At 36.7% G+C, this 72,089-nt stretch overlaps 1 protein-coding gene and 3 long non-coding RNA genes across 4 annotated transcripts; 3 read left to right on the top strand and 1 right to left on the bottom strand.

Moving 5' to 3' along the window:
- The first annotated feature begins 30,456 nt into the window (after nt 1–30,456).
- Nucleotides 30,457–30,688, top strand: LOC110917696. Its single transcript, XR_002580789.2, has 2 exons — nt 30,457–30,523; nt 30,601–30,688. It is a non-coding gene; the product is annotated as an uncharacterized LOC110917696 (long non-coding RNA).
- A 1,004-nt stretch (nt 30,689–31,692) lies between these two features.
- LOC110916457 (auxin response factor 18-like) lies at nt 31,693–32,714 on the top strand. The gene is made up of 2 exons (XM_022161184.2): nt 31,693–32,407; nt 32,503–32,714. Exons 1-2 carry the CDS (start codon nt 31,917–31,919, stop codon nt 32,561–32,563), a joined length of 552 nt encoding a protein of 183 aa, XP_022016876.1. The 5' UTR covers nt 31,693–31,916; the 3' UTR covers nt 32,564–32,714.
- A 25,657-nt stretch (nt 32,715–58,371) lies between these two features.
- On the bottom strand, nt 58,372–60,693 carry LOC110916372. The gene is made up of 5 exons (XR_004883582.1): nt 60,364–60,693; nt 60,248–60,305; nt 60,062–60,143; nt 59,936–59,992; nt 58,372–59,612 (listed from the first exon to the last, which is right to left on the bottom strand). It is a non-coding gene; the product is annotated as an uncharacterized LOC110916372 (long non-coding RNA).
- A 5,930-nt stretch (nt 60,694–66,623) lies between these two features.
- Nucleotides 66,624–70,083, top strand: LOC118488064. The gene is made up of 2 exons (XR_004883581.1): nt 66,624–67,027; nt 68,476–70,083. It is a non-coding gene; the product is annotated as an uncharacterized LOC118488064 (long non-coding RNA).
- The last annotated feature ends 2,006 nt before the right edge of the window (nt 70,084–72,089 follow it).

Genomic DNA, 72,089 nt, shown 5'->3' with positions numbered 1-72,089 from the left:
GCCTGTTGTTGGTAGTGTATACGAAACGTCGAAGGATGTATTAGAAATCGTACATTTTTTACTCTTATGTTATATGCATTTTTTATAGTGCTAGCTCAACTTGTAGATTTGTAGTTGTGATTCGGATGACCCACATCTTTTTTTAATTACATGTATACCTTTTTTATCAGTTAGACGTATCATATTTTGGTAGTTACATTTTTATCAGTAAAATATAACTTTTTTTTACTAATAAAATGTAACATTTTTTGCAGTTACATTAAAACTATTAGATTTTTATATTTATTATCAATAATAAGTAACAAAATTTCTACAACTATTTAAACTATAGCAACAAGAATTAATTCATTTCTTTTTGTTTCTTACACATAATATGTAAAACGATTTTTTATACAGTCATTAAAAATATAAAAAAATTCCTTATTAAGCCATGGAACATTGGGAAACGATGCATTCATTAAATGGGAGTTAGATAAAATATCAAAGAAAATGTGTATTTGTAACATAATATATCTTCATTTTTTTGTAACAAGTCTTGTGCTAAAAAATGACAGTTGTTACAATGTTTTTTTCTCAAACGAATACATGTTACACCACTTTGTTGTTACACATCTACCTATCATGTTACAGAAACAATGTGTTATTTGTTACAGATGTTTACAGAAACAATGTGTTACATAAAGTGGTTTTTGTTATTGTTACACATGGTATGTTTTTATACTTATGTAACGTTTTCCATGTTACATTTTTGTGTATAACATTTCTATGTTACATTTTCATATTTATGTAACATTTACAAGTTTTTATGTTTACGTTTTTTGATGGAGTTGCAAGAAAGAGACTGTTACAGTTTTTTTAATACCTAAAAAATGTAAGATACAGTCAATGTTACACGATAAAATAAAGGTATCTTTAATATTCAAAATGATGAAAGATGAGAGAGAAAATGAACAAAGCGAATGGATTTGTTGTAGGTTACATGTTTCCAAGTGAGGTGCATGTTTTACTTTTTAGCTCTATAGGCAGCTTCACTTTTTAGATTAAAAAGTGTTGTACTTTTTACCTTTGTTCAAGTACACACAACTTATATAATATTTGTTTACATAAAAGTAATGAGTGAAATTTAGTTCTTACTAAATTATATACGGTAACAATCAAAACCATAAATAAAAAAAACATAAATTAACAAATATGTTACAAGGGTCCCATGTTACATATCTTAGTTATTTACGATGAAGAAGTAGAAATACATAAATCTCCAAAAAAATGTCACATACCATACTATAGAATTTATAGATTTAGGTTTTAGTTTTTCTACCTCTTTGTAGGTTGACTTTTTTTATGTAAAAACGTGTAAACTTTTACACAAAGCCTTTTAAAAGGCTATATATTAATTACAACATCCATTTATCTAGCGTTTTTTAATTTATATCCACAATGTGTTGATTGTGTGTTTAGAGTATGTATAATCATGTATTAGTGTTATTATGCCAAAAGTTAATCTATTGTCAAATCAACTTTTTCTTATCAGGAAAATTAAAAGTTGGATGAGTGAAATATTTAGATAGTTGACATCCTTCTTTTACCCGATGTATTTTATGTCTCAAAATATGGTCTCAAAAGATATGGTTGTACTTAGTGGGTCCCATTGTAATAGAACACAACCATCTATGTTTATTTATTGTTCAACTATCAAACACATCCCCCAAAGCATACAAACAACAACGTACGAGTGAAAAGTCCCATGAGGTTTATGTAAACAATGTTACACCTTAAAATATCTCATATCTCATTTTTTTAAATACTCAAACAATGATACACGATAAAATATATTTTGTTCATGCAACACTTTTTCATATCATGAGTTAACTTGTTAATTTAATATATAGTTAATGTAATAGCATGGCAATGTTACACGATAAAATATGTGTTTGTTCATGTAACACTTTCTATATCACGAGTTAATATATTAATGTAACATACATTTAATGTTACATGATCAAAATACAATAAGACGATGTCACATATTAATGGACCTTTTTTATGCATGTACGTTACCACTTTAAAGATATTAATCAAAAGTTACTTTTCTTTAATTAAGCTATACATAAGAAGAAGAACACCAAAATATTATTTAATTGTTTTTTCTCAATCGAATACATGTTACGTTACGTTTTTTCTCAAGCAGATACACTTTTTATCTCTTCGTCAGTGTCTTCCCTTTCTTCAGTCACATTCTTTGTCCCCTTATTTACTTGTCGTTTTTTCTTCCTAGCCCAATATACCGGTTTACATCTCACATTTTTCCCTATTGTTTCAATAACACAGTTACATATATTAAAAATGCAACACAAAAATATTTTAATATTCATAATATACCTTTATTATTTGTTGTTTCACATACAGTTCCACTTTAATATTCATAATATATCTTCATTATTCACAATATTCATATCTATGTTTTTACACAATCTTTTTTTAGATTACTAATATAGGTGTAATAAATGTAATAAACAGTATGGGTTTTTTTATCCATGTACAGTTTGTTTAAGAATACATCCTTGTAATTTTCAAACCCATAAAACATAATATTTATAAAATTAAAAAAAAACACTAAAAGCCTAAAACAAATGCCAACGTATACCCCACACATATATCTTATTTGTGATTTCCCCAAAACCCTAAAAATGAGTAGTGACAAACGAAAAGGTAGTAAAGTAATAAGATAAATATCATAATGAAGCCATAACTCTTTTTCACAAAATTGTTGTTTTTTGTAACCCTTTTATAGTTGTTTCTTATTTCTCAAAGATGGTACATTTTTTGTTTAGGAAGATGAACAGAGAGAGAGAGAGAGAGAGGCTTTTTGTTTTATATTTCTTCAACCAAACTTCTTCGTTTTACATGATTTTACCATGGAAATCCAAGAAAATTGGTGCAAGTTCCTTTTCTTTGAGAGGAATTTTGAAGTCTTTCTGAAGTTTTGAAAAGAGAGTCTGTGTGCTTTGTTTTTAAACAATTTATATAAAAGCCTAGATTCTTCATAAAAAAGCCCTAAAATTGTAAAAAAAAAAAAAAGAAAACAAAAGAAACCCTTTTTACCCCAAAAAAAACAAACCGGTTAAGTCGACGCACCAGATTTTGCAGATGGTAGCAATCTTCGGGAAGATCGATCGCTGAAGTTACTTTTTTTGGAGGAACTGCAGATAGATCTTGAACTCTTCCTCGAAGCTGGGATGAAGACGAGAGAGAGAAGGGTTGTGTGTGTTTTGATAAACAATGTAAAAATGGGGAAGAGTCTTTGTGTTGTTTTGTTTGGTATGGATGAAGAGTGTGTGAAAGAGAGATTTGTGTTGTGGATTTGTGTTGTGGATTTGGTTTTTATTTTTGCTGAATATCTCCGGCGATTAATGAATATCTCCGGCGATTGTTGAAATATGTCCAGCGATTTTTGCTCTGGACTTTGGTTTTTGTTGAATCTCTCCGGTGAATTTGAGTATGGATGAAGAGGGGTGGATGAAGATTGTGAAGGAGAGAGAATGTGTTTTGGGATTTTGAATAAATGAACACTGATAGGTTTAGTGTAATGATGAAGGGGATGTGAGGTTCCTTACACATGCAGAGTTTTGTTTGTTTGTAAGAGAAGTTGTATCATTTTTCCAATATTACCCTTTAGGTACATGAAATATATTAAAAAATAGAGACAAAAGCATACAAAACCAAAAGATTGGCAAAAGTTAATCTTAACCATCCATCAAGTTTGATCAATGGTTATTAATGGGTTTTCAGGGTTTCTTCAACTCAAGTGGGTTTTCAATTTATCCTTGCCCTATATATATATATATATATAGAAAAAGTATATCATACATTACGGCTTAACGTACTTCACGTATGACAACGTGCGTGATTTGTTCTATAACATGCGTGATTAATGTTTTCAATATGCGTGATTATTGTGTTTCAACATGCGTGATTTTGGATTTTTGAGTTATAACGTGCGTGATTTTAAAATGAACGTGCGTAATTACATGTCGTACGTGATGTACGTTAAGCCGTAATGTACGTTAACCTCCCTCTATATATATATGTATATATATATATGTATATATATGTATATACACACACACACACACATATATATATATATATAGGGTGGGGTTCTCGAGTGAACACTAGTGTATTTGCGAACTGGGTTAACAAATCCTGGCCATTGATCTACACACGTGTATGGCCAGGATTAGTTCACTCAGTTCGCAAGCTACACTAGTGTTCACTATTGAACCTTATCATATATATATATATATATACATATATATATATACATATATATATGCGTGTGTGTGTATGGGGCCATGATCATTTCAGAACCATAAATATTTACAGAACTCGCAGAACTCCTAATAATTAAACATATGTAAACTACTTTTAACATTATGTAATCAAAGAAATACATATAATTGATGATAAAAAGATCCTAAATATAAAAACTAATATATAAAATGATTATTTATTAGGAGTTCTGAAAGTTCTGTAGCTATTTAGAGTTCTGAAATGTACTCATATATATATATATATATATATATATATATATATATATATATATGGGACCGCTAAAATGAAAACCACCTCCAGTTGTAAGAACCATGAGAACTTTTAGATCCGGGGCGAGTTGGACCAAATTTTTTTTCATAAACGTAGATGCGTGTATTATAAACACATTTGTAAAAAAAATTCAAAAAAAAATGTCGTGTGTGTAGGGGAGCAGCAGTGGTTGTCACAGCACAGTTCTTGTTGCTGGAGCTGTTGTTGTTGTGCTTCTTCTTTCTCCTCGATGACTTGGAGGATTGAGCAGATGAGTCGGTGGGTGCTGCGGTGGCTTGGTGCAGAGACTTGGTTTGCTTATCCCAAAAACCAGACTTCACTCGCTTGTCATTGATCTCAGCGGCGAGTAGGTAAGTTTCTTCGATCGTTGCTGGCTTGGCAGCGTGAACGAAGTCGGCTACACAGTCGGGCAGAGCTCGAATGTACTTCTTGATGGCTTGATCTGGGGTCTTGACTTGATCAGGACAAATGATACTAAGCTGCTTGAAGCGAGCAGTAAGAGCAGCGTTGTCTCCGTCCTTTTGCTTGATTACTCAAAACTCGTCCTCCAGCTTTTGGCGTTCATGAGGAGGGCAGAATTCGTCGATCATAATTGCATTCAACTCCTCCCATGTTAGCTCGTAAGCTGCATCATTCCCGTGCTTGTTTTGTTCGGCCGTCCACTAGTCTAGGGCTCGGGACTGGAAGATGCCTGTAGCATTGAGAGTGCGGAGATGTTGAGGACATCCGCTCTGGCGCAGAGTGACTTCGTCTGAGTCGAACCAGTGAAACATGGCTGTAGGACCATCTTCTCCGGTGAACTCTTTGGGTCCGCACGCTTTGAATTGCTTGAAGCTGAAAGCAGTCTTGTTTGAATCCTTAGGGTTTTCAGCTCGGGATTCTTCAGACGTTTTGCTGGCATTTTCATACACCTCACTCACGGCCTTCGCCACTTGTTTGGAGATGATAGCGGCGAGACGTCGGTCTCTCTTTTCTTGGCGAGTCAGACGGTGTCGGGATCCAGACGACGACATGGTCTGCATTTAGACATCGTCACGAGACTCAACACAACGAAATCGAATCTCACCTCACACATCTATTATTAACTAAATCTTAGAATCACGTCGAATCACACTTCACGTAACATATAGGCACATAATCACAGATTCACATAATCGTAGAGCACAGAAGCACACAGAGCACGAAATCACAGGAGCAGCGAAGCACATAGGCGCATAGAACACAGAGTCATAGAAGCACATAAGCACGTAGGCACGTAAAGCACTGAGTCATATAAACACAGAAGCACATAAGCACCTAGGTGTTTAATCTCAGGTGCAGTCAGAATACAGAAACCTATCATTCAAAGCTCGCGTGTCGTTCGTATATAGTGATCGCGTATAGTATATCGAATAGTACCACGTAATCGTATAGCTTATTGAGTATAGTATAGCATATATTGTAGCATGGTGTCGTCTAGAATTGCAGCGACTTGTTAGCGTGTTGAGATAGATTAGCAAATGCGAGTCGTGTGTGTTGATCGAAATGGCAGCAAAATCGAATAATATCCAAAATATAAACACGTAAACGGATAAAGTACACAGAAACACATAAAATCAACGAGTCATCAGAGTACACGGCTGCGGTTCTCAGAATCAAAACGCATAAAATCGAGAGGTAGATTGTCTGCGGCTACTAGACATCGACTACCCAAAGCATTCCGACTATTCACAGTGGACTTGTCGTCACTTTCAACTTTAAGGGTCGTGTTTCTGCCTCAATTCTTGGGCATTCAACACGCATTCCTTAGGTCATACTTGTGAGTTCAGATCGTTGGAGTCCGTCGAATGCCTTGGTGAGATGAAATAATATTCGGAACAATTTTCCAAGGATAGGGTTTCACCCTGGCTTAGCAATTTCTTCCTTGTTTTAAGAAAATCTAAGGAGAATTTTCATCAAAATGGGGATTTCACTCCTGATTTGGCATAATTCTCCTCGTATGTTATTGAAAATATCAGGATAAGCATGAGTAAATGGATAAAATCATCATAAGTTAGGCAATTTAGCCGGGAGTTTGCGGTTTTCACACCTATTCCTGACCAAATCGCTTAACTTTAATTGAAAATTCGATTGCAGTGATAACGAAGAATTGCAGAATAAGGCACATAAACTTGGTCTGGTGGTTCCTAACTATAGTCTAGGTCTTTACGACAGCGACCCGGACTAGGTCGTGTCTCAGCTAATTCCCTATAGTTATGGCTCTGATACCAATCTGTCACACCCCAACCGATGGCGGAATCATCGGGGCATGGCACTGAGCGAAACAGATTGTCCAGAAGTTTCCATAACAACTATTCATATAATCCAGTTAAAGATACGTCCCATACCGTATCCCGAATAAACAAACATATTATTACAGATAACATCCAAACAAGAAATTCTGTTCCGAAAACTCATATTCAAATATTATTACAGCAATTGTTTATCTGCTTCTAGACCCCTATTCTGTTGACTTTCTGGCTGTGTTGCCAGAGGACAAGATCTACCGGCAACTATGCCCCAGACGCTTGTTCTTGGCAGACAACTATTTGTTGGGGGCTTCTAGAAACTTATCCTAGCCTCGCTTTCCTAGCACATAAGCATCTTAATTACCTGTCACATACGTTAGAATAAAGTCAATACATATAATGTAAAGGTGAGCATACAAGTTTGATAATAGCATATAGAGTTCGAATAGTTTACGCATAACCAGCACGTACACAGAGGAAAATGAAGCATGTTAATTATCGACATGGACCTATCGATACCAATGACTGCGGGTTGACCGTCCGAGACGGTTCGCAATACATGATTACCACCGTAATCCATGCAAGTAATTGTCCTTAACAACCCCCGTGTGAACGGGTGCTGAGTCCAAACTATAGTACTACGTCGTTAAGGCAGGCAGACAGCATTCCACGTGTAAACACAATCAACAAGCATTCATTAAGTCACGTAATACATGCATATTGGTCAGCGTTCAAATAGTTTGAGTAGTGTGATCGATTGTGTTTTGATATAAACAACGTATGTAACGCCCAAAAGTGCTAAAAGCAAAAAGGGATTCGAGTATACTCACAGTGATTGATTATGGATTGAAGGGAGCGCTGAGAGTAGGATTAGCCTGGATAGTTCGATAACATAACGATGAGTAACACGGAAATGCAAACAAGAGTGAATGGATCGAACAGTCTGGTCGATCGAACAGCTGGTTCGATCGAACGGGCTGTTCGGTCGGCTAGTATGTCCGTTGAACAGTCCTGTTCGATCGGCCGGTAGGCTCGATCGGCTGGGCCATTCGAGTGGATTATTTCTTCCTCTAGTGTGTTTGTGTATGATGGTTTGAACTTTTGAAGTTTTCCTTGTAGTATATGAGAACACTAAAGTGTTCTTACCTTTCAGGTCGATCGATCGAACGGTCTGTTCGATCGGCCGGCTTAACCGATCGGCTAGGGACTTCAGAAGTAGTTCTCAACAGGATGTCGCTCGATCGAACAGCCTGTTCGGTCGGCTAGCATCTCCTACTACGACGAGTTGTGAAATCGATCAAGTGTTGAAGCATAGTATCTCATGATCCGAGGAGTAATGTTTACCAATCGAATAGCATGTTCGATCGGACATCACCTCGTCAATAGCATACTTCACAAAGTTTGAAAAGTGTGGGACCTAGTGTTAGCCGATCGGCTAGCCCAGTCGATCGGCTGGTATGTTCGATCGGTTGGGCTGTTCGTTCGAACAGCCTAAACGTTCGGCCAGCAGTTCTGACCTGGTCGGCCTTTCGTCTAACACTTGGCTATTTTGGGTTGTCTTGACATGATTTTGAGGCATTTTGACAGCGAGTTAAACCATAGAACATGGGTTCTTACTTGTTTCTCCGGTTCGGACAGGAATCACCCAAGTCCGGCCGGTTAACTGTTCGGAACGGTTAGTTTGATGTTTAACCCGAAATCGGTGAACCTCGTAGATAGAATCCGAATCTTGAACCTTCTAATTGTTAGGATGATTAGTTAGTTGGTTCGAGCTCCGTTTCTACCAGTTTTAAGGCATTGAGTGTAAAAGAGTTGAAAAAGTTGGAAATCATTCATACAAATGTTAAGATTCTTACAAATCTTAGTTTGTTTATGCAGAGATCGATCAGATCTAAGCTATTCATGGTTGAATGAGGCCAAGGCATGATGTTCTTCAAGAACACCATGATGACATCACCCAAGAACACCTAGATTTTGGTGATTTCACGGTTAGAAATCAAGTTTTGAAAGATAGAAAGGTGTAGAATCATGTAGTGATAAAAAAACGTACAAGAATTAGAGTGAAAACTTACCGGAGTTGAGAGAAATCTGAGAAAAGGTGAAGAAGAAGGCTGGTTTAGTCAGAGCTTTCAAAAATAGAAAGTGTGACAATGATAGCCCTATTTATAGGCTCCAAAAGAGGAAAGTGGCAGCCGATCGGCCAGGAGCTCCGATCGAATGGGCTGCTCAATCGGCCAGGAAGATGCTAGCCGATCGGCTGGCCTTGTTCGATCAGGATGCCTCCTGTTCGATCCGCGACCCCTTTTGAGTATTTCGCGACGATTATCGATGTTTCGATTTCGATGGACGATGATACGAATACGATAGAGTTCCTAGTCAAATTACTTTCAGTCCCAACTATTATATCTAACATACAATCTTGTATAAGTCATGTTTCGATGTCGGTTTCGATTGAGTTCGATTGCTTTTCAAGTTTCGATTCGATTTTCGATTGATTCGCTTGAATACCACACCAAACATAACGTAAACACGCACAAGTAACACATAAGGCACACACACACACGTATAACCATAACAAAATTCGCATAATTCGAGTCTCGAGTTCGATTGATGAATCGATTAACTTGATTGTTGATTGATTAACTTTATTGCATTGTTACTTCCTACTATTCACAGTCGTAAATCGGTCGCATTGATTAAACATTCGATTACTTCGATTCTTTTAAATTACAGCACTTACTCCACAGAATACAACTAAGCATAAAATAGACTATCTACAGTTAAAGAAAGTCAAAGTTGACTTGGACTTTGACTTGACTTTGACATTCGAAAACACGGGGTGTTACATACACCCCGTGCTTAGGTCGTGGCCATCTCGTATGATGATGCCAAGGATATCCGGGACATGGTCATTAACCCCCCAAAGGCTTTAATCAAACAAAACATTTCGAAACAGAGCATATCAATGATTTAACCTCTAATCGATTAAAGATTCAATGCTGGACCAAGCGGTATTTTATATATCGTACCCCAAGCCCGTATAAGGGAAATTAAGTTAAAAGTATTTACCTTTGCAAGTATCAAACACAAACAACAAGTGCGTGTATCTTTTATCGGGTCTCCTATTCTGGAATGAAGGTTTATAATAACCTATTAGAATCCTAACGGGTCTTTAATTAAGCCTAAACTTAGACCGGTTAGTTTTAATGAAAGATACGGTTCGAACGCACGATTAGGCGAAGACCGGAATAGAATGTGTTTTAGTCCCGACAAGTTTAAATACTTGTATAATATGGGTAAACTAAACACCTTCTGGATTTCGAGATAAAAACGACAAGGTTTGACCCGTTTCAGCTAATTTATGCAAACTAATTACATAAACCGAACCGAACGCGTAATTAGCGTAACGGGTAACCGTAAGAGTCCTATACAGGTTTCCTAAGTCAATATGCTTTAAAGATGTTGTGATATCAGTAGGATATCTCCCATTATGCCCAAAACGAGTTTAATCCCAACATACGCCCCGTAGGGGTATTTTGGTCATTTTAAAGATTATAAAGCGATTAATTTAACTTCTGTGATTCGGGTCTGAATAAATCAGTAAAATAACTTACTTTAACAAGTTATATCAGTAGGTAATAAGTCGTTTAAGCGATTTCCGGGTTATACAGGAAATCTGAGTTTTCTGATCAGGTTATATAGCTCAAAATACTTTATTTATTATTTAAAATCAGTAGCAATTGGATTCGTGTCAAATTACTATGTGGAACTCATTTTATGTCCGAAAAGGGTATAATCGGTATTTGCCGAATCGAGGTCATAACCTTAGGTTATGAGTATGTTAAAAATAATTAAAAATCTTTAAAAATCTCAAAATATTATATTACATCAGTGTGTAAAAGGTTTGGTGTCGAAATTGGGTCTTAGATAGGCTTTATGCTAATTGCGCCGTTTAATTAACAAAAAGCTTCGTAAGTGCGCTATTGAGCATAACTCCTATTCTAGACCTCCGATTGATGTGAAATTTTAGGGACATGTTTATAAATCAGTAGCAAAGATTATTGTCCTTTCACATTTCCAAAATTCTCGTTTTATGGTCAAAAGGGCATTATGGTCAACTTCTAAGCATTTAACGGAAATGTGCAAACGACTCGGACAATCAATGAACCAGTCACAGAGGGCTATACTATCATGTAACCTGGTCCTAAGGAAGTCCTAAGGCATTTCTAAACTCTACTAAAATGGGTCAGAACTGAAGTCAAAGCAAAAGTCAAACTTTTGCGACTTTCGGTTCCGAACCGGGCCAAAACAGAAAATTGTCGGATCAAACAGGCTTAGACCAGTTCTTATACTTATTACCAAGTTATATGAGTGATAAAATAGGTTACATGCCTTCTACATTGCTAATTACATGTTAATTTAAAAATTAAGCTTCAGTTGACTTTTTTCTAAGCAACTTTGACCCGACATTTGAACTAGTTAGAGTGGGAATTAGAGGGTGCCCTTTTGAGGGTTTAATGCCCACCTAACTACCAACTTATAACTACCTTTGATTCGACTAATCACTGGACCATTAATTATTAATCGTTAAGTCAACCGTTAATTACGACGGTTTGACTTTTAAGCTAAAACTAAGCAAAAACTTAACTAAGAAAGGTTAAGCATACTTACTGAAGTCTAATGCACGATTAGGAAGGCTTAGGGAAGGCACTTGTGCTCCAGAAAAGCTCCACAATGCAGAAATGAGGTATGAACTAAATGTTGCAACTCTAAGGCTTTATATAGCAATCTTTGGTGCTCAAGATCATGACAACTAAGTCTACCAACAGTCCCTGATCACTAACACACGTCCCTAGAGCCTAGGAGTCATTTAGGGGTCGCCCATGCTAAGAAATAATCGATATAAGTCGGTTAAAATACTGAACAGTGCTGCTGCCAACGTTTTATGTATCTGGGCGTCTCACGCGGCCCGCGTAAGACCTTAACAAGGCTTACGCGGCCCGCCTGAATCTTCCTGACAGATTTCAAATCTTTTCAATTATTACACATTAGCTCTTGGCTTTTCGAAGGGGTAACTTCGCATTATGAGCCCTCCTTATTTACATACAAGGGCCTCGGGACTTTTACCCATCTAGTTAAGTCCTCGGTTACCTTGTTACTACCCGAAAAGTCATAACTTTCAACGTTGACGCTTTCAACCCCTCATGTACGAATTTGATCATAACTTTCTCATTTTATAACGAAACTTTATGAAATTTTTTATCGTGCATTCTAGCGAGCATAATTTACCGTAACAAAGCTTCGGGTTTGCTAAAAGGTCACTCAGAGGTATAACTTAAACATGTTGACACATTTAACCCCTGTAATTTGTAATCTCGCACTTTCTTTTACATTTAGCTTCGTGTGATCCATGATTTATTCGTTTGAAGGTATGAGCATCATGTAGGGTTACTGTAAAGTATATTTATCCCTTGTTGACATTTTGAACCCTTAAATTCACATACTTTCCATGTTTGTCAATTTTAGTCCCTCTAGAGTATTCTTTCTCACGTTCAAGCCTATGACACGTGTCAATACATTATAGGACGTGAATTTTCGAGGTTTTACACTTCTCTTTCATCTCTCCTCATTAAAGATGGAAATTCCTATTCTCTTTCATCTCGTTCATCAAAAATTCAAACTGCAACCACAAAACCTCTTATCTCTATCATCCCACTGCAAACGGAGAAACCTCATGGAGGAGCCGGAACCTCACCGGCCTCCTTCTTCCTTCCCAGACGACACCTTCATCGCATATTACCCCTACCTGCAACTCGCCTTCTAACAACCACCTTTCCTCCGCTGATATCTTCTCCGGCACCGTCTCCGACCAACCTGCAACTCCACTCCATCTTCATCTTCTCCACAACACATCGACAATGACCACCATCTGCAATTGTTCGTCACCGGCGGCCACCATCTCTCCGTCGTTAACCACCACTCTCAGTTCATCATTCATCTTCATCCTCCATTCTTCTCGATCACTGTTAACACCCTCCGTCTTCAACCTCCACCTTCATTATCGTTGTCTCCAGCTTCAACCACCGCACTGACCTCCATCATCTTCTCCGATCAACTTACCTGCATAACCACCACCAGTCGTCTACATCATCTCTGTTCACCTTAGCCACCATTAATCTCCGGTCCCCTCGACCATTCTCCGGTTATCGGTTTCGAAACAAACCTGCAACATCTCATCATCGAGCAACATCTCCAATCACCTTCTTTATCAGTCAACAAGAAGAAGAATCAGAACGTTGGTGGCTGGACATATTCAATTTAGGGTTTTGATCGTATGAGAGAAGACAGATACGACATTTGGAATTGTCATTTTGGGTTTTTTAAAATTCAAGCCGATCAAATCAACCGTTGACTGTTCTATGGAAAGCGGAGTTACTATTGAAGCTCGGTTTAAAGACTTTTGCAAGGTTTTATTTATTTTTATTTATAAAGTCTCATTAAAATTGTTTGTACTATTTTTTGGCTTAGTGAATCTTGCTCTTGGGTTAATAATTTGTGTGGTTTGATTTGATTTGTAATGTTTTTATTGCTAAAGGTTTGATGTTTTTTTGGTCTGGTTTGTCACCGGGGTAAATTAACAATGGATGATGGTGAATCAGAGGAGGGGTGAGTAAAAAGTTTTTGCAAAAAAAAAGTGAAAACCGTAAACTTTTTAACGTAAAACGTAAAATTTTTAACGTAAAGCGTAAACCTTTTTACATAAAACGTAAACTTTTTCAAGTAAAACGTAAAACGTAAACTTTTTCACGTAAAAACGTAAAACGTAAACTTTTTCACATAAAAACGTAAACCTTTTAACGTAAAACATAATTTTTTTAACGTAAAACGTAAACTTCTAACGCGGGGCGTAAAACATATACTTTTTAACGTAAAACGTAAAAAGTTTAAACCGTAAACTTTTTAACGTAAAACTTTTTTAACGTAAAAAGTTAAACCGTAAACTTTTTAACGTAAAACGTAAAGCATAAAAAGTTCAACATAAAATGTAAAACGTAAAATGTAACACGTAAAAACGTAAAAAAGTTTAACGTAAAATGTAAAACAAAAAAGTTTAATGTAAAACATAAAAAGTTTTACGTAAAACGTAAATGGTTTAACGTAAAACATAAAAAGTTTAACGTAAAATGTAAAACGTAAAAAGTTTAACGTAAAATGTAAAACGTAAAAAAATTTTACGTAAAAAGTAAAAAATTTAATGTAAAACGTAAAACTTAAAAATTTTTTACGTAAAACGTAAACAGTTTAACGTAAAACGTAAAAAGTTTAACGTAAAACGTAAAAATTTTAACGTAAAACGTAAAACTTTTTCTACGTAAGTTGTAAAACGTAAAAAACCGTGTGATAAAACGGCGCCTAAACAAGGGGCGTGAATGCGGCGCATAAAAACGCCGTTGAAAAAAACGGGACGTAAAAAACATCGCGTTAAAAAAACGACGCTTGAAAAGGCCGAGCGTAAAAAACGGCGTGCAAAAACGACGCGCAAAAAAAATTCTCTTGTTAAAAAAATCTGAATTTAAAAATGATTTTAATAAAAAAATTCTTTTTAAAAACTAAAAAGTAATATAGCCACAAGATCAACAAGATGGATGGATGAGATTAAAAGTAACTAAAATTAATATTAAATAATTTTTTTTCTTATTATGACTTTAATATTTTAATGCAAAAGGGTAGTTTAGTAAATTTACTTTTTTGTCTTTATTGTTTTTTAATTACTTTTTTTATATTATTAAATTATTTGTTTTTTTAAAACACATTTTTTTATTAAAAACCATTTTAGATCCAGATTTTTAAATAAAAACAATTTTTTGCACGCCGTTTTTAAGCTCGGCTTTTTCATACGCCGTTTTTACGCACCGCTTTTACGCGCCATTTTTTACGCCCTGCTTTTACGCGCCATTTTTTACGCCCTGTTTTTATGCGCCGTTTTTGCTACCGGTTTTTTACACGCTGTTTTTTAAGCCCGGTTTAAGTGTCGTTTTGTTAACGCGCCGTTTTTCACGTCTCGTTTTTTTGCGCCATTTTTACGCCCCGTATTCACGCCCCTTATTTACCCGTCATTACATTTTTTATGCCCCGTTGTTATACGCTGATTTTTTTACAAAAAACAATTTTTGTCAGATTTAAAAAAAAACGTTTTTACGAGCCAGTTTTTTACGAGCCGTTTTTTACGCCCCGTTTTTTACGACGTTTTTTTTACGCCCCCGCCGTATTTACGCGTCGTTTTATGACCCGGTTTTTTACGAGCCATTTTCTACGCCTCATTTTTACACGTTGTTTTTTACACCCGTTTTTACGTGCATTTTTTACGCGCCGTTTTTTACGCCCCGTTTTCACGCGCCTTTTTTTGACACACACGTGTTTAATTTTTTTTTTTTTACGGTTTTAAACTTTTTTTTACAAAAACATACGGTTTTAAACTTTCTTTTTACAAAAAAAAAACTTTTTTACAATTTTTTTTACAAAAACTTTTTAACAAAGAACAACAATTTATACGAATTTTTTTTATGGTTTTAAACTTTTTTTTACAAAAACTTTTTTACCAAAAATTTTTTACAAATTTATTTTTTCACAAAAACTTTTTTTACAAAAGACAAAAATTTATATGAAGACTTTTTTATGGTTTTAACCTTTTGTACAAAAATCTTTTTTTACACACGTTTTTTAACTTTTTTACAAAAAAAAATTCGGTTTTAATTTTTTTAACAAAAACTTTTTTATAAAATAACAAATAGAAGAGAGAGAAATGTGAAAATAGAGAAATTGAAAAGACTTTAAAAATAAACTTTAATGAGGAGATAGAGATGATTTGATGGTTTTGATTAATTGACTATATTACCCTTTTGGTTGTCATTATCTGATTGATGGAGATTGGTTCTCGCGGTTCTGGTTTTTATTTTAGCGGTCCCCTATATATATATATACTAGCTTATGCCCCATGTATTACACGGGTTTGTTTAAGACCAGAAGATCAATCTTTCCATCAAATCATTCATAAGTACATAATGCTTTAACCATAATTCATTAATCAATACAAATACGAAATGTCATATGTTGAACATATTAAACTTGCTAACAAAATTACAATGATAAACATAAATGGATAATTTACACGGGTTTGTTTTAGCCCATAAGATGCAACCCCAAATGCATAAACATCTACCTTTGAAGAAACTTTCCAGTATTGTACATACCTGCATCCATTCATTAGAGAACTTGATCAACAACTCTAATCTCCTCATGGGGAAAATGGTGATGTAGACCTCCAGTATTCATTTAAAAAATAAGTAATAGGTAATGAGGTGATTTTGAAAAAAAAAATGGAAACATGTGGGAATGGGTAAATTTTAGTGTGGGTTGAAACGGGCTGGGTTGACTTGCAACCCACCACTTTGTCCAATCTTTTAGACTCGTTATACACACATAATATGTTGAAGATCAACCCATTCTATCTTTAGTTATATATTTTAATCTGACCAGTTTGAGGTTGAACATCACCCAAAGAGCCCCCATTGATATGCAAATGAGTGGAATTCGCCAACACTATTTTTTTTAAAGCAATTCACCAGCACTAATGGACCCCTTCATAAGAGGTCTGATTTATAAACCAAGATACAACTATTAGCGACAGAGCCATTTTGGTTTTAAATTAAAAAACTAACTTAAAAAATATATCACTACATTTCCATTTTTATTAAAAATATAAATATAAAAATTAAATGACATTACCCAGCCTACCCATTTCCACCCCTAACTATATTTATACAAATTACAAAGAAACATTATTACCTTCCCAAGCATCATAAAACTCAACAAATGGAGTGTCGGTATATAAAGACCGCTCTACTGTATGACTACTTTTCCTATCATGTGTATGACTCTGTCACACCCTGGCTTTGCGGAAGCGTGAATTTATTTGGTGTGACTTCTTAATACCATAGCTTAATCACAACAACCTATATGAAAGTAAAACCATGATGATCATCCATTGATTCAAGTTTTAAAAGTAAAATACGACAACATTGTTTTCAAACGTCGACACATGGAACGAAAATAAAACACAACAAAATAAAATCTTGTTCATAAGACACAACCATAAAACATGAATTAAACACAGTTTAAGACTTGTGACTCGTCCAGGAAAAAGTCACAATCCCTAAACTTGGATGACATCACTTCTCCTACGCAGCATGAAGACATAGCATACCTTGCCAGATCCCTAATTCCCTGAAATACATGTAATTTGAAAAATCAACAAAAGTTGAGCGAGTTCATGTAAAAGTGAGTATGTATAAACCTTTGTAATATGTTTGTAAGTATGAAAATCCCTGGTATGTAGCAAATAAGGAAAAAAAAAGAGATCACCATTGGGTTGCAAAGCCAATGATATGTGTGAAGTGCTGTAGGAAGACTCAAACGTAGCAGATTTTTGCGTCGGGCTCAAAGTCACCCCAAGGTCCGTACAGTGGGCCTGGAGTTGGGCTCGCTACACCCAGATAAATCTACCGCTAATGACCCTCGGTCCTACAATGAGGATTAATGGCCTCTAGTTCTAGCCTACCCACCCACATGATCTAAGTAGTAACCCTCCTTAAGCTAAACATACCATGTATAAAAGTATCCGTAATTACTGTAACATGTATTCCACCCCTGGAGTATAAAAACTAAAAACAGTTAAGAGAAAAGGGGGACATGAACTCACAGAAGTGCGTCTCGAAATGGTCAATCCCAATCAACCTGCTGCGTGACGACCTACACGTACTAACTTCTATTAGACGGACGGTCGTGCCTTGGCTTATGGTTTAACGTTTTTGGGAAATAGTTAGACAGTTATTTCGTATTTACACTTCTTAACTATTTAATAATTATATTCCTTCCCAGGGATGGGGGTATTAATACATGTGTGTCTTTATGATTCCGAAAATATATTTTTAAGTCCCACTTGAAAAATATATTTTAATCACTTGTCTAAAATATTCTGACTCCAAAATATACATATTCCCAAAAAATATTATATTTTACTTCATACAATTTCCAAAATAATACTTTATCAAAATACACATTTAAGAGTATTTTCCGAAATTACATAAGTTATATTTTAAAGTTCGTGTTGTATTATGATACTTATATAACTTAAATATTTATTTTGTGAGAGCGTAGATATTATTTTGGAAGTCGTATTTTCATGATATTTCAAGTAATATTATTTTTACCCTAAAAATAATATATCTTTAGTTCACAAAATAATCACATAGTCACACAAGCGTCTTATTATAAAATATATATTCTAAATATATATTTAACAAGTTTTATTTACGAAAATCCACCTCCGGTACTTGGTTATTTTGTAATAAAAATCATGGCGAAGTTTATTTGGAAAAACAAGTTAAAAATATATTTATAAACACTTGTCACAAAAATATATCTAAGTGTTATATTTCTAGAAAAATTTCGCCAGAGTTTCCTCTGTAACTAGAGGTGGCCACGCTTACAAGCGTATCATTTTCTCTTCAAAAATTCAATCAAACCATTTAACAATCATCAACCAACAATATTTAAGCATCAAACTTGTCAAAATAAGCCTAAATCACAACCTCATGAACTTGAAAGTTTTGTAAAAACATGTAGTAAGTTTCTAGCGTATTCAGTAGATCTTGTTATCTTTAAAAATAAAATTTGTTTCTTAAAAACTTTATTTTTAAAGAACTTGAAGTTTTACAACTTCTAGTCAAGGTTTACAAAAATATTTCTTTACGAAATTTCATTGTTACACAAGTGTTTACACATTTGTTTATTCACTAAAATGCTTTTAGTTTATGTAAGATCCGGGTTTTTTTAACAAGACTTGCATCTTTCACTTGGTTCTTCTGAAAAACCACTTGTAGATCTTTAGATGTACTAGTTTAGAACCTTATTTTACAAGAAAAAATTACATTTACTCAAGTTCATGTTTCATGGATGGAAAGCTTCATCATCTTTTTCATTCCTAGCACTAACATACTACTAGTTCATGTTCTTGAACATGATCTAGTATGGTTAGATGATGATCCATCCAACTTTTAGTAACAAACAACATAAAATAATCACATCTAAACAAGATTTTCATGATTTACACAACTAGTTTCTCTTTATCCAACTTATTCATCATATGATCAAGACCTTATGTTATGTTCCTTAGTGTTCTTGATTTTTAACCATTTAATCTTATATTAATGTCACACCCCTAATTTCCACGTGTTACCGGTGGGCCCGGTGGGGAGTATCATGACGTAATTGATATCATCATAGTCAAACAGCACAACATATAAATGCACAGCGGAAGCAAAAGATAGATTTATTTCAACTGAATAGATTGTAATGTTTAAGTGTCACAAAACAGTCGAAATAGATCCACAGGCGGATCAAATAAAAAGGAAAACTGTTCAACATACTTTGACATCTAAAGCTTGCGAGACTTGAGTAATGATGCCTAGAGTAGCCAGCCTATTTCGTCTAGTACCTGCACTTAGCCCTTTTGGAAAATACGTCAGTTTGCACTGGTAAATACAACTTAACTGACTCATTTTGAAAAGAGTTTGAAAATTAATTTGAATTCACTTCGGCAAAAATATTTTATAACTTGGGACAATTATTTAAAAATAATCTTGTATACAGATTTACTTATTTGCCGTCCGTCAGGGCCGGTATGTAGGGTCGGACTTAAGTTAACTGACACGCCACAGGTATAATGCCCACAAGGTTGATTCCTTTAAGTGGGATACCAATTTCTACATAAGGCAGCTGTCAGGTGTACGCCTACACCCCGTGCTTAGGTCGTGGCCATTTCATGAATGATGCCAAGGATATCCGGGACATGGTCATTTAACCCCCAAAGGCCATACACCAAATAATACATATCAAACGGGTCATGCAAATACATTAATCACAATCCGATTTAAATGACTACACAAACCCGACCAAGCGGTACTTTTATAGTACCGTATCCCAAGCCCGTATAGGGAAAATAAGTTAAGGGTATTTACCTGAGCAAAGTATAAATCAAATACAGCAAGTGCACGTAGCTTTTACTGGGCTCCTAATCTGGAACAAAGGTTTTTAATAACCTATTAGAATCCTAACGGGTCTTTAATTAAGCTTAAACTTAGACCGGTTAGTTTTCAAAAGGAAGACACGGTTCAAACGCATGATAAAGCGAAGACCGGTCTAGAATGTGGTTTTGACCCGACAAGCTTGAATACTTGTTTAATATGGGTAACTTAATCACATTCTGGATTTTGAGACAAAAACAATATGGTTTGACCCGTTTCGGCTAATATACGCAAACTAGTTACATACGCCGATCTGAACGCGAAAAGTGCGTAACGGGTAACCAAATGAGTCATATGCAAGTTTCTTAAGTTAATATGCCTTAAATATGTTGTGACATCAGAAAGATATCTTCTATTATGCCCCAAATGTATTTAAACTCAAATTACGCCTCATAAGGGCATTTTGGTCATTTAAAAAGGCTATAAAAGGGTTTAAATATAATTCTGAGTTCCGGATCTGATGTAATCAGTAAAAATGCTTAATTTACTAAGTTATATCAGTAGGGTATAACTTATATGGGAAATCTATCCTTTATAACCAAACTATGCATCTGAAGGGCATTTTGGTAATTACATATAAGCCTAAAAGGTCAAAATTGGAAATCTAAGCTTAAGACCTTTGCTTACTATTAGAATGTAAATATTTATTAAAAATATCAGTAGGCATCAAACCTTATATTTACAAAATGGTTTTAATATATACTACGCGTTAAAAACGCCTAAAAAGGCGATTTGGAGCCATTTTTGGGTTTTCAAAGGAAAGCTGATATTTTTATAATTCCAGAAGGCTCAAAATATTCTATTTATCATTTTGGATCAGTAGAAAAAGGTTTGGGGTCAAAAGGATTTGAAAAACTCATTTTATAGCCCAAAAGGGCAAAACCGGCAATTACTGAATTAAGCTTAGAACTCTATGTTATGCTCAGCTTAAAAATAAATAAAAACCTTCAAAAATCCCAAAATATTATATTACATCAGTGGGTAATAAGTTTGGTAACAAAAATTGGGTTTAGAGAGGCTATATGCTAATTATGCGGTTTAATTACTAAAAAGCTTTCTAATTACGCTAATGAGCATAACTTTTAATCTAGACCTCAAACTGATGTCAAATTTTAGGAACAAGTTTATAAATTAGTAGTGAAGGTTTCTATTCTTTCACTTTATCAAAAATCCCATTTTAAGATGAAAAGGGTATAATAGTCAACATTTAGGCGATTAACGGAAACATGCATATAAATCGGATAACTAATGAACCAAGTTGTATAATCACAGAGGGTTATTGTAGGATCGCGTGCTGACCCAAACGAGTCAATCGGAGGCGTTCTAATCCGTTTCAGGTGCGGAATAACAAGAAACGAACTTGAAAAACAGCTTGTTCTACTAAATCTTGCCTTGTATATTGATTTCACACTGATTACACGTCAAATGGCACTTCGGCAGCAATTCGGTACCGGAAACAAGAAGGATACAAATGATTTCGTCCAAGAGGTATATATAGACCTCAGATTTTGCTCATATGGACATGATGTCCATAAAAGCGAAATCACATCGCACATCAATTTGGTCCATTTTTACTCCGAATTTCAGTCTCAAACTTTCAAGGGTTTGTCTATGTCCAATTTCAAACAATCTGTGAAAATTTGGTCCGATTCTAACCGTGAAATCTTCCCGAACTGATGAAAGAAGATGTAGAAGTTAGAAATAGAGATGAAAACAAGCTAATATATGCAGAACTCCTCGTCCTGAGCTCTGATACCACTTGTAGGATCGCGTACTGACCCAAACGAGTCAATCGGAGGCGTTCTAATCCGTTTCAGGTGCGGAATAACAAGAAACGAACTTGAAAAACAGCTTTTTCTACTAAATCTTGCCTTGTATATTGATTTCACACTGATTACACGTCAATCGGCACTTCGGCAGCAATTCGGTACCGGAAACAAGAAAGATACAAATGATTTCGTCCAAGAGGTATATATAGACCTCAGATTTCGCTCATATGGACATGATGTCCATAAAAGCGAAATCACCTATAAAATCCTGATTTCCCACATAGTGACATGTCCATATATGTGAAATCAGACAATGTGATTTCCCACATAGTGACATGTCCACATATGTGAAATCAGACAATGTGATTTCCCACATAGTGACATATCCACATATGTGAAATCAGACAATGTGATTTCCCACATAGTGACATGTTCATATATGTGAAATCAACTTACTAAACTCTAACAACATCCTATTTTCTTGTAAAATGAGCCCTGATCTAACAATCTAAGACAAAGACTCGATACAAGACGAAGTCGACAGATGTATGCACCAACAGTTATACTTATAGGTAACTTGGTCTTAATAAAGCTCTAAGGCATTCCTAAATCATGCTCAAACGGGTTAGAACTGAAAGTCAAGGCATAAGTCAAACTATGCGACTTTCGGTCCCGAACCAAGCTTAAACTAAAAATTGTCGAGTTGAACATGTTTAGACATGTTCTTACATTAATTCCCAAGTTATATTAATGTCAAAACAGGTTGCATAGCTTCTACATTGCTAATTATGCATTTATTTGAAAATTAGCTTTCTGTTGACTTTTTATAATCAAGTTTGACTCGACAATTGACCAAATTAGAGTGGGAATCAGAGGGTGACCTTTTAAGGGTTTAATGCCCACATAATTACCAACTCATAGGTACTTTCAATTTGAAATTTGACTGGAGCAATTAAGATTAATGATGAAGTCAAATCTTAATTACGACAGTTTGACATTTTAGTTTATAAGCTAATTAAAAGAACTAAACAAGGATTAGAACTCTTACTTAAGGTCCTTGCTATCTTTTCTACACTTCTTAGTCTTCTCCCAAGTTAGCCACCTCCAGAAACCAAGTTGTGAAGTTGCAAGTGAATGAGCAATTTGAAGAACACAACTTATGGCCCTTATATAGGTTTCTTAGATCATCAAGATCATGCCAAGCAAGTCAATAGATGTTATGGGATCATTCCAAGTGTCCCTAGGTCCTTTAAAACCATCAAACAAGCTCCATGTATGAGAAACCACGCTTCTAAGTCGGTTAAACCGGCTGTACAGGCAGCTGTGCATATTTTCAGCATCTGGCAGTGCCAGGCGGCCCGCGTAAGGGTCCTGCCTGGGCTTACGCGGCCCGTGTGGATGTCCAGTCCAGTTAACAAAGTTTCAAATATTGCATCTTTAGTCCCTGGTCCTTCTAAACTTATTTTTAACATGGTTTCTTGCACTATAAACCCCCAAACTTGACTTTTAAGGACCTCAAGTTATAAACCAACTTTGTTAAGTCCCCGTTTATTCATACGATCACCGAAAAGTCTTAAATTTCAACGTTGACGCTTTTAACCCCTCATATACGAATATTGTCATAACTTTCTCATACGATAACGAAACTTTGTGAAATTTTTATCACACATTCTTGTGAGTATAATTTATCATTACAAAGCTTCGGGTCCGCTAAAAGATCACTTAGAGGTATACTTTAAACATGTTGACACATTTAGCCCCTGCAGTTTGTAATTCCTCACTTTCTTTCACAATTAGCTTCATATGATCCATGATTTATTCGTTTAAGGGTATAAACATCTTGTAAGGTTATTAAAAGATATATTTACTCATCGTTGACATTCTGAATCCTTTTACACACATAGATTCCCTGTTTGTCAACTTTAGTCCCTCAAATTCGTTCCTTTACACGTTTTAAGTCCATGACACGTGTCGATATAATATTGGACATGAATTTTCGAGGTGTTACATCCTCACCCCCTTAAAAGAAATCTCGCCCTCGAGATTTACTGAAATAAATGAGGGTACTTCTCTTTTATTGTGGATCCTAACTCCCATGTATACTCGGGACCTCTGCGGTCATCCCTTTTAACCTTTACAATAGGTACATGCTTCCTTCAAAGCTTCTTAACCTGTCGATCCTCAATCGACAAAGGTTTTTCCACAAATTTCAAGCTCTCATCTATTTGCACATATGTATGTGGTATGACTAGTGATTCATCAGCTAGACATTTCTTCAGATTGCAAATGTGGAATACATTATGAATACCACTGAGCTCTTCAGGTAAGTTCAACTTATAAGCCACTGTTCCTACACATTCGATGATCTCGAATGGTCTTATATATCTCGGGCTTAACTTACCCTTTTTACTAAATCGCATCACCTCTTTCCAGGGCGATACTTTAAGCAGAACCTTATTCCTTTACAAGAACTTAGGAGGTTCGCGGCTTTCAATAGTCCTTGATTTTCTGCCGAATACTGGCGAATTTACAGATGATTATGGATTTGTTTGATCCTATTCATTGTTTTCAAGCCAACTTTCAGATCCTGATAATTTGGACTTACAAATCTTCTGTCTAACATTAGATGTTTAACATTCCATCTATACAAGGTCTCCCAAGGGGCAGCCTTGATACTTATACATCAGCTATTATAGAAAAGCTTATCTTAAGGTGAGATGGTTATTCCAATCACTTCTTAAAACAAATCTTAAGGGATAGCTAACCCTTGCCGTTAGTCGAACAAATCGACGATCCTGGGCAGCTGATGGAAATTCCGAATTGTTGCCTAATTAGGGTTGCGGTAATCAATGCATAAGCAAAATGAACCGTCTTTCTTAATCAACTGTACCGAATTATCAGAATATTGAGTTAGGTTATAAGAATCCTCTATTTTAAAATTACTTAATCAGGGTTTCGATTCTTCCAATGATGGCACTAGCCGTCTTGGAGATTTCATAATAGTACATCCTTAAATGGGATATAAATCTTAACTCTACTTACCTTACAAGAGGTAGACAGGGTAGTTCTAGGAGAAGATACTCAAGATACAAGGAGGTTACAGAGATTTTCCAAATCTCAGGCTCCAGTTCACTCATCATTGCTTGTGTCAAATAAGTGACACGTTTTTGTTATGATTCCACGAATTCCTTAATCGGGAACATTTACTTGGAAACTCCCATTCTGGATCTCTTCTTTGAATACCATTAGCCGACTTTAGTACCATATGACCATCGGAATATCTTTGTGATCCCATGCATTAAACCTCCATACTGATCAGGCATGGAAGCAATTTATGGAACTTATTAAGATACACCAATCCTCATATGACGCTTTTATCATACCATCTGGTATTCAGAATCGATAGAGATTAAAGAGATATCAACTACATATGCTGACGCACTTCCTCTAGAGAGGATACTTCTAAAATTCTACGCCTGAAGGCTTCTGACGGGAACAGAAGAAATGGTTCTTATGATTTCACCTGTAAGTTTTACCTTACACTTAATATCTGGGGTTCTTACGGGATAATTTATAAAAGTTTGCTAAACTTATGGTCTTATAAGAGACTTAGCAGTATCTAAAACCAAACGTAACTCTTAGCAATAAAATCACAATAAGTGATTTATCTAGTGTCATTATTAATGTGAACTGCATCTAATCATTCATCAGGAGGGTTAAACGCCTCCATTCTTAATCCTTTTAAACTTAGTTGTAGAATCTTTGACAAATTTAGGGCAATCTCAGCTTTGACTGGTTGTTTCTTAATCTATACAACGTGAGTAGCTGAGGTAGATCCATAATGGATTTATAATAGGCAGGCTTTGAAACCTTAATGTGCCCTCTTATTTCCGATGCTAACCACCAATAATTATTGCATTAAACTTAGATTTTGGGTAAATGGAATAGGGTACTATCTCAACCAATAAATTAAAATTCACAACATACTGTTGACAGTCCAGAACTTTTATGGTGAGAGTCAGAAAATTCTTATTCCATCTTTTTCCATTTCGCGATGCGGATAATAGGTTATCCTAATAAGGTCCCTAAAACTTGGACCATCCCATATTGTATAAGGGGATCTTTTTTATGGATTTCATTAATGTCCTCACTAATTAAGGGTACTGCCATCGATCGATTGTGATGCATACCTCACCGTGTCCTTTCCAGCAAAATCTGCTGATACACTTAATGGTTTCTACTTCATCCAACAATTTCCTGCAATTGATGGCCCCTTTTTACTATTGAAGTCTCTTGACTTCCAAGCGACGAAGTACTTTTAAATACTTCCTAAAAGAATGGGGCTCCTTGCCATATATGCTTTTGTTGGGTTTATTCTTCATATTTGAAGTATGAATAAAGCTCTTCTTATGAGCAGCAACATGTGTTCTAGAGCAAACAACATTCGGCTTCTTGAACCTTTTCTAACAGCTGTGTTAATCATAGTTTTGGATATTAACTCCATTAATATCGAGGTTCACATTTGATGCACCATTAACATTTGTCGCATCTCTAATATCGCGACTGTTGTTTATCTTTTCCGAGTTTTTCCATACTCGGAGCCTTGGTATTAAATGCCAAATTCAGCAAGTGCTAGGCAATCCATACCCAGTGTCTCCTCGAATTGTCAAAGGCTCCACATAAGGAGTCTTGATAACTACTTGCTCCTTATCACACACAACATGGACTTGATTACAAGACAACCAATCCATTCCTATCATTATAACGAGTCCCTCTGATTTTAACGGAACAAGGATAACGGGTCTTTATGTGGCTCTTCTTGCCATAACCATAGCAGGTGACGTCCTTAAAGTCCTTGCATTCATGGGTCTTGTGATCCATCTCTTTACAGATGACACATCCCCTAGTCTGTTCAAAGAAACATTTTCTGAAGTGCTTCTTCCCGCAGGTTTTATATTTGGGTTTCGCCTCCTTTGGCCTGGGCTGGTTATAGTTTGAACCAGTCTTACCTTTTTTTGTAACCTTTATTTGGGGTATTATCGCACTTTCGCTTATGATCCTTTAATACACAGTCCATGGCGTTGTTTACGGCTGTATCTATCATAGCCTGTAACTCGGTGCCTGATAAGTTCAGTCTTGCACCATTATTCTGATCAACTGTATGATTGTGGGCTTCATAGGAATCAGCCATGGTGAAGTTTTGAAGGCTACAAACCATGTAGTAATAATTTGCCGAATTGTCGAACTTGATGATTAAATAGCCATGGTGTAAATCAACCATATAGGCGAATAGATAGTATTAAATTTATTTGATTATGTTTTGCCTAGGTTTTTAAATAAACCATCTTTGGCGTTTAAACGGAATACAATCCTTCATATTTATTAGACAGGGGACATAAGTCACGACTGTCAATGTCGTACTGACATTTTATATAGCACAATGGCTTGTTCCAAAGGACATTTTGATGGCACAGATGCCTTGTCACTAGGGAAACTTTAAAACATAATCAATGATTCCTTTGGATCGGAAAATTTCATATTTCATTGTCTTGACAAGAAGTTATGAAATAAAACTATCTTTTTCATGTATACATCTTTGCCCGTAGGTATACATCCCAGATTGATGTTTAGATGTGTACATCATGTTCGACATTTATTAGCCGTGATTCCTATTGATCATTTAGGCTAGATAAGGGGTTTGGAAAATTCCTAATATAAAGATGACAAGTGTGATTTTATCGCATCACTGTTGTCGGGAGTGTTAACATGTTTTCAGATGTTAACAAGGATCTGAATCTCTTTTTAAACAGGTTTTACCATCTCAGCTAGGTCTTTATTGACATTCAAGCTAGGTTATACCTTTTAAGATTCTTTATAATATATATACTGGCAGAAAAAGGAATGATATTTATTTTATTCAGGATTTTCATTATTATTATCCTAGATTTAACAAAAATATAACTATAACTATGGCACAAAAAGCCAAGTCACATGGAAAGATTTATAAACCAAGATTTTACAAAATCAAGGTATTAAGGTTTGAATCAAAGTTCATTACCTTTTCTTGACAGGGAGTTGTAGGCTACCACTGTCTTTAGTCTCAAAGGACGTTAATTATAGCCCGTGGGCACTTCATCCTTAAGGGATGACTATTTAAATAAGGGATTTTAGAATAGCCCAATTTAAGAATGACTTATGTGATTTTATCGAATCACATTTGTCAAGCATGTTGTCACACCCCAACCGATGGTGGAAACATCGGGATGAGACGAACAAATTGCTCAAAACAACATAACACTAAATGTGACAATATAAATTAAATCATTTTATTAAATTCTAAAGTAAGGTACATTGTCTCAATAAACAAACATAAATTCCACATTAACTAAAATGCTAAAATGGGTTTCTAATGCCATCCTAGCTTGTTTCTTGATTCTTGAATAGTCAACCTGCAATATGTATTAAAATAAAATCAACAAAGGCATGTTGGCGAGTATACAAGTTTTCATACATAGCATAATACGTGTTTAAAATGTTGCTCATATCCAAATGTGAAATACAATATCATATTGACAGTATACTCGAAACGATGTTACTCTACGTGTCCAAACCAAAGTTTAACGCAATTAACGTGCCTACCCAAAAGAGTATGGGTGGTTTTAACATAGATTAACCTAACAATACCCGTTAATATAACGGGAGGGGCGTTTCTCAACCTATAGCGCTACCATTGTTAGGGGATGCTTGCAAAGTTAATGAACACATAGTCATGAGAGTTTACAGTAGCATACCATGTCTAACATGATTAAAATGTATCACATAGAGTATGGATAGAGTGTGCATAAAATGTTTGATGTGATGGTGTAGTTTGATAAGTAATACATATTGCACCCAAAAATTGTAAAACGAAAATGGGTCATGTATACTTACATTGGTTGCGTTGCGATTTCTTGTAAGAACGCACGAGTAAAGATTGAGAATCCAAGAGATCGAACGGAATGGTTATCCTAGATATGGAAATAACATAATAAACGATCTAATTATTGTTTGTTGGTTAATAAGAACCTTATCGTTTATTGTTTAAACTTTGATTAATTATATTATTAGTTATTTGGATTAAGTAAGTCTAAATTTTAAATTATAAAAACAAATAGTTAATAAATTGGGTTTTGTCTTGATTTTATTTGGAATACACTTATTTTTATAAAAGAATGTAAAATACCTCATTATTACTATATTGTTCACAGCTAATAACTGCCAATTTGGAGTGATCCTGACCGTGTTAATTGTTTCAGTTACTTTTGAGAATTGATCTCAGCCGTTCAAATCCAATGGCAGTTTCCTTTTTCAATGCCAGTTGCTCCCATGTTCTTCACCTCCGTCAATTTTGCTGCAGTTTACATACAACGGTTTAGAGAGGTTATATGTTTCTCTCTCTTACGCTCCTACTGTTTTCTTCCTTATAAAACCTATCACCATCGCATCCTCTTCATTACACACAATCCTCTTCTTGATTTTCTCTGGTCATCCCTAATTTCCCTTTTCTCCACTGCCGATGACGTTGCCGGAATCTTCACACCACCGTTTAAATCTGTCAAGCATTTAAATCACTTGCTTCTTGATAGCCGATGTGTTTAACTCTTGAATCATGGATGTTCTGGATTTTCATCATCAGGGATTCTACCATGATTGGGCGGACGACCGTTGTCTTCTCATAATCACCATGTCTCCTATCTTCGGGTAATCCCCATCTCTCTCTCTTCTCTTTATTTGTTAGCCTACAGCCGGTGGCTTAATTCTGTTTTAATTGGAAGTGCTGTTTATGTGATAACAAATCAAAACACAGGTTGTCGGCTTATGGAATTTCGCTCGAGGTTTTGTTGCTTTGGAGGATTCGATCGGTACGTTTCACTCGGATTAATGTTTATTTGATAAAATAAAGTTGTAGCTTACACTCTGAATTTGTTATTTTCTAATAGAATTTCTCTCTATGATATTGATTTTCGGTTTCATTAACGTTTGCTTGACCTTATTATACTCGTAAACTGCTTGAATTCCATGTCTGTGTGTTTTCAACTGCATCTAAGAGTGTTTTGTTTTTGTTGCAGACCAGTTGGTCGATGAATTGCCTGATACTCTGATTCCAGTGATGGTTGGGCAACAAAGGGAGATCAATCGCAAATAAAACCAAGGAATGGGGTAACATTTAGGATTTTCCCATATTTTTTTTTTGTTTCTTATTTTGTCCCTTTCTAAAACCCTAATTTGTTAGTACCAGGATTTTGGGCAGTGTGATGTTAAAAGGTGTACAAGATGAAGCTATCTAGATTTGGATTGTTGAAAGTAAGTGTTGGAATAAAATATTTGATACCTGCCCCAGAGTTCTCATCCTTATGTTATTTTTATCTGATCATTACTTAATTTTATGCAGGAGTTGTGAGTAGGAGTTGGTTTTGGAGGTATTAAAAGATATTACAATATTAACACAATGACCAATTCGTTCTTTAGAGTCCTTATCCTGACCTTCGGGTCAAGCCAACACGTTAGCTTGATGCTTGGAAGTTGACTATGATCTTCAGATCTTGTACCACTTCATTAACTGTTCGATGGTCAAAACTACCTTCATTCAACATTTTAACCTAACAAATGTTATTTAACTGCTAGAACCGTATTAATTGGATTAACATTATTATTATTGTTTGATTTGATATGCAGGATTGCAAGAAACAATGCTCAGCAGGTAATTTATTAGTATGATATTGTGAAAATGTGTAACATATGTTGACGTTTTTGAATTTTTTATGTTGTGTGATTTAGATGCGAAACTATGCTGCAAAAGATATTAAATTTGGAGTGGATGCTAGAGCTTTGATGCTTAGAGGTGTTGAAGAGCTTGCTGATGTTGTTGAAGTTACCATGGGTCCTAAGGTTTTTATTTTATTTTTTTTTCGAATTGTTGTTTTTTGTTTGTGATTAGTGTATTTTGTAATTTAGTTGTTTTTTGTTTGTGATTAGTGTATTTTGTAATTTAGTTGTTGGTTAAGTGTAGAATGTACTGCACAGTTGAGATGTTTGATTTTTTTAAGGATTAATGGTATAGTTATTGCTGTTTTGTATGCATAATTGACTTGTGTTATTTGGATTTGTTGCTTAAATGACAACACATTAGTTACTTGATAGTGTCATGATAACTGATCATTAACTGGAATTGCATATTCTAAGGGGTAAAATAATATTACACATTGACCTGTTTTCTCCTCCTCATCAGTAAATCTCACCGATAACAAAGCTAAGGTAGGGTGAGGAGGGATAGACCTTTACATTCTTAAAATTAAAGAAAAAGTTTCTTTTTTTTTCTTTTTCACAATAATGTCCTTACTATAATTCTTATGATTATGTTTTCTTGCTTGTGAGGTCACTTTAAATCACATCTTCAACACATCCTCATATCGTGTCATATGCGTATTCTAATCTAGTCCTGTTACAAACTCTGTATGAATGCAGGGACCTATGGACTTCGTTGACTTCTGCTGAACCAAGAAGAGAAGTAGAACAAGAAAGGTTTTTGGAGCTGTGTTTGGTGATTGAATTGCAGTTAGGGGCCAAATTGGTTTGGAAGGTAAACTATGTGTGTGTGTGTGTATTTGTTGTAGCTGTTGTCATTACGATTTGTGGTATTTAAGAAGATCAACTGATCAAGCTACTTTTTTTTGCTTAACAAGCTCCAAAGGGTTCAACTATAGGTTAACAAGCTCCAAAGGGTTCAGCTATAGGTTGATTGCTGGCACAGTTGGTTTGCACGTGGGTGGCTGATCCATTTGCTGGCACAGTTACTTTCTTTTAATATTCTCTTTGTTATGTCTTTGTTTTGGTTTTTTCCTTACTCGGACACATGAAAATAGTGAGACATATTGCAGAGAAACAACATGAGCAATTATTGGTTCCATGAAAGATGAACACCGAGCTTTGGAGTTGGCGATTGATGAGATGCAAAATGAGATCAACCAGAAAGAATCTGAAATCAAAGATTGGAAAAACAGCCGGCAAATGCCACTGAAAATCTGGTCAGTCAGTTCTAATGACACGTTGAATTATCGACACAACGTAACTAGTAAGGTCAAAGAAAGAAGCCCATGGGAATATCCCAAGAAGCCCAAGCAAACAAATTCGAAAATGAAAACGCTTCCTGTTTGCTAACAATCGGGAATGTTAGTAACTCGAAAGCCAGCTTGAAAAGCGAGAAAAAACCGACCTTTTTGTTGTTTGGTCAGCCAATATTCACCGAACAACAGCTTTCCGATAGCAGTTCTGGAGACACAGTGGCCGACCAGTCTGATGGTTCGGTGGTGGTTCAAAATGGTCCAGTGGAGAGCTCATCCGATGAAGCTGGTCCATGGTTTAAGGACCTAAGTTCCGAATTCGGGCATGAGACCGGGCATTGCAAGGTTTTCATGGAGTCCGAAGACGTGGGCCGGACTCTTGATCTGGCTGCTTTTCATACATATGGAGAGTTGCACCGAAAGCTAGCTGATATGTTCTGTGTCGAGAAATCGGTAATGCTCATCAACTTGATTTACCGCACCACATCGGGTGCGGTTAAACACACCGGTGACGAACCCTTCAGGTATTTTGCATAGTCGTGTTGTATAACGTTATGCATTAAAGCTTGTACTTTTCATGACTAACCGCGTTTTTGTTTTGTGTTCTGTTGTGTTGCAGTGAGTTCTCAAAGACAGCTCAAAGGCTAACAATTGTGATGGATTCTGGTGGTGAAGTGTAAGAGTTATTTTTAGTGACAGATTAACAAGTTCTTGTAGTGTGTACGGTAGTCGCTAATTCGGATTCTTACGAAATCTTGTTTTAGTTTCTGGTTGTCGTGGTAAAGTCCATATCAACCAATTTTTGGACGGTTTTAGTTTATGTTTTCTGTAGTAATCTCTGTTTTTCAAACATTGTATTTTGATTCGTTCTATTGATGTTTTTTCTTCAAGTTGTGTAGTTTTGGGAATGCTTTTGTGACAAATGATTGTTAATATGCTTTTGTGTAGCTAGCTGATATGTATGTATGTATGTATGTATGTATTAGCTGGGTATGAAGGCTTAAAAGAATAAATATTATATATTTTATGTCTTTTAACTTTATATATTATGAAGAGAGCACACACATATTTATCTATGAACATTCAAAAGCGATGTAAATGAATGCAATATTCATGCACAAACCATTTCAACTGCATGTTCTAAAACTGAAAACATGTGACTTGATTACACATTTTGAGTCCTTCCAACGTAATAACCGTTTTCTAATGAGTTTTATTATTCGACAAGATACATGAATTGTGTCAAAATTAATTTTAAATCATTTTAACGGTTTAATTTTTAAGGTGTTCATTAAAAATATCATATCATATAACAAAATCAAAAGAAGATATGAAATCAGACTTAACAACGTGATACCCATCTATCACACCTTCCACTCTATGCATGACGAAAAGTGGCATATCTATGTGGTTTTTGTAGTTCTCCGCATCAAATTGTTTATGTATTGAACACATACTTTTTTTTTTTTAGTAAAATGTCAAAATGCTCCATGAGTTTAAGGTACAATTGACACTTTAATCTAAAAATGAAATTTTTTGTATCTAGGTCCCTGAGGTTTATTTTTGTTGCTACTTTCATTCAATTGGCAAATTGAGTTAAAATTTTTTTGTTAACTTCTCATTTTTTATCGGTTTCCTCATTTAAATTAAGGGTATAATTTGTCATATTATGCCATAATATATTTTAGTTAAACGAGGAAAACGACAAAAAATAAGAGAAGTTAACAGAAAATTATAACCCAATTTACCAATTGAATGAAAATGATAACAAAAATGAAACCTTAGACACCCAACAAACCAAAACTTTATTTTTTTTGGTCATGTTTACCTATACCAAAATATAGAGGTGTGAATATGCAATTCATGCAGCTGTGTATGTGTTGTAAACTTGTAAATTGTTTTATCAAAAAAGTATTTGATACGATGTTTGTATAAACAAAGATTTGGTTTGTATGTGTTCATAACCCTCATAGTCTCATAGTTACTATGACCCTCATAGTCACTATGACCCTCCACATTAGCGTAATGTCATTCACTTCTAATCCATCATCCAAAATTACTATTTTAAGGGTGTGGTTATTACCCAAACCACTATTCTGTTACTTAATTCATTTTTGTAAAAAGGAAAAGAAAATATTAAAAGAGGAAAGTAGGTTCATGGTTGCCATGGTTTAATCCATGCCAATCTTAGTGGATGAGGCAAGGGGATGGTGTAGCAATCCATTAATGGTCCTACGTGGCGTTTAAAAAGATCACCATAACAACGAACGTTTTTTTTAACTTTGATACGAGTATTATATTGCTATATAAAAAAATCATTGTTTAGTGGGTTTTCTTTGCATCGTATTAAAGGTTCTGGTCATTGTGTTTTTTCAACTAGGTTTTGGTCATTGCATTTTTTACAATCGTTTCTATACACATTGTGTTATTATCAAAACCTATAACACAATGTTAATTTGATTTCTGCCCGTTGTGCTTTTATATATTTATAACTAGAGTACAAATAACATTGTGTTTTTGAAGACAGTGTGTTTTTTAATACATAACAGTTATTTTATAATTGAAGCAATTTTTTTCTAAAGAGAGTTCAGGTTGACACTTTGACCTGGTCACCCTAATAAATAGGAGATAACGATCCACGATCTAACAAAATAATTATAAAATTGATTAAAAAACTGCTAATTAGTTAGCCCCCCCCCCCCATGATTTTCTGCCCACATTCTCCACCTAAGACAGTTCCGACAGAAAAGGAAGCAATTTGAGAAAAAAAACATATACAGTTACGTGGGTAGTGGGAGTTTTCTTTTTATTTTTATTAAAGGTGTGCGATTGGTCTTGGCCATACAAATTAGACGGTTTTTTAGGTGTAGCATTTCGTGAGATGAAGTTTTATCGCCACATTGTGTTAATGTCATTTTGATTTTATTAGACAACGAGGTTTTGTAGATGTTTCTGTTTTATATATGTAACATTGTACTATACTATAGCATTGTGTTTTTGTATAAACATTGTGTTTTTATATGACATGATATACTTTTATTTGTTTTTTTTTTACAACATACAATGTCGTCGACTCCCTCCATTATAATTTTAATTAGGTTAAACCATTTTTGTAGTTGGCGACCATGTTCTCCTACAAAACTGATAACATTAACTGTTGTATTAATGGTTAATAAAACTTTTCTTTCTTAATAAATAAATAACCTCCCTCAACCCCCACTAACTCCCATTTTTCCAGAAGGTAGTTAACTTGAGCGGTTATTATTTACATGGGGTATTTAGGTAAATATGGACTAGGAGTTGGCTACAAAGTCCAAATTTCCTAACACAATATTATACAAAAAAACCAAAGCATTTGTAAAAACAAAATTCGTTGTAAAAAACACAATACGAGATGAACTCCATATGTTAGTATCAGAATATTTAGCGTGGATGTTGAATGGTGGAAACTGCAAAATGAAACCTGGTCAAAAGTGATTTCTTTTCTGCCAGGTATGTCTATGTCATTGATGATTAGGTCATATGTGCACTATATCAATGGATATAACAAGTTCATTATAGTTCAAGAATGGGGTGAGATTGCTGAGATAAACGTAAGGACAAAGGAGATGCATTACATTAAACGTATAATGAAATACTATATGTACACTTTTATCATTGACATGTAATATGTATATATCTTTTTTGTTTGTTAATTTTATGGTGATAGCAACACTTACGTTAATCTGGGCCGTCCGATCATGGCAGTTATTTGTGAGATTAAATCTCATCCGTAATAACCCCAAATAATTGGCAGTTTTTTAGAGTGCAACAGTTAGAAAGTTACCTAAAATTACTCCTTACGTTGCCCACTCTCCCGTTTAATTAATTACACATCCGCAATAAAATATAGGCAACATAAATTCGTTAATAAATACAATTATTCATTTTTTAATGTATCATCTGGCAAGAATAAAAAAAAAGTTAAACTAATTTACCTCTAAAATTCATTTATTTTAATTAAACATGTAACAAAGTAATATATAATATTTATTTTAAAGGTGTATTAATATTTGTGTCAGGATGAATTTGAGTTGCAGCACGCAGATGATCAATTTTAGTTATAGCATGCAGCACCAGAAAGAAAAACTTAAATTATATATTAAGAAACAACTATTAATTCGATCTCTAAATAGATATTACCTTTTAAACAAATAAAACTCGGGATGTATCAATTTTGTTTAATCATTATTAATGCATTAAAATGTGTTCGAATGTTATCCAATGAACTATAAGCTAAAGTATTATAAATTATTGTGTTAGAAAAGTCATAAGTCAATATTTATGTAATTTAGTTACACATAATATACATACAATTTAACATTGTGTTTTTGAAGACATTATGTTTTTAATACGTCCAATCTTGACAGTTATTTATGTATTTTAGTAACACATAATTAAATACATACAATTTAACATTGTGTTTTTGAATACGTAACAGTTATTTCTTAATTGAAGCAATTTTCTCCTAAAGATAGTTCAGTTTGACATTTTAACTTGGTCAGCCTAATAAATAGGAGATAACATTACACGATCTAACAAAATAACTATAAAATTAATTGAAAAACTGCTAATCAGTTACTTCCCACATGATTTTCTGCCCCCATTCTCCACCTAAGACACTTCCGACAAAAAAGGAAGCAATTTGAAAAAAAAAACAAATGTAGTTCCGTGGGTAGTAAGAGTTTCTTTATATTCCTATATAAAGGTGTGCGATTGATCTTGGCCGTACAAATTAGACGGTTAATTTTGAGGTTTAATCCTGACCAGAATAACCACCAAGTATGGCCAGGATTTGAATGTTTTTTAGGTGTTGCATTTTCACGATGTGAAGTTTTATCGCCACATTGTGTTATGTCATTGTGTTTTTATTAGACAACAAAGTTTTGTAGTTGTTTCTGTTTTACATATGTAACATTGTAGTATACTATAGCATTGTGTTTTTGTATAAACATTGTGTTTTTGTATAAACATTGTGTTTTTATATGACATGATATACTTTTTATTTGTATTATTTTTACAACATACAATGTCGTCGACTTTCAGTTTTTTATGTACATTTCCCTCCATTATAACTTTTCTTTCTTGATAAATAAAAAACCTCCCTCAACCCCCACTAACTCCCATTTTTCTAGAAGGTAGTTAACTTGAGCGGTTATTATTTACATGAGGTATTTAGGTAAATATAGGCCAAGAGTTGGCTACAAAGTCCAAATTTCCTAACACAATATTATACAAAAAACCAAAGGATTTGTAAAAACAAAATTCGTTGTAAAAAACACAATACGAGATGAACTCCATATGTTGGTTAGTATCAGAATGTTTAGCGTGGATGTTGAATCGTGGAAACTGCAAAATAAAACCTGGTTAAAAGTGATTTCTTTTCTGCCCGGTGTGTGTATGCCATTGATGTTTAGGTCATTTGTGCACCATATCAATGGATATAACAAGTTCATTATAGTTCAAGAATGGGTTAAGATTGCTAAGATAAACGTATGGACATAGGGGATGCATTACATTAAACGTATAATGTAATAATATATGTACACTGTTATCATTGACATGTAATATTATCTTTTTGTTTGTTAATTTTAAGGTGATAACAACACCTACATTAATCTGGGTCGTCCGATCATGGCGGTTATTTGGGAGATTAAATCTCATCCGTAATAACCGCCAAAAAATTGGCAGTTTTTTTAGAGTGCAACAGTTAGAAAGTTACCTAAAATTACTCCCCACGTTCTCCACTCACCCATTTAATTAATTACACATCTGCAATAAAATATACGCAACATAAAATTAGTTACTAAATCCAATTATTCATTTTTTAATGTATCACCTAGCAACAATAAAAAAAGTTAAATTAATTTTAATTAAACATGTAAGAAAGTAATATATAATATTTATTTTAAAGGTGTATTAATATTTGTGTCAGGATGAATTTGAGTTGTAGCACGCAGAGTATTAATTTTAGTTGCAGCACGCAATACCTGATAGAAAAACTTAAATTATATATTAAGAAAAACAACTATTAATTCGATCTCTTAACAGGTATTACCTTTTTAACAAATAAAACTCGGGATGTATCAATTTTGTTCAACCATTATTAATGCATTAAAATGTATTCAAATGTAATCACATGAGCTATAAGCTGCAGTATTATAAATCATTGTGTTAGAAAAGTCATAAGTCAATATTTATGTAATTTAGTTACAAATAATATAAATACAATTTAACATTGTGTTTTTAAAGACATTGTGTTTTTAATACGTCCAATCTTGACGATTATTTATGTATTTTAGTAACACATAATTAAATACATACAATTTAACATTGTGTTTTTTAAGACATTGTGTTTTTGAATATGTAACAGTTATTTCTTAATTTAAGCAATTTTCTCCTAAAGGCAGTTCAGGCTGACACTTTGACCCGGTCATCCTAATAAATACGAGATAACATTCCACGATCTAACAAAATAACTATAAAATTAATTAAAAAACTGCTAATTAGTTACTTCCCCCCATGTTTTTTTGTCCACATTCTCCACCTAAGACACTTCTGACAAAAAAGAAAGCAATTTGAAAAAAAAATGCAGTTCCGTGGGTAGTTGGAGTTTCTTTATATTCCTATATAAAGGTGTGCGATTGATCTTGGCCGTACAAATTAGACGGTTAATTGTGAGGTTTAATCCAGACTAGAATAACCACCAGGTGGTTATGGCCATAATAATGTGTTTTAGGTGTAGCAGTTTCACGAGTTGAAGTTTTATCGCCACGTTGTGTTATGTCATTGTGTTTTATTAGACAACGAGGTTTTGTAGTTGTTCTGTTTTATATATGCAACATTGTACTACACTATTGTGTTTTTTATATGACATGAATACTTTTTATTTGTATTTTATTACAACATACAATGTCGTCGATTTTCAGTTTTTTATGTATATTTCCCTCCATTATAATTTTAATTTGGATATGTATTAGCAGTTTATTATCCAGGTTAAACCATTTTTGTAGTTGTCGACCATGTTCTCCTACAAAACTGATAGCATCAATTGTTGTATTAATGGTTAATAAAACTTTTCTTTCTTGATAAATAAATAACCTCCCTCAACCCGCACTAACTCCCATTTTTCCAGAAGGTAGTTAACTTGAGCGGTTATTATTTACATGGGGTATTTAGGTAAATATAGGCTAGGAGTTAGCTACAAAGTCCAAATTTCCTAACACAATATTATACAAAAACCAAAGCATTTGTAAAAACAAAATTCGTTGTAAAAAACACAATACGAGAGGAATTCCATATGTTGGTTAGTATCAAATGTTTTGCGTGGATGTTGAATCGTGGAAACTGCAAAATGAAACCTGGTCAAAATTGATTTATTTTCTGCCCGGTGTGTCTATGCCATTGATGATTGGGTCATCTGTGCACTATATCAATGGATATAATAAGTTCATTATAGTTCAAGAATGGGGTGAGATTGCTGAGATAAACGTAAGGACAAATGAGATGCATTACATTAAACGTATAATGAAATACTATATGTACATTATTATCATTGACATGTAATATGTATATATCTTTTTTGTTTGTTAATTTTATGGTGATAGCAACACCTACATTAATCTGGGTCGTCCGATCATGGTGGTTATTTGTGAGATTAAATCTCATTTGTAATAACCCCCAAAAAATTGGTAGTTTTTTTTAGAGTGCAACAGTTAGGAAGTTACCTAAACTTACTCCCCATGTTCTTCACTCTCTTATTTAATTAATTACACATCTGCAATAAAATATAGGCAACATAAAATTTGTTATTAAATCCAATTATTCATTTTTAATTTATCATCTTGCAACAATAAAAAAAGTAAAACTAATTTACCTCTAAAAATCATTAATTTTAATTAAACATGCAACGAAGTAATATATAATATTTATTTTAAAGGTGTATTAATATTTGTGTCAAGATGAATTTGAGTTGCAGCACGCAGATGATCAATTTAGTTGCAGCACGTAGCGCCTGAAAGAAAAACTTAATTAATTTCATCTGCTATCTTTTTTTCGAGCGACCATCTAGAGAATTGTGTTCTAACAGCGCTGGTGTCTGACTAGTGGTAGAAGCATCTGTTTGCCATCTAGAGTATTGTTGGTGTTGATGGTTTTGGTTTGTTTTTTTTTTTTTTACAAACAATTTTTTAAAAGACAATTGTTGATGTTTTCAATCAAACCAATCACCAGCCTTTTATACTGTTTAAAATGGGTCTTATGGTAAATGAAGAGGTTAATCGTAATTATGATAACCTGTTTTTTTAAGGTTTAAATTTTGTCCTTTGGGTTTCTTGATATTTAATTTTATTAGTTTTGCCATGAAAACTTATTTTTGAAAGGTTTTGCATTAAAAGCCCGTTGTTTCTAAATATAAATTTACATGTTTATATTAAATATCCACGTTTTTCCCTCTTAAATTATTAAATGTACTGGGAATTTAAATATGACCTTTGGGCTGTTAGATATTTCACTATATAATATCATTGCCAATTCACCTGTTTTTCATCACGTTTTACTACCAAGATACATTTCTTTCACATCAGTTGGGTAATATTTAACATAAAATGGTGTCATACACTTCTGTAGAGTCTGATGATTTAAAGCCGCGCTTTATCAAACAAGTTAAGGAGCAAGTATATGCAGATAGGGCTACTCTTCAAGAGCTGAAGATGTGTTTTGATGGACTGCACCTTGGTCTGTTCACGAGAGACCAGGTTTCCAGAAACCTGATGGCAATGCCTTCGACTTCCGTTCGTGACCTTTGTGTTGTCAGTAATATAGAGTGCGGTGATAGAGACGTGGAGTTCATGGCGATGCTCAAGGATATGCATCGAAAGGTTCAATACTCGATGGAGTTAAAGCTAAAATTTCTTAATTCTTGCTGTTAGATTTTTAAATTTCTTACTGTTATTGTTAGATTTGAATGTATCTTAGTTCAGTACTCGATGTAGTTGTTACTCTTTTAATGTCCATAAATTTTAATCGTATTAATCTTTCTTGACGCATTTTACTTTTACTTATTCTAGCAAGCATAAGTATTATTATATAGTATAGATATGGAATCTTAGGATTGCAGATCGATATTGATTTTGAATTACATTGTGTCTGAATTTGATTTAGTTTGTGTTTATGTTAAATTTTGTTTGAATATAGAATTGCAAACATGAAAAAAACACTATGTATACCATAAACATCTACCTTTGATAGATCTTATCTATCTTCATTTAATAGTGGTAACAATTGCTATGTTAATCAATTTACAAATAATTACTTAAATATTTTAAATTATGCGAATTAGATGTAAGATTTTAAGATAGTATGTATGACAATACAAGAACAAACAGTTGTAGTTATTAATCGCAATCAAATTAAAAGTCATCATTATCTTAAATATAGACATAGTTATTGATGTTCTTAATAGTTGGATAAGAAATCATTCTGATATTAAAATAGTAGTGAGTTTGGATGGTGTTAATCATATATACCCGGACCGCGGACGGGTAAACTACTAGTTGATTATAGATAGTACTAAAATTTTAATAATGTAAATGTCAACATTTAATAATGTAAATTACATATCAAAAAAAAGAATGTTATATAGTTCAGTAGGTTATCACCTTCCAAAACAAATTCCCAGCCGAACAGTATTAGCAACCCAAAACAAATCCCAATTCCAATGTCATAGTTTTCAAAGGACACAAAAGTTTAAGTTTTTTTTTTTTTTTATATTGTTGTATTACAAATGGATCTTGGATACAACCGTATTGTTACATTTACAAGTGTTTTTTTTAAAAAGAAAATGAATCAAACGGTTTTAAGTTGTTGACCTTTAAAGATATTTAATTAATAGATGTGAATTTATAGTAAAAAGAAGCAGAATAAATTAAATTTTAAAACAGAGTAATAAATGGTACTAACTGATATGAACCATATATATTGGTTTTATTAGTAAAAATATGTGTCGCGACAGTGTAGGGGCCGGGACCCGAACCCGCGCCCTTGGGGTAAATAACAACAGCAAGCACGTATGATTTTTTTTGGTGAAACTTTATTTAAATAAAAAAAAAAAAAAAAAACTTCTTATAGTCATCATCTTCTTCATTACAAAAACAACCATACAAACTGTTTGATAAAAACTCAAAGTTTCAAAGGATTAATGTGTGCTTAGATGAGTTTTTTTTTAAGATGAAGGTGAATAATGAAATTAACGAGGAACAATGATAAAAGGAAATGTATACCGAATAAAGTGGGTCAAGTCGAGTTCGGACGTAATACTCCGGCCGCGTTTGGTTCTTCTCCGGCGGCTTGCGGTTTACTCCGGTGAGCTCCGAACCTCTCCGGCGAGTGGTGTTATCGGCCAGTGCGAGAGAGATATACTAAAGGATATTGTGAGCGTGATAGGGGGAGGTTGGTTGAGCCGAGATGTCCTATAGATAGTATATATATATATATCTTTTCGTTCTTGTTTCTTTAGGAAGGTTTATAATTTCCGAAATCGAAAATGGCAAGCTATTCTTCATCGATGATGACTGAGGACAAGGTTTGTTATGGGTTCATGATTGATACAAAGTTGGAAAACGCGGAATCGATCCCGGAGAATCAGCGGCGTAAAAAGGAAAGCACGGCTGTCTATCTTTGTAACCATGGCAAGTTTGAACCACGAGAAATTAGCGTAATAGAATTTGGATATGTGTTTGTCTATGAACTGTTAATGGCGGCAATATGAGAAAGGACCGAAGTTGTCGTTTATTTAAAGTTTAAAAGGTATGATTGTTTATTGATTTGAAGTCTTAGTGTTAGGGCTGTAAACGAACCGAACGAACACGAACAAGGCCTTGTTCGTGTTCGTTCGTTAAGGAATAAATGTGTTCACGAACGGTTCATGAACACTTATCGAACGAGATTTTATGTTCGTGTTCGTTCATTAAGGAAATGAGCGTGTTCGCGAACGGTTCACGAACACAAATAAATTTGACAAACGCGACGAAGGATAAAGGTAGATGGCTCAGAGAGTAGCACTGGAACTTGAATCCCTTATTGTGGAACAGAGGTCGACCGTATTCACCGATGTAAATAATGAGAAATGAAAGGGAAATGGTGCATAAACAAGGTGAAAGAGGGTTTCCTAGTTTAATTGTTAGGGTAATAAAATAAATAAAAGTTTAATAATATAAAAATTATAGATAAAATATATGAAAGTACAAAAATATTCAATTAAAACACAAACATATGAATATGAACATAAACAAACGCAAATGAACGAATGTTCATGAACACGTTCATGAACACCTTACCAAACGTTCACGAACACAATCGAACGAACGAGACCTCTGTTCATTTTCGTTCATTTAACTAATCGAACGAAATTTCTTGTTCATGTTCGTTCGTTTATTAAACGAACGGACATAAACGAACTTCCCGCCGAACGGTTCACGAACTGTTCGCTGAACGTTCGGTTCGTTTACAGCCCTACTTAGTGTTGTGTAGCGAAGTGGGGAACCCGGGTTCGAGATCCGCTTCACCCATTTATTTTTAAATCAAGGTTTTTAATAGAATTCCCAGATTTACACAAATTGGTCCCTTAACTTTGAAAGGTTTAATTAGTTAGATTAACTTGGTTTAACTTAGTTAACCTATGTAACTTTAAATTAACTAAGAAACCTAACCAAACTAACTAGATTAGTTTTATATAAGTAAAATAACAAAACTTTTAATTGTAATATTAATTTGATTAATTAAACAAATAAATAAATAACTAACCATGTTTATAAATAAAATAATTAACCATATTTATAACCGAATTAAATTAGGATAAAAATCTTTCAATGACTAGTCATTTCGCGAAAAATTTCCGTTGGTTCAAAGGTTAGGATCCAAAATTTCAAAACGGGTCGGATTTTGGATATCCGTTTTTGACGAATGTTACACATGTTTATATGCTTTCAGATGTTAACAAGGTTTTGAACCTTTTTAATAGGTTGTACCATCTTGGCCATGTCTGCAATGACATTTAGGCTAGGTTTTACCATCTTGGTCATGTCTGCAATGACAATTAGGCTAGGTTTTACCATCTTGGCCATGTCTGTAATGACAATTGGGCTAGATTTTACCATCTTGGCCATGTCTGTAATGACAATTAAGCTAGATTTTACCATCTTGGCCATGTCTGTAATGACAATTAGGCTAGATTTTACCATCTTGGCCATGTCTTGTAATGACAATTAGGCTAGGTTTTACCTTTAAGATTCTTTTAATATTAACGCAGAGCAATCCTAGTTGAGATGTTAACAAGGATCTGAATCTAATTGAGGAACTACCATCTTGGCTTTGTCTCAAGGTGACACGTGGCTAGGTCTTGTCCTTTTAGATTTTGCCATTTTATTATAATGGTAAATCTTATAATAGGAATGTTATTTTAAGTCTAACCATTCCACTAAAATTTAAACAAGTACATGGTTGCCCTAAAAGGGACTTCTATCTGAAATGATTTACCCATGCAAGGGCCAATCAGAAATATAACAAGGGAAACAAATAAAGATAAAATGAAACGAATTAGGATTAGTCCTAAGTTCTTTGTCTAGACTCGAGAATCAAAGAATGTGCAATTGTGTAACTGAGATTAAACACAAAAGGCTAGTGTTTAATTCACTCAGTGTTGGCTCTGATACCAACCTGTCACACCCCTAATTTCCACGTGTCACCGGTGGGGAGTATCGTGACGTAATTGATATCATCATAGTCAAACAGCACAACGTATAAATGCACAGCGGAAGCAAAAGATAGATTTATTTCAACTGAATAGATTGTAATGTTTAAGTATCACAAAACAGTCGAAATAGATCCACAGGCGGATCAAATAAAAAGGAAAACTGTTTAACAGACTTTGACATCTAAAGCTTGCGAGACTTGAGTAATGATGCCTGGAGTAGCCAGCCTATTTCGTCTAGTACATGCACTTAGCCTTTTTGGAAAATACGTCAGTTTGCACTGGTAAATACAACTTAACTGACTCATTTTGAAAAGAGTTTGAAAATTAATTTGAATGCACTTCGGCAAAAATATTTTATAACTTGGGAGAATTGTTTAAAAATAATCTTGTATACAGATTTATTTATTTGCCGTCCGTCAGGGCCGGTTTGTAGGGCCGGACTTAAGTTAACTGACACGCCACAGGTATAATGCCCACAAGGTTGATTCCTTTAACTGGGATACCAGTTTCTACATAAGGCAGCTGTCAGGTGTACGCCTACACCCCGTGCTTAGGTCGTGGCCATTTCATGAATGATGCCAAGGATATCAGGGACATGGTCATTTAACCCCCAAAGGCCATACACCAAATAATACATATCAAACGGGTCATGCAAATACATTAATCACAATCCGATTTCAATGACTACACAAACCCGGCCAAGCGGTACTTTTATAGTACCGTATCCCAAGCCCGTATAAGGAAAATAAGTTAAGGGTATTTACCTGAGCAAAGTGTAAATCAAATATAGCAAGTGCACGTAGCTTTTACTGGGCTCCTAATCTGGAACGAAGGTTTTTAATAACCTATTAGAATCCTAACCGGTTAGTTTTCAAAAGGAAGACACGGTTCAAACGCATGATAAAGCGAAGACCGGTCTAGAATGTGGTTTTGACCCGACAAGCTTGAATACTTGTTTAATATGGGTAACTTAATCACATTCTGGATTTTGAGACAAAAACGATATGGTTTGACCCGTTTCGGCTAATATATGTAAACTAGTTACATACGCCGATCCGAACGCGAAAAGTGCGTAACGGGTAACCAAATGAGTCATATGCAAGTTTCTTGAGTTAATATGCCTTAAATATGTTGTGACATCAGAAAGATATCTTCTATTATGCCCCAAATGTATTTAAACTCAAATTACGCCTCATAAGGGCATTTTGGTCATTTAAAAAGGCTATAAAAGGGTTTAAATATAATTCTGAGTTCCGGATCTGATGTAATCAGTAAAAATGCTTAATTTACTAAGTTATATCAGTAGGGTATAACTTATATGGGAAATCTATCTTTTATAACCAAACTATGCATCTTAAGGGCATTTTGGTAATTTCATATAAGCCTAAAAGGTCAAAATTGGAAATCTGAGCTTAAGACCTTTGCTTACTATTAGAATGTAAATATTTATTAAAAATATCAGTAGGCATCAAACCTTATATTTACAAAATGGTTTTAATATATACTACGCGTTAAAAACGCTTAAAAAGGCGATTTGGAGCCATTTCTGGGTTTTCAAAGGAAAGCTGATATTTTTATAATTCCAGAAGACTCAAAATATTCTATTTATCATTTTGGATCAGTAGAAAAAGGTTTGGGGTCAAAAGGATTTGAAAAACTCACTTTATAGCCCAAAAGGGCAAAACCGGCAATTACCAAATTAAGCTTAGAACTCTATGTTATGCTCAGCCTAAAAATAAATAAAAATCTTCAAAAATCCCAAAATATTATATTACATCAGTGGGTAATAAGTTTGGTATCAAAAATTGGGTTTAGATAGGCTATATGCTAATTATGCGGTTTAATTACTAAAAAGCTTTCTAATTACGCTAATGAGCATAACTCTTAATCCAGACCTCAAACTGATGTCAAATTTTAGGAACAAGTTTATAAATCAGTAATGAAGGTTTCTATCCTTTCACTTTATCAAAAGTCACATTTTATGATGAAAAGGGCATAATAGTCAACATTTAGGCGATTAACGGAAACATGCATATAAATCGGATAACTAATGAACCAAGTTGTAAAATCACAGAGGGTTATACTTATAGGTAACTTGGTCTTAGTAAAGCTCTAAGGCATTCCTAAATCATGCTCAAACGGGTCAGAACTGAAAGTCAAGGCATAAGTCAAACTATGCGACTTTCGGTCCCGAACCAAGCTTAAACTAAAAATTGTCGAGTTGAACATGTTTAGACATGTTCTTAAATTAATTACCAAGTTATATTAATGTCAAAACAGGTTGTATAGCTTCTACATTGCTAATTTTGCATTTATTTGAAAATTAGCTTTCTGTTGACTTTTTATAATCAAGTTTGACTCGACAATTGACCAAATTAGAGTGGGAATCAGAGGGTGACCTTTTAAGGGTTTAATGCCCACATAATTACCAACTCATAGGTACTTTCAATTTGAAATTTGACTGGAGCAATTAAGATTAATAACGAAGTCAAATCTTAATTACGACGGTTTGACTTTTTAGTTTATAAGCTAATTAAAAGAACTAAACAAGGATTAGAACTCTTACTTAAGGTCCTTGCTATCTTTTCTACACTTCTTAGTCTTCTCCCAAGTCAGCCACCTCCAGAAACCAAGTTGTGAAGTTGCAAGTGAATGAGCAATTTGAAGAACACAACTTATGGCCCTTATATAGGTTTCTTAGATCATCAAGATCATGCCAAGCAAGTCTATAGATGTTATGGGATCACTCCAAGTGTCCCTAGGTCCTTTAAAACCATCAAACAAGCTCCAGGTATGAAAAACCACGCTTCTAAGTCGGTTAAACCGGCTGTACAGGCAGCTGTGCATATTTTCAGCATATGGCAGTGCCAGGCAGCCCGCGTAAGGGTCCTGCCTGGTCTTACGCGGCCCGTGTGGATGTCCAGTCCAGTTAACAAAGTTTCAAATATTGCATCTTTAGTCCCTGGTCCTTCTAAACTTATTTTTAACATGGTTTCTTGCACTATAAACCCCCAAACTTGACTTTTAAGGACCCCAAGTTATAAACCAACTTTGTAAAGTCCCCGGTTATTCATACGATCACCGAAAAGTCTTAAATTTCAATGTTGATGCTTTTAACCCCTCGTATACGAATATTGTCATAACTTTCTCATACGATAACGAAACTTTGTGAAATTTTTATCACACATTCTTGTGAGTATAATTTATCATTACAAAGCTTCGGGTCTGCTAAAAGATCACTCAGAGGTATACTTTAAACATGTTGACACATTTAGCCCCTGCAGTTTGTAATTCCTCACTTTCTTTCACAATTAGCTTCGTATGATCCATGATTTATTCGTTTAAGGGTATAAACATCTTGTAAGGTTATTAAAAGATATATTTACTCATCGTTGACAACGTGTTGAACTATGATAACCTCCGTTCCTACTTGTTTCCTTGGCTCGAACAGGAATCACCCAAGTCCGGCCGGTGAACGGTTCGGAATGTCGGTTTAGAGTTTAACCCAAAATCGGTGAACCTTGTTCATAGAACCTGAATCTTGAACCTTTTAACTATTTGAATGATTAGTTAGCCGGTTCAAGCTCCGTTTCTATTGATTTGAAGGTATTGAGTGTAAAAGATTTGAAAGAAAGTTGGAATTCCTTCTTTCAATCCTTCACAACTTGTGGATGTTTAGATCTTTGGTAGATCTTAACTTGTTTATGTGGAAATCGGTTAGATCTAAGCTAATCATAGTGGAATGAGGCCAAAACATGATGTTCTTCAAGAACACCATGATGACATCACCCAAGAACACTTAGATCTTGATGATTTCACGGTTAGAATCCAAGTTTTGATAGATAGAAAGGTGTAGAATCAAGTAATGATCAAAAACGTACATGAATTAGAGTGAGAACTTACCGGGATTGAGAGAAATCTGAGAAAAGGTGAAGAAGATGGCTGGTTCGGTCAGAGCTTTCCAAAAATGGAAAGTATGACAATGACAGCCCTATTTATAGGCTCCAAAAGAGGACTGTGGCAGCCGATCGGTCAGGAGCTCCGATCGAGTGGGCTGCTCGATCGGCTGGCAAGATGCTAGCCGATCGGCTGGCCTGTTCGATCCGGATGCTTCCTGTTCGATCCGCGACACACTTTGAGTATTTTGCGACGATTTTTGATGTTTCGATTTCGATGGACGATGATACGAATACGATAGGGTTCCTAGTCAAATTACTTTCAGTCCCAATCACTATATCTAACATACTATCTTCTATAATCACGTTTCGATGTCGGTTTCGATTGAGTTCGATTGCTTTTCGAGTTTCGATTCGATTTTCGATTGATTTGCTTGAATACCACACCAAACATAAAGTAAACACGCACAAGTAACACATAAGGCACACACACACGTATAACAATACCAAAATTCGCATAATTCGAGTCTCGAGTTCGATGATTGTTAGATCGGTTTGATTACTGATTAGGTTAACTTTATCGCATTGTTACTTCCTATCATTCACAGTCGTAGATCGGTTCGCGTTAAAACACATTCGATTACTTCGATTCTTGCTGATTACAACACTTACTCCACATAATACAACTAAAACATAAAATAGATTATCTACAGTCAAAGAAAGTCAAAGTTGACTTGGACTTTGACTTTGACTTTGACATTCGAAATCACGGGGTGTTACAGCCTCCCCTTGTTTAGGGAATTTCGTCCCGAAATTAGGCTCGAAGGCTACACAACGCCGTGATTTACCAATTTGATGCTTCAGATCTATTTATTTAAACAACTGCGGGTACTTGGCCTTCATGTCGCTTTCGAGTTCCCAAGTGAACTCCGCGCCTCGTTTGCCTTCCCATCGGACCTTTACGATCGGGATGCGAGAGCGTCTGAGTTGCTTGGTTTGGCGATCCATGATTTCGACAGGCTTTTCCACGAAGTGTAATGTTTCGTTGACCTGAAGATCGTCGAGCGGTACAATTAGATCATGATCAGCAAGGCATTTTCGGAGGTTAGAGACGTGGAAAGTCGGGTGGACGTTACTGAGTTCCTCCGGTAGTTCGAGTCTGTAGGCGACTTCTCCGATTCTTTCTAGAATCCTAAAAGGTCCAACATATCGAGGCGCTAGTTTCCCTTTCTTGCCGAATCGGACTACACCCTTCCAAGGTGATACCTTTAGGAGTACGTAGTCACCAACTTCAAATTCAAGGGGCTTGCGTCTTTTATCGGCGTAACTTTTCTGTCTGTTCCGAGCTTTTACCAAGTTGTCTCTTATCTGGTGGATTTTGTCAGTCGTTTCTTGTAGAATCTCGGGACCGGTTAGTTGCGAGTGACCGATCTCGTGCCACACAATAGGCGATCGACACCTTCTACCATACAAAGCCTCGAAGGGTGCCATTTGGATGTTGGCATGATAGCTGTTATTGTACGAGAATTCCACCAATGACAGGTGTTTGTTCCAACTACCACCAAAATCTATAACACACGCTCGGAGCATGTCTTCAAGAGTACAGATCGTTCTTTCAGTCTGTCCGTCGGTTTGAGGATGGAATGCAGTACTCAGATTAAGCGACGTACCAAGGGCCGCTTGAAACGTTTCCCACAATCGCAAAGTGAACCGAGCGTCACGGTCTGAAATGATGTCACGAGGCGTACCATGATTACGAATGATCTCGTCGGTGTAGATTTGGGCTAGTCGTTCCACCTTGTAGTCTTCTCGTATCGGCAAAAAGTGGGCTGACTTTGTTAGACGATCAACTATGACCCAAATACTGTCGTGACCTGATGGCGTGGGCGGGAGTTTCGTTATGAAATCCATAGCTATACTCTCCCACTTCCATATAGGTATCGGTGGTTGTTCGAGTAAGCCAGAAGGTCTTTGATGTTCAGCCTTGACTCTTGCACAAGCTAAACAGCTTCCAACGTATAGAGCGATATCCCTTTTCATACCCGGCCACCAGTACTTATAACGAAGGTCCTGGTACATCTTGTCTGCACCGGGATGAATAGAATACCGCGATTTGTGGGCTTCGTTCATGATAATCTTTCGCAAATCGGTCCGCTTAGGGATCCAAATTCGGTCCAGATAGTAGAATATCCCATCCGATTTGCTTACCAACTGAGCTCCATCGTGATAGATTCTCTCTCTCTTCAATGTACGCTCGTTAAAGCAAGCATGTTGAGCTTCGCGAATAAGGGTTTCGAGGTTATGCTGGGTTTGGATGTTTCGAGTACTGAGCACGTAACTCTTCCTGCTGAGCGCGTCAGCAACCACATTCGCCTTGCCTGGGTGATAACGAATCTCACAGTCGTAATCATTGAGAAGTTCTACCCATCGGCGTTGATGCATATTAAGCTCTCTCTGATTAAAGATGTGTTGTAAACTCCTGTGATCAGTGTAGATCGTACACTTAGTGCCATACAGGTAGTGTCGCGAAATCTTCAATGCAAAGACAACCGCGCCTAGCTCGAGGTCATGGGTTGTATAGTTCTTCTCGTGGATCTTAAGCTGACGAGATGCTTAGGCTATAACCTTGTCTCGCTGCATGAGAACACAGCCGAGACCAAGGTTAGAAGCATCACAGTAGACAATGAAGTTTTCGCTTCCGTCGGGCAGCGTAAGAATCGGTGCGTTGCACAGCATATGCTTGAGGGTTTGAAAGGCAGTCTCTTGTGCGTTTCCCCACACGAAAGGCTTGTCCTTATGCGTAAGAGCAGTGAGCGGCACAGCGATCTTTGAGAATCCTTCGGTGAATCGTCGATAACAGCCCGCTAGTCCGAGAAAAGAACGAACTTCTGACGGGTTCTTAGGCGTAATCCAGCTTTCGACAGCTTCAATCTTCGCAGGATCGACATGGATACCTCGACTATTCACTATGTGACCCAGAAATTGAACCTCCTCTAACCAGAATTCGCACTTGGAGAACTTGGCATAGAGTTGGTTTCCCTGAAGTAACTTGAGAACCAAACGTAGATGTTGCGCGTGTTCGGCTTTCGATTTGGAATAAATCAAGACATCGTCGATGAACATGATGACGAAACGGTCAAGATAAGGCTTACACACGCGATTCATGAGGGTCATAAAAACCGCGGGTGCGTTGGTTAGACCAAAGGGCATAACAACGAATTCGTAGTGGCCATAACGGGTTCGAAAAGCAGTTTTAGGAATGTCCTCCTCTTGAATCCGTAGTTGATGATATCTTGACCGTAGGTCGATCTTAGAGAAGCATGCTGCACCTTGTAGCTGATCAAACAAATCGTCAATTCGAGGTAAGGGGTATCGGTTCTTAATGGTCAGCTTATTCAACTCCCGATAGTCGATGCACATCCGGAACGATCCATCCTTCTTTTTGACAAAAAGGACTGGCGCCCCCCAAGGAGAGGTGCTTGGGCGAATAAAGCCTTTTTCGAGTAATTCCTGGAGTTGGTTCGAGAGTTCCCTCATTTCGGATGGAGCGAGTCGATAAGGGGCTTTGGCAACGCGGTTAGCTCCAGGAATGAGGTCGATACGAAAGTCGATATCACGACTAGGTGGTAGTCCAGGAAGATCGTCAGGGAACACCTGAGGAAATTCACGAACCACTGGAACATCTTTGACTTCAACTTTCTTTTTCTTTCCCTTCTCCGCTACTATAATGTTGGCCAAGAAGGCTCGGTATTCCTTGCGGAGATATTTGCTGGCTTGAATACACGACATGAGCTTGAGACCTTTCGACGTTGTTTCACCGTACACACACATCACATCACCATTCGCGAGTGAGAATCGAATCATCTTCTCAAAGCACACAACTTCAGCATGGTTTTCACGAAGAAAGTCCATGCCTATTATGACGTCAAAGCTTCCGAGTTGCATCAGAATAAGGTCGATTGGGAAAATGTGATTGTTGAGTTCGAGAGTACAATCACGGAGTACTGAATTAACGGCAATAGTTCTTCCTGTAGCAACTTCGACTTCGAGTGATGAGGACAGATAAGAGCGCTTACGACTAAGGAGCTTCTCGAATTCAAATGACACAAAGCAGTTATCGGCTCCAGTATCAAACAAACATGATGCATAAATACCATTCACAAGGAACGTACCATTAACCACGTTGTTATCCACCTGAGCCTGGCGGGCATTGATGTTGAAGGTTCAGGCATGGGCTGCTTGCTGCTGTTGCTGAGGCTGCTGTTGTTGCTGCTGCTGTTGTGGTTGTTGCTGCTGGGGCTCTTGCTTAACCACCCTGTTCGGGCATCTGTTGGCAAAGTGGTTAGGGTCACCACATGCAAAGCAAACTCGAGCATTAGCTGCTGGTGCTTGAGCTGCTTGTTGACCGTGAGGGGCAGGGAGTAGAGCTTGGTTGACAGTAGCTTGAGCTGGGGCTTGACGAGGACCATAGCGACAGTTCGCAGTGAAATGACCGTACAGATTGCAGTGAGCGCAAAAACGACAAGCTAGACCCACTGGATGATGATACGAACATGTCGGGCAGAGTGGGTGAGGGCCTGTGTATGCACGCTTTGCTGGCGGTGCATTGATCACTGGAGCTGAGCGCTGGTGCTGCTGCTGTTGAGCTGGTACCGCTTGCAGGGGAGTGGCATTCGTTGCGGCAGCACAGCTCTTGTTGCTGGAGCTGTTGTTGTTGTTCTTCTTCGTTCTTCTTGAAGACTTGGAGGATTGAGCAGATGAGTCGGTGGGTGTTGCCGTGGCTTAGTACAGAGACTTGGTTTGCTTATCCCAGAAACCAGACTTGACTCGCTTATCGTTGATCTCAGCGGCGAGTAGGTAGGTTTCTTCGATCGTTGCTGGCTTGGAGGCGTGAACAAAATCTGCTACACAGTCTGGCAGAGCTCGGATATACTTCTTGATGGTCATCTCTGGAGTCTTGACCTGATCGGGACATATGATACTGAGCTGCTTGAAGCGAGCAGTGAGAGCAGCGTTGTCTCCGTCTTTCTGCTTGATGACCCAAAATTCATCCTCCAGCTTTTGGCGTTCATGAGGAGGGCAAAATTCATCGATCATAATTACCTTCAGTTCCTCCCATGTCAGCTCGTAAGCTGCATCATTCCCACGCTTGTTTCGTTCAGCAGTCCACCAGTCTAGAGCACGGGACTGGAAGACGCCAGTAGCATTGAGAGTGCGGAGATTTTCGGGGCATCCGCTTTGTCGCAGAGTGACTTCGACTGAGTCGAACCAATGAAACATGGCGGTAGGGCCATCCTCACCGGTGAACTCCTTCGGTCCGCATGCTTTAAACTGCTTGAAGCTAAAAGCGGTCTTGCTTGAATCCTTAGGGTTCTCAGCTCGGGATTCTTCAGACGTTTTGCTGGCATTTTCATACACCTCACTCACGGCTTTCGCCACTTGTTTGGAGATGATAGCAGCGAGACGTCGGTCTCTCTTCTCTTGGCGAGTCAGACGGTGACGTGATCCAGACGACGACATGGTCTGCAATAGTCATCGTCACAGGACTCAACACAACGTAATCGAATCTCACCTCACACGTCTATCACTATCTAAAGCTTAGAATCACGTCGAATCACGTAGCATATAAACACATATTCGCAGATATACCTAATCATGGAGCACAGAAGCACATAGAGCACATAGGTCACAGAAGCACATAAGCACGTGGAGCACAAAACACAGAAGCACATAAGTACTTAGGCATTTAATCACAGATGCAGTCAGAAAATAGAAATCTATCCTTCAAAGCTCGCGTGTCGTTCAAATAGTATATCGATTAGCATCGTACTAGCCTAACTTGGTCGTATAGCATAACATAGTATGATATCGTCTAGAGTTGCGACAACTGGATGTCGAATTGAGATAGAACAGCAATTGCGAGTCGTGTGTGTTGATTGAAATGATAGCAAAATCGAATAACATCCCAAAATATACACACAAAAACAGAGAAAGCACACGTAAACACATAAAAATCAACGAGTGTACCTGATGACTCGTCAAATTCGAAACACATAAAATCGAGAGATAGATTGCCTGCGGCTACTAGGCATCGACTACCCAAGGCAACTCGACTATTCACAGTAGACTTGTCATCACTTTCGACTCTAGAGGTCGTGTTTCTGCCTCGATTCTTGGGCACGCGTTCCCTAGGCCATACTTGTGAGTTCAGGTCGTTGGAGTCCATCGAAGCCTTGGTGAGATGATTAAAATACAGAACAAACTGCTAAGGTTAGGGTTTCACCCCCTTGGCTTAGCAATCTCTTCCTTGTTTTTAGTAAAATCGAGAAGAATTTTCATCAAAATGGGGGTTTCACACCTGTTTTGGTATAATTCTCCTCGTTTATTAGCAAAAAAAAATGTCGAGATGAAGGAGTAAAATCCTCATAAGTCAGGAAATTTAGTCGGGAGTTTGCGGTTTTCACACCTATTCCTAACTAAATCCTCCGACTTTATTTGAAAATTCGAGTGTAGTGACAGTGAAGAATTACAGAATAGGCACATAAACTTGGTCTGATGGTTCCTAACTATAGTCTAGGTCTCTAAGACAGCGACCCGGACTAGGTCGTGTCTGCCTAATTCCCTATAGTTATGGCTCTGATACCAATCTGTCACACCCCAACCGATGGCGGAATCATCGGGGCGCGGCACTGAGCGAAACAAATTGTCCAGAAGTTTCCACAACAACTATTATTACAAATTCAGTTAAATGATACGTCCCATACCGTATCCCAAATAAATAAACAAGTTATCATAGAAAGCGACTAGGCAAATATATTCCGTTCCGACAACTCAGATTTAATTATTACAAACCAAATGAATAAAAGCATTGCTTGAAGTCATTAAGACTTATCCGGACAAGATCTACAGACAGCTAATGCCATAGACCCCGGATCGGACAACTCCAACGGCTCCATGGCAATTGTTTATTTGCTTCTAGAGACCCCTAGGTAGACCACTACCTATAGCTATTCATTGGCCTCTAGAGCTTTATCCTAGCCTCGCTTTCCTAGCAGATAAGCATCCTAATTACCTGTCACATACGTTAAAATAATGTCAATACATAAAATGTAAAGGTGAGCACACAAGTTTGATAATAGCATATAGAGTTCGAATAGTTTACGCATAACCAGGCACGTACACAGAGGAAAACGATGCATGTTAATTATCGACATGGGACCATCGATACCAACGACTGCGGGTTGACCGTCCGAGACGGTTCGCAATACATGATTACCACCGTAATCCATGCAAGTAATTGTCCTTAACAACCCCCGTGTGAACGGGTGCTGAGTCCAAACTATAGTACTATGTTGATAAGGCAGGTAGATAGCACTCCACGTGTAAACATAATAAACAGCATTCATTTAGTCAAGTAGCACATGCAAATAGTCAGCGTTCAAATAGTGTGTGTTTGATTGTGATTTGATAGGTAACGTATGTAACACCCAAAAGTGCTAAAAGCAAAAAGGGATCGAGTATACTCACAGTGGTTGATTGTGGATTGAAGGGAGCGCTGAGAGTAAGATTAGCCTGAATAGTTCGATAGCATAACGATAAGTAACGCAGAAATTAAACAAGTATGGATGGATCGAATGGGCTGGTCGATCGAACGGCAGGTTCGATCGAACGGCCCGTTCGATCGGCTGGTATAACCGATTGGACAGTTCCGTTCGATCGGCCGGTAGGCTCGATCGGCTGGACCATTCGAGTGGATTGTTTCTTCCTCTGGTGTGTTTGTGTTAGAGGATTTGAACTTTTGAAGTTTTTGTTGCAGTATTTGAGAACACTGAAGTGTTCCTACCTTTCAAGTCGATCGGTTCGTTCGATCGGCTAGCTCACTCGATCAGCTAGGAGCTTCAGGGTTAGTCCCCAACTGAATATCACTCGATCGAACAGTCTGTTCGATCGGCTGGCATTCCTTACTACGAACGAGTTGTGAAAACGATTAAGTGTTGAAGCATAGTATCTCATGATCCGAACAGTAATGTTCACCAATCGAGTGCCATGTTCGATCGAACACTACTTCGTCAATACTATACCTCATGAAATTTTGAAATTGTGGGGCCATGTGCTAGCCGATCGGCTGGCATGTCCGATCGGCTGGGCTGTTCGAACAGCCTAGCCGTTCGGCCAGCATTTCTGACCTGGTCGGCCTTTCGTCTAACACTTGGCTGTTTATTTGTTTGTCATTCTTTCAAGGTATCTTGACAACGTGTTGAACTATGATAACCTCCGTTCCTACTTGTTTCCTTGGCTCGAACAGGAATCACCCAAGTCCGGCCGGTGAACGGTTCGGAATGTCGGTTTAGAGTTTAACCCGAAATCGGTGAACCTTGTTCATAGAACCTGAATCTTGAACCTTTTAACTATTTGAATGATTAGTTAGTCGGTTCAAGCTCCGTTTCTATTGATTTGAAGGTATTGAGTGTAAAAGAGTTGAAAGAAAGTTGGAATTCCTTCTTTTAATCCTTCACAACTTGTGGATGTTTAGATCTTTGGTAGATCTTAACTTGTTTATGTGGAAATCGGTTAGATCTAAGATAATCATAGTGGAATGAGGCCAAAACATGATGTTCTTCAAGAACACCATGATGACATCACCCAAGAACACTTAGATCTTGATGATTTCACGGTTAGAATCCAAGTTTTGAAAGATAGAAAGGTGTAGAATCAAGTAATGATCAAAAACGTACAAGAATTAGAGTGAGAACTTGCCGGGATTGAGAGAAATTTGAGAAAAGGTGAAGAAGATGGCTGGTTCGGTCAGAGCTTTCCAAAAATGGAAAGTATGACAATGACAGCCCTATTTATAGGCTCCAAAAGAGGAAAGTGGCAGCCGATCGGCCAGGAGCTCCGATCGAGTGGGCTGCTCGATCGGCTGGCAAGATGCTAGCCGATCGGCTGGCCTGTTCGATCTGGATGCTTCCTCTTCGATCCGCGACACACTTTGAGTATTTTGCGACGATTTTCGATGTTTCGATTTCGATGGACGATGATACGAATACGATAGGGTTCCTAGTCAAATTACTTTCAGTCCAATCACTATATCTAACATACAATCTTCTATAATCATGTTTTGATGTCGGTTTCGATTGAGTTCGATTGCTTTTCGAGTTTCGATTGATTTGCTTGAATACCACACCAAACATAAAGTAAACACGCACAAGTAACACATAAGGCACACACACACGTATAAAAATACCAAAATTCGCATAATTCGAGTCTCGAGTTCGATGATTGTTAGATCGGTTTGATTACTGATTAGGTTAACTTTATCGCATTGTTACTTCCTATCATTCACAGTCGTAGATCGGTTCGCGTTAAAACACATTCGATTACTTCGATTCTTGCTGATTACAACACTTACTCCACATAATACAACTAAAACATAAAATAGATTATCTACAGTCAAAGAAAGTCAAAGTTGACTTTGACTTTGACTTTGACTTTGACATTCGAAATCACGGGGTGTTACAATACTGGCCTCAGAGACAATGTCTGTCTAGTGCTGGCAATGTCAGCATGTTTACTGGGTTATCCGCTCACTGTGCTAACTGTGCTTTTGTGCATCAAGTTTGTCACTATAGTTTTGCGTGTAATAAATGGAGTGACAGTAATACAGTATGATGCATGAATATGTATGTATCAAAAAACAGAAAGCAGTTTAATCATAATAGTAATCAAGCACATTTATTAGGCACAAATTAAATATTAATCAAGTGTACGGATGTATGCAAATTTGACAGTTGTCACAGACTCTTCTTTTTCTTCGACCATTAATTCCTTCGTTGTTTCAGCAATGGCAGCCCTTGGGGTGCAGTGCCACCACCGGCTGCATCACCAACTGCAATACCCCCGCCACCAGCCGCCACTAAGATAAAACCATTAAACTTTAAAGGATTATCAACAACAATAGCACAACCGGATCCATTAATAGCAAATATACAGCTACTTAAACCAGCACGATGACCCCAATTAACTACATTTAAAATGTCTCTGGATTAAAAAAAAATAAATTGAAAACAATTTTTCATACCCAAAAGAATAAAGCGCAACACATGGACCCGCTCCAACCCTGCTTAAAAAGTGACTCGTGTTAACCCAAACATGTTTGACCCATTACCCAGCCCAATCAACCTACATTTCTTGTCGCCTTTAAAAGATATATACTTGGTGAGAGAAGGCATATGACATGGCACATTCATGTTTGTTCGTAGCTTCCTCTCTTTGTTGTATCTTAAAAACAATGACACCCATTCACTGAGTTCCATTGCATCATTGAAAGCCAAAATAAAGTTAGTCTTGCAAAGGTATGTATTCAAATAAAGTTTATCAAAGAGCCAAAAAGGGAAACTGGTACAACAGTACAACACATTTTGACCCATTTGTTTAGCTTTTTTATTTACAGTAGTTAATAAACATTTAAACATTTCAGCAAACCTTGCTCTTGTTTGACCTTTCTTTATCAACCATTTTAGGAATTCTTGCAGTCTCAAGAGGGTCTGTAAAAGAAACAAAAGTAAAAAATTCAGCTACAAAGTAGCACAAATTGAAAGCCAAAATAAGGTCTGAAGGATTTGGTCCTTTGAGGAATTCACTTCCAACAGGTGTAACTTGAAAGTGACTGGTTCACAACAAAGTCAAGCACAAGTACTTACTATTCTGCATTATACATCTAGACTGAGTCTTATCAAACCATGTATACCTTCATTCGACCATTTTAATTATCATCAAAACACCACTCAGTAATGTCACTCAAAGTTCCATCCGAAATTTGATTTCTTCTAACGATGCAAACAATCTCATCTCTTTGACTCAGTATTAAACAATCAAACATATGTTTACAAAAAAAGGTATAATCAAGCAAAATAAATTCAATTAAAAAGAGATATTATCAAACATATTAAAAAAAAATCAAACATATGTTAACAAAAATACCTCATGTAATCTAACAACATTTGGATGCTTCAAGATCTTTAATGTAGCAATCTCCCTCTTTATCTGCTTCAAGACACAAACTTTATCACAAACCCAATCCCCAAAACCCCAAAAATCACAATATTAACATCACCCACATGCAATCAAGCAACTTTACAACACACCCAGATGAAAACATGAAACTCATTTAAGATAAAGATCAAAACTTTTTCACGAACCCAATCCCCAAAACCCCTAAAAATCCATTTTGAACATCACCCACATGCAATCAAGCAACTTTACAACACACCCAGATGAAAACATGAAACTCATTGAAGATAAAGATCAAAACTTTTTCACAAACCCAATTCCCAAAACCCTTAAAACTCAATTTTAACATAACCCACATTGCTTTTAACAATCTGAGTATCCAACTGCAAGACGACATAAGGGTCACTTGTTCCCTGCAAGCAAGCAGAAATGATAAGTAGGATATGGAAAGAAATGTGAATGCAGAAGAAAGTGGAGTTTACCCATGGATCCATGGTAGGAAAATCGTAACCCTTGTTGAGCTTTACGAACAACTATCCATCGTAAAGCTCACGGAGAAATGACCTGACAGAAGAAGAAGAAGAAGAAGAAACCTCAAATTTACTACAGGATGAACAACAAAGCAATCAAGCATAGGGATATGAATAGGGATAGATATCATAGCATACTGTGAAAGGATGAGAGTCTGGGAACCAGCAGCATCCACCTCGGTCTTTCCAGTATTATCTTGAAACAAATGATCAATGAGTATAGTAGATGATAAGGAAGGAAGGAAGGAGCTTACGGTAGGAGGAGTTGTGTAGGCTTCAAATGCAAATCCAGCGAGAATGACCGCTTGATTGATATCGAACGGAGGGCGTTGGATCTCCTCCGGGACGGCGTCTATAGATTGAGTGGCGAAAAAACTTTGATTGAGCGAGATCCATGTGAAAGCCTGGGGAAATTAGGGTTTCGAGAAAAGGGGAATCTTAAGGAGAAGAAAGATGTAAAAGAACAGAGATGATGATAAAATCTGAAGATGATGAGAGTGGATATTAGCAACAATTTTCCGTATGGCGTTTGAATCTCCAGAGAAGAGAGCGTGCAAAAAGAATCAGGTTTAATTGGGGGAGGAGGTTTGGCCCAATGAATATGTTGCAGGGTTATTAATTAGTTGTCTTGGTTATTGTTTAATTAAATTAATTATTTTTTGTTTTATGTATTGTTTAAAATTCAAAAAAAGATGACCTCATGGATTTAAGATCTTTTTATTGGTTAACTTATGTATTTATGTGTGTATGTATGTGTTTTAGAAAAACAGATGACATCATTTTTTCAAGAATTAACATCACTCTTTTTAAAATACCTGTCTATGATTGGGGGAGGGCTGTTTTATGACATCAGCCTTAATCCCCATTCATCCTCATCCTATATATATATATATATATATATAGAGAGAGAGAGAGGATGGGGAGGAGTGGTTGGGTAGAAAGTGGATTTTTCCTATAAAATCTAGGAAGCAATCAGAATGCGACACGTGGCATTGAAGGATTTTAACTAGAAGGGCAATTATGTACTTTCACAATCTATTTTTATTTTAGGAAATTATCTTCAATAACTAACTATTCATGTACACGAATGAAACTGATTTCCTCCATAATTTTTGGAATTTTTTGTTTTCGAATTCTGATCTCACGTAAATATCAATCATTCCTTCGTTTTCTTGCTCACAAGATTCATCACTGATCATTAAACTTTATCTGGAATCTATCAGCATGTTCTTGGTACTGTGTTTTAACAGTTAGAGGGTTAAAGTCAATGTTTTTATAGATCCCATAATATGAATGATGTTTGGTAATGCTGGATGATTTCTTGACATTGTGTTTAACAGCAAGCAGATTAATACCGTTGTGTTTTAGCATTCATGCCGGTAATGCTGGAGGATTTCTTGACGATGTGTTTTACCATTCATGTTGATAATGCTGGAGGATTTCTTGACATTGTGTTTTAACAGCAAGCAGATTAATACAGTTGTGTGTTAGCATTCATGTTGGTAATGCTGGAGGATTTCTTGACGCTGTGTTTTACCATCCATGCTGGTAATGCTGGAGGATTTCTTGACACTGTGTTTTAACAGCAAGCAGATTGATACAATTGTGTTTTAGCATTCATGTTGGTAATGCTGGAGGATTTCTTGACGCTGTGTTTTAACAGTAAGCAAATTAATACAGTTGTGTTTTAGCATCCATGTTGGTAATGCTGGAGGATTTCGTGACGATGTGTTTTACCATCCATGCTGGTAATGCTGGAGGATTTCTTGACATTGTGTTTTAACAACCAGCAGTTTAATACCGTTGTGTTTTAGCATTCATGCTGGTAATGCTAGAGGATTTATTGACGTTGTGTTTTATCATTCATGTTGTTACGATGGGTGACATTTGTCACGATGTGTTTTCTTGATGTTGTGTTTCTATATGAAGGATAGAAAGAAGAGAGAGAGAGAGAGACGAGAGAAAGGGAGAGAGAGAGAGGGAGAGAGAGAGAGAAAATTGCAAGAAATGTGGGTGGTTTATGGAATGACAGTTATTTCCATAAAAACAAGCTAAATGACATATCTACCCCTGATTAATTAAATAATCCTATTTTTAAAAACACATATTACCAAAATGCCACCAAGATGATCTCAACCATTAAACACACCCATTGGATGGCCCAGATCTCTTCCTAGACTTTCTAGGAAAAACACACTTTCCGCAGGATCCCCAATCTATATATATATATATATACCATGACCTCCTTTTCATCTCTAGAATCTTCATTAGTAACACATTGAACGGTAATAATATTTACATAATTTCTTTTATATACTTTATACTTTGGTTCATTTGTATTTTGTGACAAGTAATTATTAATTTCATTAGTTTTCTTTGACAAAGATGTTGGCTTGATTGGATACATATCTACCCATCTCATCTGTAACACCCCGTGTTTCCGAATGTCAAAGTTAAAGTCAAAGTCCAAGTCAACTTTGACTTTCTTTGACAATAAATAGTCTGTTTCATACTTTATTTTATCGGTATTCTGTGGAGTAAGTGCTGTAATCAGGAAGAATCGACGTAATCGAACGTTTAATCAACGCGAACCGATTTACGACTGTGAATTGTAGGAAGTAACAATGCGATAAAGCTAGCTAACCAGTAATCAAACCGATCTAACAATCATCGAACTCGAAACTCGAACTATGTGAACCTGGTATTATATTACTTGTGTGTGTGCCTTATGTGTTACCTGTGCATGTTTACTTTATGTTTGGTGTGTTGATCAATCGAATCAATCGAAACTCGAATCGAAACTCGAAACTCAAGTCGAATGCGATCGAAATCGAATTATGAGGAATGATAACGTAAGGGTAGAATGTAATATAGATGATTTTATGTTAGATATAGTAGTTGGGACTAAAAGTAATTTGAATAGGAAAATCTATCGTACTCGTCTCGCCTTCAATCGAAATCGAAATATCGAAAATCGTCGCACCGAACACCCGAACCAGGCTGTGGATCGATCAGGCTGTCAGCCGATCGAACAGCCCAGCCGATCGGACAGGCTGTCCGATCGAGCAGGTTGTCCGATCGGAATGCCAGCCGATCAGCCAGCCCTTTCCTCTTTTGGAGCCTATAAATAGGGCTGTCATTGTCATTTTTTCCACTTTTGGAAAGCTCTGACCAACCAGCTCGTGCTCCTCCTTCTTTTCTCAGATTTCTTCCAATTCCAGTAAGTTTTCATCCTAAATCTTGTACTTTCTTGATCAATACACACTTCTACACCTATCTATCTTTCGAATCTTGATTTCTAACCGTGAAATCATCAAGATCTAAGCATTCTAGGATGATGTCATCATGGTGTTCTTCAAGAACATCATGTTTTGGCCCCATTCCACCATGAATAGCTCAAATCTAACAGATTTCCACATAAACAAGCTAAGATCTACCAAAGATCTAAACATTTACATGGTGTGAAGGATTGAAAGAAGGATTCCAACTTTCTTTCAACTCTTTTACACTCAATGCCTTCAAAACCGGTTGAAACGGAGTTTGAACTAACATACTAATCATTCTAACAGCTGTGTGGTTCAAGATTCGGATTCTAACCACGAGGTTCACCGATTTCGGGTTAAACTTCAAACTCTAGTTCTGAACCGTTCACCGGCCGGATTTGGGTGATTCCTGTCCGAGCAAGGGGAAACAAGTAAGAATGAAGGTCCCATAGTTCAGCTCGTTGTCAAACTACCTCAATATAACGTCAGTTAATCAGAACAGCCAAGTGTTAGACGAATAGGCCGACCAGGTCAGGATGCTGGCCGAACGGTCAGGCTGTTCGAACGAACAGCCCAACCGATCGGACATACCAGCCGATCAACCAGGCCAGCCGATCGGCTAGCATGTGGCCCATAACTTGACGATTTCATGAAGTATAGTATTGAACGAGGTACTGTTCGATCGAACAACTGTTTGTCAACATTACTCCTCGGATCATGAGATACTATGCTTCAACCCTTGATCGATTTTCAACTCATTGGAATGCCACCCGGTCGAGCACGCTGTTCGATCGAGTATGCTGTTCGATCGAGTGACATCCTACTGAGGACTATTACAGAAGTGTCTAACCGATCGGTTATACCGGCCGATCAAATATGTTGTTCGATCGATCGACCTGAAAGGTAAGAACGCTTTAGTGCTCTCAAATGCTACAACGAAAACTTCGAAAGTTCAATCCATCGTGCACAAACACATCCTACTCATAGGAAGAAACAATCCACTTGAATAGCCCAGCCGATCGAGCCTACCGGCCGATCGAACAGACTGCCCGAACGGATTGGCTAGCCGAACGAATGACCCGTTCGATCAAACCTGCTGTTCGATCGACCAGGTTGTTCGACCCACTTACACTTGTTTCCGTTTTACGTGTATTCATCGTTATGCTATCGAACTGTTCAGGCTAACCCTACTCTCAAGCGCTCCCTTCAATCCACAAATCAATCGCTGTGAGTATACTCGATCCCTTTTTGCTTTTAGCACTTTTGGGTGTTACATACGTTACTTATATCAAAACACAATCGATCACACTACGCAGACTATTTGAACGCTAACCAATATGCTTGTATTACGTGACTAAATGAATGCTTGTTGATTGTGTTTACACGTGGAATGCTGTCTACCTGCCTTAACGACGTAGTACTATAGTTTGGACTCAGCACCCGTTCACACGGGGGTTGTTAAGGACAATTACTTGCATGGATTACGGTGGTAATCATGTATTGCGAACTGTCTCGGACAGTCAACCCGCAGTCGCTGGTATCGATAGATCCATGTCGATAATTAACATGCTTCGTTTTCCTCTGTGTACGTGCTGGTTATGCGTAAACTATTCGAACTCTATTATGCTATTATCAAACTTGTATGCTCACCTTTACATTATATGTATTGATTTTATTTTAACGTATGTGACAGGTGTTTAGGATGTTTGCTTGCTAGGAAAGCGAGGCTAGAATAAAGCTCTAGAGGCCCCCAACAAATAGTTGTCTGTAGATCTTGTCAGGCTGGGTCTTTAGGAGCAATTGAACAATATTTGACTAGTGGTTATCTGTAATAATTTGTTTGTTATTTGGGACACAGTATGGGACGTGTTATTTAAACTGAATAGTGATGATAATTGTTATGGAAACTTCTGGACAATCTGTTTCGCTCAGTGCCATGCTCCGATGATTCCGCCATCGGTTGGGGTGTGACAGATTGGTATCAGAGCCATAACTATAGGGAATTAGGCAAGACACGACCTAGTCCGGGTCGCAGTCTTAGAGACCTAGACTATAGTTAGGAACCAACAAGACCCAGTTAGGTGCTATAACCAGATACTCTCGCTAGCACTGCACTCGAATTTATGACTAGGGTAAAGCGATTTAGTCAGGATTAGGTGTGAAAACCGCAAATTCCCGACTAGATTACTTGACTAATGCCGATTTTTATCAATTTATCTATTCTTTCCTCATTATTTTCGACAACAAACAAGGAGATTTATACCAAATCAGGAGTGAAATCCATATTTTGATGCATAATCTCCTCAATTTTACTAAAACAAGGAAGAAATTGCTAAGCCAGGGGTGAAACCCTAACCTTGGCAGTTTGTTCCGGACTTTATTTATCTCACTAAAGCCTCGACGGACTCCAACGACTTGTACTCACGAAGTATGGCCTAGGGAATACGTGTTTGATGCCCAGGAATCGAGGCAACAACACGAGCCCGAACGTTGAAAGTGACGACAAGTCCATTGTGAATAGTCGAACCGCTTTGGGTAGTCGGTGTCTAGTAGTCGTAGACAATCCATCTCTCGATTTTATGTGTTCCGATTCTGAACCCGCTCTTGCCTACTCTGATAATTTGTCGTCTTATGTGTTTTTATGTACTTACCTGTTTATGTGTTTAAATTTTTTGGAATTTTTATTCGATTTTTGCTATTACTTCGATCGACACACACGACTCGTATTGCTATTCTACCTCAAAACGCTAACAAATTGCTACGAATCTAGACGAAGTTGTGTTACGATATACTATTATACTATGCTCGACACGCTATATGACTATACTATACTACTCGATACACTATACGAACGATACGCGAACTTTGAATGATAGGATCTTGAGGCAGTCAGAATACTATATGTGCTTATAGGAGAACTACGTGCTTGACTGCTTCTGTGTTTAAATGTGTATGTGCTCCTGTGCTTACGTGTCTCTGTGCTTTACGTGCTTATGTGCTTCTGGGATTACGTGAATCTGTGGTTATGTGCCTACATGTTTATGTGATGCATGTTTCGACGTGTTTCTAAGCTTTAGTAAGTAGTAGACGTGTGAGGTGAGATTCGATTAGTTGTGTCTGAGACATACGACGATGTCTATTGCAGACCATGTCGTCGTCTGGATCCCGACACCACCTTACTCGCCAAGAGAAGAGAGACAAACGACTCGCTGCTATCATCGCCAAGTGTAACACCCCAAAAAAATTTGTAAGTCATAATATAAAATTTTTATATTATGTTGACGCAATTAGAAAAGAAAATGGTAAATATAATTTTACCATATGAAAGTAAATAAGATACTAGTAAGTATATGTGGGTAAGTAAGATATTGTAAATAACCAAGTTAACTAAGTTAGAGGATGGATGAAAATAGTCATGTTATGAGAAATAAAGGGGTTAGTTATGTTAAAAATGAAAGAAAGTTTGATTAAACAAGGAAAAAAATGCAGAATTTTCATAAGTAAGTAGGTATGTGTCGTGGGGTTGAAAGGGGATTTAGGGTTCTCACCTAAATCCATCATCAACACAAGAATTCTGCATAAATTGGGGTGATTTGAGCTGGAAATCGAGTGCATGAGACATCATCTACACTTGTCTAAGTGTCCTTGAGGTAAGGTAAGTCATGGATTCATGAAATTTTGAGGAGAAAGAAAGTGGGTCTTGATTAATCCATGTGTATGTATGAAATTAGGATGGTAAGAGGCTATAATCATCATATGAGACTTGAATTATGCATGAAATTCGGATTAATTTGATGTTGTTATGTAAACCCACATGTAGGTAATAATGTCAAGGAAATGTTGATGAATTATGTGTTATACTAGTTGTAGTTAGATATGTGAAGTTAATTGTTGAATGTTGATGTTATATAAATCTGATTTTGAAAGGAGATTAGATGAAAATGATGAGTGTGATGATCTTGATAAGAATTTGGTATGATTGTGCACAAGTTACTTGTACACTATGCTTGGAAACTAGTTCGCACACCAAGTGTTTGATGAAATGTCTAGTATAGGTTAGTATGTGTTATCACTTGTATGGAATGTTAATTAAATAGGAATGAAGGTGATCATGTATTATAAGTATGAAAAGTGCTTAGTTATGATGTTGTGTACAAAATGACATGCTACGTGTATTGAGTAACAAAGCTGATTAGAATTAAAATTTGTTGCGCAACAGTTTTGCAAAAATCATATAAAATCATAGGAAGGACCTGTGAGGTCGAGCCTTATATGCTCAGAAAGCTATTTAAACATACTACGTTTTGTTTTTGAACATGTTTGTTGAATTCGGATGTTAAACAGGCCAAAACAATGCCCAAAGTCGGCAATACTGTTTTGACAGCAAGCTGTTTGGAAGCATTTCAGCTTCTGTGCTGATTTTGTAAAAATCATATAAAATCGTAGGAACGTCCGATTGTTACGATCTTTATATGCTTAGAAAGGTCTCTGAGTGTAGATCATTTCATATTTGAACATGAAGAACTGAATCGGATGATAAATGGGTTAAAATGTATCGTGAACAGCTACTGCGCAGAAAGTTGCTGCACATTTTTAGTATAAATATTCAGTAAACATAGTTGTATTGTTATGCACACTTGTATGAATCATGAACTACTGATTTTAATAAATTATTAGTAAGTTATGTGATCGTTTTAAGTGTCTAAAACACTTACCAACTAGTTTATGCATATAATTGCACCAACGGGTCGAAACGGGTTGATAGAAAATAGTAGAATGGATGTGTAAAAACCAAGGTGTTAAGAAATGGTATGAAATGTTTAACGTATGAAGCAAGTTGCCTAACTTAGAAAATGTTGTCATTCTAAGTATGGAATTTTGAAAGAATAATGAACATGATGTAAATACATAATTATGCATGCTAGAAGCTCATATATGACTTTTGTGATGATGGAATGATAAATTGTTAGATTGATTAGCATTGTAGTATTATGATACATGTGGAACTCGTTAAGCGATTGACACGTGAATAGAAGTGTGATTAGTGATGCGTATGATTATGTATACTAACTATTGAATGGATGTAATGGAATGAGATAATAGGAACGTGTCAAGGAGAGCTCAAGCATAGGAGGATAACGGGTCAAGATAAGGCAAGGTGACAAATACACTTATTGGAGTGCTCAAGGTAAGTGATTTCCAGAATCACTTCTTATCTTATAAATAAAGTTTTGATATGTTAAACGTAGGAAATCATGTGAGAAATTATGAGAAGGAGCAAGTACTAAGGTATATATTAATGAGGTAAGTCGTAAAAAGTTATTTGTGCTTGGAATTACAAGATAGAAGGGAACGGGTCAATAATAAAGAAAGAAACATGGCGTAATGTGGTAATTAGTTTGATCATGTGGTTATACGTTAGAAAGATTTAGGAGTTTGTATATGATTATTTTACATATTGGAAGCGTGAAAAACGGAGAAGAAAGAAGTTCGGGTGTCTAACGGTTGTATACGAATGTAAAAATAGAGAAAAAAAAGGTTGGCTGAACTAGGCTCTACCGTAGCTTACGGTAGCCACCGTAAGCAACGGTAGGTACTGATGGTCATTTCTCCACCGTAAGGCAGTATAAAGGCACCGTAGGCTTTTGTGTGCCACCGTAAGCTACGGTAGTCACCGTAGCTTACGTGGAGGTCAGGTTCAGATGTAAAGTTTATGTATATTCATTTTCTTTGAATTTGGACCCCAAGAACCCATTTCAAGTCCCGTTAAACTTCTATAATGTACCTTAACCCTATTAAATGGCTTGGTGAGTTAAGGATGAATATATAACTCATTTTAAGATTTCCGCAATGTACCCGAAAGTTATTTAAAAAGCGTTTATGAAGTGCGAGTAATAATGGAATGCGTAAGCGAGTATGTGGAGGAATGAATTAAGTATGTGGGTATATATGTATAGGATTAATTTCATACCAATAGCCGGGACTTATAATAATCATGAATAGAAGTGAGTATGCACGTAGGTTTGTATGTACGTGACCTATTTATATGGAAGTTGTAATTAGGATACATTAGCAAATCATTTGGAATGATGTAAGTGGAATGTAAGAGCTTGTACGTTTGTATGTGTGTTCGTAATCATGTGTGGAAGTATGTGTCCATGAATATCTGTATGTATGTACCTATGCACGAAGTAGAATTTATTGTACACGAATGAATGGGACTTTTTTTATATGTTTACATAGCTTCAATACTTTTGAGTTTAAAGTTTCTAAACTGGTGTCTTGAGTATGAAATGAGAATGCAGGTATACTATTAATGTCCTTATGAAGGTTTAAGGAATTGGAATGCAAGATCGTACACTGAATGAGGATTTGAAAAGATTAGCATGAGATGAAGGAATACGGAGTGGTTATTTATTTACGTATGTTTAGTTTATGAACGACGTCACCAAATTTTAACGATGCGTGTGTATGTGGTGATTGCAGGTCGCACGGACTTAACATCATTATGAAGTAAATAAGGATTGAAGATCGAGTCAAAGAGCGAGGTTGGTACGGGAAGGGTAGTCACATAACTGGTGATTTTATATTACATTTGATGCGATAATTAAGAATGAACGTTGTAAATCTTTTGAAGAAAGTGTTTGTTATTTTTAAACGAACCTTCAAGTAAGTCATATGAGTAATTATGAAAGAAATTTTAAGTCTCTACTTTCCGCTCTGTCTATATGGTTAAATCGTGATATGGGTGTTTCACCAAGCAAGTGGCTAAAGCTGTGAGCGAGGTGTATGAAAACGTTAGCAAGTCGTCTGAAGAGTCGCGAACTGAAGCTCCAAAGGATGCCAACAAGACGGGCTTCAGCTTCAAACAGTTTAAAGCATGCGGACCCAAAGAATTCACCGGAGAAGATGGCCCTACTGCCATGTTTCAATGGTTTGATTCGGTCGAAGTCACTCTGCGCCAAAGCGGCTGTCCTGAAAATCTCCGCACCCTCAATGCTACAAGCATCTTCCAATCCCGAGCTCTAGACTGGTGGACGGCCGAACGAAACAAGCGTGGAAATGATGCAGCTTATGAGCTGACTTGGGAGGAATTAAAGGCAATCATGATAGACGAATTTTGCCCTCCCCATGAACGCCAAAAGCTGGAGGATGAGTTTTAGAACATCAAGCAGAAGGATGGAGACAACGCTGCTTTAACTGCTCGCTTCAAGCAGCTTAGCATTATCTGTCCCGATCAAGTCAAGACGCCAGAGATAGCAATCAAGAAGTACATTCGAGCCCTATCCGATTGTGTTGCCGACTTTGTTCATGCTGCAAAGACCTCATTGATTGAGGAAACTTACTTGCTTGCCGCCGAGATCAATGACAAGCGAGTGAAAGCTGGTTTCTGGGATAAGCATACCAAATCTCTGCATCAAGCCACCACCACATCGACAGTCGACGCCACCACTGCTCAACCCTCCAAGTCATCAAGAAGAAAGAAGAGGCACAACAACAACAGTTCCAGCAGCAAGAACTGTGCTGTGGCAACAACTGATGCCCCTCTGCAAGCTGTACTGGCTCAGCAGCAGTCTCACCACCGACAAGCTCCAGTGATTAATGCGCTGCCGGCTAAGCGTGCTTACACAGGTCCCCACCCTCTCTGCCCGACATGCTCATACCATCATCCGGTGGGAATCACCTGTTGTTTCTGCGCCCACTGCAACCTCTATGGGCATTTCACTGCAAACTGTCGCTATGGTCCCCGTCAAGCCCCAGCTCAAGCCGCCGCTCATCAAGCTCTACTCCCAGCCCCTCAAGGCCAACCTGCAGCTCAAGCACCAGCGGTCAATGCTCGAGTCTGCTTTGCATGTGGTGACCCTAACCACTTTGCAAACATGTGTCCGAACAGGGTTATGAAACAAGAGCCCCAGCAGCAGCAACAACAGCAGCAGCCTCAGCAGCAACAGCAAGCAGCCCGTGCCAGAACCTTTAACATCAATGCCCGTCAAGCCTAGGCTGACAACAACGTGGTTAATGGTACATTCCTTGTGAATGGTATTTATGCATCATGTTTGTTTGATACTAGAGCCGATAACTGCTTTGTGTCGTTTGAATTCGAGAAGCTCCTTAGTCGTAAGCGCTCTTATCTCCCCTCGTCATTCGAAGTCGAAGTTGCTACTGGAAGAACCATCGCTGTTAACTCTGTTCTTCATGATTGTACCCTCGAGCTCAATAATCACATCTTCCCAATCGACCTTATCCCGATGCAACTCGGAAGTTTTGACGTCATAGTAGGCATGGACTTTCTTCGCGAAAACCATGCTGAAGTTGTGTGTTTCGAAAAAATGATTCGATTCTCGCTCGCGAATGGTGATCTATTGTGTGTATGGCGAAACAGCTTCGAAAGGTCTCAAGCTTATGTCATGCGTCCAAGCTAGCAAGTATCTCCGCAAGGAATACAACGCTTTCTTGGCTAACATTGTAGTAGCGGAGAAGGAAAAGAAAAAGAAGGTTGAAGTCAAAGACGTTCTAGTGGTTCGTGAATTTCCTCAGGTATTCCCTGATGATCTTCCCGGACTACCGCCAAGTCGTGATATCGACTTTCGTATCGACCTCATTCCTGGAGCTAACCCTGTTGCCAAAGCCCCTTATCGACTCGCGCCATCCGAAATAAGGGAACTCTCGAACCAACTCTAGGAGTTACTTGAAAAAGGCTTTATTCGCCCAAGCAC

This window comes from Helianthus annuus, chromosome 16 (assembly GCF_002127325.2).
Source record: "Helianthus annuus cultivar XRQ/B chromosome 16, HanXRQr2.0-SUNRISE, whole genome shotgun sequence".
Lineage (NCBI taxonomy): Eukaryota > Viridiplantae > Streptophyta > Magnoliopsida > Asterales > Asteraceae > Helianthus > Helianthus annuus.
The sequence above is the reverse complement of the archived record's forward strand: the minus strand, read 5'-3'. Positions and strand labels throughout refer to the sequence as shown.

Excerpts from the sequence above, each read along its gene's own strand:
- LOC110916457 (XM_022161184.2), top strand. The coding sequence starts at position 31,917 with ATGGGAATATCCCAAGAAGCCCAAGCAAACAAATTCGAAAATGAAAAC. Across the intron at positions 32,408-32,502 it reads ACCGGTGACGAACCCTTCAG|TGAGTTCTCAAAGACAGCTC; the intron begins GTATTTTGCATA and ends GTTGTGTTGCAG.